The sequence below is a fragment of the Agelaius phoeniceus genome, chromosome 1 (assembly GCF_051311805.1).
Source record: "Agelaius phoeniceus isolate bAgePho1 chromosome 1, bAgePho1.hap1, whole genome shotgun sequence".
Lineage (NCBI taxonomy): Eukaryota > Metazoa > Chordata > Aves > Passeriformes > Icteridae > Agelaius > Agelaius phoeniceus.
The window spans coordinates 131834930-131887173 of record NC_135265.1 but is presented as its reverse complement, the minus strand read 5'-3'; the positions used below and the strand labels follow the sequence as shown (position 1 = coordinate 131887173).

Below are 52244 nucleotides of genomic sequence, written 5' to 3'. Positions count from 1 at the left end.
TTGATTAACATAATGTCTTGAAAAATCACTGTGATTTGGAAAGTAACAAGATTCTGATAGATATAAGATTTTCTTATATCTATCAGAAAATAGATATAAATTTAATTGCTGCAGTAGGAATAATATCTAAAATACTCAAAAATCTTAACAGCTAGTGAGCTCTCAAATAAGTGCAACAAGTTTGGTCATATAGTACTGGCCTGGAGAACTTAAAAATTATCAGGGCCTTAGAGAAATCTTCATGAAGTTTGCTTTTGGAAGTGTATTGCTGATTGTATATAATGGGTCATAGGTATTTGTTACTTTGCCTCTGGATATACAGCTATCCCTAAATGTTCATAGTTTATATTTAATTTTAATTTCCCAATTTGTATTCCTGAATAAAATAACTAGCTTAATATAATTGTTTCATTTATTTGCTCTTAAAGGTTTGGGGTTTTTTTAGCTACTGTTATGTATAAGAAGCTTGACCAGGCCAATATTCAAGCAGCAATCAATTTATTATTTAATATGGTAAAGTATGAGCAATACAGCACTGGGTACAGTGGGGGAAGTTTTCCCTCCAACTGCACACTGATAATTGAGGGTTACAGGTATTTATAGGGGTACTCATCAGCTTTTTCAGCAGTTTCTATTTCCAATTGTTTTCTCATCAGCAATTTTTATTCCAAATTATTACATCACAATTCTATACACTATTGTGATCTTAGTTTCTCAGGATGTATCTGAAAAGGAGTATCCCAGATGGTGGCGGTCCAGTTTCCGAAAGAAGAAAGACGAATCCCATCTGGTGGAGTCCAGCTCCCCAGATGTGGGTCCACCTTTTAATTGCAGACTTACAAATCCAACAACAGTAATGTCCAGCTTCCCTTTGGTTGAAACCATAAATCCTTGAGGTGATGTTCATGTTCCTTTCTCAAGCTGTTTTTCTCTGCTTCAAATAAGGCGTGAGACAAGCATATTTCCTTTATTTATATTCCAAAGCTATAGTTTCAAGGATACAAGTAATATTCTAAAATTATTCTTCAAAAGGTTATTATTGCAGAGCTCTTTATGGATTAAATGCAAGCAAAAAGCAGCATCCTTAACACCTTAATTCCAATGCTTCTAAATCAATCAGGGTTAATTGCAAACAAAAGATAGGTTCAAAGGCCTTTTTCCATGCTTTATTTTCCTCAGTTATTATTAGAATTTCACATTTCACATTCACAAATACACACGTCACCTGTTTGTACCTGACACGAAACACAGCTTTGTATTTCACACTACCTTGGTACTGCCTTCAGTTGGGGCAGTACCTGGGTGGTTTGGATTAGAGGCAGAGAGTCTGTGGAGAGGTGCCCTGCCGAGGGGAAGGGATGGGATGGAAAACCTACCAAGGATTTTCATCTGCCAACATCATGCTGCAGCCACAGTGTCACTTGTATGAATTTCTTTGGGACTCTGTACAAGGTCTGTGCAATCCCGTGCTCCCAGAAGGTGGGAGGGTGGCAGAGAGGCAGTGTGTAGCTATCCTGGGGGATGTGTCTGTGCTGAGTGCTCTGCAGAGGGCACACGTTGGCCAAGCCTGGCCTGGCCGTGGCGATCCGGCCGAAACTCTGAGGTGCAGCCCTGTCCCAGCGTGGCCCTGCCTGTGCCCAGCACTCCAGCACTGGCTCTGTTATGCCCAGTCTTCCTGCCCAAAAGATGCAACTTCTCCTTCACACAGGAAGAGGGAAGACCATGACATTGTTAATTAGTGTTTGTGGGAGTCACCTGCCAAAATGCTGTTGGGCTCTCATTTCTATTTCTGTATCCTCTCCAAGGCCTGTTTAAAGAACATGAAGTACAGAGCACCCCCGGTGAGCCTTGCTGCCAGCACACACTGACCCGTGCTCCTCTCTCTGGCCTTGCAAACCCTGAGTTCCTTTCTCTGCTGCATCAGTCAGCTGGATGGGAGATGCACTCTGCACAGCTCACCCTTTAGTTGGGACAGGAGGGAAGCAGGTATAAAGCACTGCAGGCAAGAGAATGAACTGAATGTAAACTTCCCTTTCTTATTTCCCTCAGTGCCCAGTGTTTGATGAGCCTGTCCTGGCAGCCCATGCTCTATACTTACTTCTCTGAAAGGTCACAGAAGAAAGGTGGGATATCAGGTATGTTTCCTGGCATGTCAGGCTTCCTCAGCTTCGGAGTCCCAGGCACTTCTATTTCCTACCTGTGGCAGCAGAGCAGTGGGATGCCTGGGTGTCTCCATCTGTGCTGTACAGGAAATCCCCACGTGCTGTGTAGGGAACTGAGCTCGCTCCCACCACAGCAGTAAGGATTTCACACCAGCAGCATGAATGTTAAATATTTCTGAAATTAATTTTCAAGTTGCTAAGCCCCTTTTTGCACTTTTGCTTTTGTTGTCACAGAGCAACACATTTTGCTAATTGTAAAGTTACCAGCATTTCAGTGTCTAGCGTCTCATAGTAATCTTATATATAGCTACATAGAAATCTATAGAGCAATGGATATTTTTTCTGTTGTTTTCTAAAAGCATCCTGAAAATTAATTCAAACTGAGGAAGCAGAAACTATTGCAGAAATTATTGGAGTTATTGCTACTGCTGTACCTTGGCTGTGGAACATCACAAACCCTGGAAAAATGTTGAAATACAATATGATTTGTCTGAATAAATTTATGGGTGGATAAAAAACGTTCATTTAGAACATAATCAAATTATGTCTTGGGTGCAATACATACATTATCTGCTCATGCAAGCAAATGTGTGGCAAAGATTCTTCATTCTTACACTCTGGGAAGTTTTTAGGTCACCTCAGCATTCCTGGACATCTGTTGATTTGCCTATAAGCAAATATAAAAATATTATCTTTATTTTACCTTTCAGGCTGATGATAAGGATGTTGCAGGTGGCCGCTGAACCCAGAGGACTCTTTTTGCCTCCGAGTTGCTGAGACCCCAGGGATCTGTCTGTCTGTCCCTTTCAATCCCACGGGTGCATCCCGCAGCTGTTCCTGTGTGCAGAGAGGGCTGGCAGCGGGACTGCGGCTCCTGTGTGTTTACGAGCCCACCCCCGGGATGCCCAAACCACATACAGGTAGTGCAGATAACCCAGCCCTGCTGCTCCTCTCCCCGGGTCCGGTCTGGGGTTCCCTGCAGACACCCCACACCCTCAGTCTCAGGTTCACAAGCTCAGCCACATTCACGGACCGCCGAACATCGGCGTGGCCTCCGAGTCCGTCTAATACAGCTGCCCAGACCTGCACCCTCTCAGCCGGGCTGCGGGTCTCCTTCCTCTACCCGCTGCTATCGTGGCTCGAAGCTTGCTAGCGAGGTTTACGAGCACACCCCCAGGGTTAAACTCCGGGGCACACGGACCTGCAGTCCCTTCCCTGCGGCTGCCACTCACAGCTTGTGGCACCCTGACACGGCGCAGGAATCCGCCCTGGGGCAGCTGGCCAGGCCTGAGCGCCGGGGGAGGCTCCAGCGCCGGGGCCGCCCCCCGGCTCCGCAGCTCGGTGCTGCCCGGGGCCGCGCCAGCCGCGCTCCGAGCCGAGCCGAGCCGAGCCGAGCCGGCCGTCGGGAGCGGCTGCAGAGCCCGCCGGCCCCGCCATGGGCTGCTCCAGCAGCGCCCGCAGCCGCCCCCAGGAGCCGCCGCAGCTGCCGGGTGAGCGGGGCGGGCGAGCCGGGCGGGGGGAGCCCGCAGAGCTCTTCGGGGATGCGGGGCCGCGCTGCGCTCAGGTGCTCCCGTCCCGTCCCGTCCCGTCCCGTCCCGTCCCATTCCATTCCATTCCATTCCGTCCCGTCCCGTCCCATTCCGTCCTGTCCCATTCCGTCCCATTCCATTCAGTCCCGTCGCGGGGAAGGCGCCGCGGGTGCGCGTCCCACAGAAACCCCAGAAGCGGAGCCAGGAGCCCGTCGGGCTTCCCTCGGCTTTTAATTCTGCCCGCGCCGTGGAGGGAGCTGCGCCCCGCGAGTGATGGCTTCGAAACTGGTGTTTCTTGTGAATGAGTGCCCAAGTCACTTCCACTCCGCTCCGCAGGGTTTTGTTTGTTTGTTTGTTTGTTTGTTTAATTTCCAGATACATCCTGCTGTTGGTCTTTTTGTGTAGTACCTTGCCAGTCTAGTGCCCTTTCTTTCCTTCTTTAAAAGAATAATGAACTGGCAATATTTGACCCCGCTATCCTTCCTTTTTTTTTACAAAATCCACCCCGACATAGTGTGCAGCATCGACAATGTTCCTGTGGCTTTAATTGGCTCAAGTCACAGCAGACTAATTTTGTGAGCAAGGTATATTTGCGGGATGTTCCATAAGAATATCCTTGCTATTCAGTAGAACTAAACAGAACTTTGTTTCCATATTCATCATATTTTCAAACCAAGGAAGGTTTGGAAACACTTCTATAAGAACCTGAATGCTGCAGTTACAGGAATTGTCCTCTCCAGAAAGATACATCTCGAAGGCAGACCCAAAAAAGTTGTTTGCATTTCATTTTACTGCATTTCTTTCCTATATTCTTGAGTTATGATCTGTTGCTGTTACTCTGCCTGCAGCATCCGTGGTTTTTGCATGGGTTTATATTCTGTGTGTTGTCCTGTGGTGCTGTGGCTTGTGACTGCAGAGAGGAGAGCAGGTTGTGGGCTGAGCATTGTCTGTGCCCCCACAGAGCCAGCACAGATCTGCTGAAAGTATCAGGAGAAACCTCTTTATGCTGTACCTGCTGTCTCAGTCACCTGGTCAATGTACCAATTGCTCTGCCTTTCCAACCTCCACTAAATGATACCTGCACAAGAGCACTAAAGGGCTCAAAGAAACAGCAGAAGTCATTTATTCTGAGTATTTTAATTATTCTGTATAAAAGCATGTTCCTGGCAGGATAGGTCATGAAATGTTCTAAATACATACACTAATTTCATGGCAAGGATGAAATGCAGTTTGTAATTACAGCTGAAAGATCTGCATTAATTTGGCAATCACTAATCAGATGTGTTAACAATTTGCTATTTACTTTAATAAGAAAAGATAATTTTCTTATTTTTCTCTAAATAAGTTAATAGAGGAAAATGGGAAAAAGTATTTCATTTTCTTCCATTGATGTGTAACTCATAAAATTTTGAGGCTTTTCCAAAAGGAAAGAAGGCAAAGAGAAAATACTGTAGCCATGGTCCACATACATTCACTGTGTTTTTCTTTTTTCTCCAGCTAAAAGAGTCTACAGCAGGAAAAATAAAAATTTTAAATTTAAAAACAAAACAAAACAAAGAATCCTAGGAATGCTGACTGCCACATGATGTTCATTTTTCTTGGGGATAAAGATATTGAACAGATTACTGAGAGGATTTATTTTTTCCATATTAGGGAATTCTTTGCATTTCAGATGAGAGCACAGGAATGCTTCCAGGGTTTCCAGCAGTGCAGATCTTGTTGCATGGCAGTGTTTTATAATCCAATTTATATAAAACATTTTGAGGTAGAGAGAGCTAGCTGGAAGTTATAGGGCTGGTGCTTATAGCTGCTGCAGGAAATTCTTAGTAATAATACATTTGAATTGTTTCTTTTACTGCTAACATGAATTAAAACTCTGTATAACATGCTAATTTTCATGGCTCATTTGTTTCTGTCTGTAGGCTTTAAATGATCTCTCTCCATCTGGCAATGAGCAAGGTGAAGGTGTGAAAAGTATCTAAAGGGATGAAAAATAAAAATGTGAAAACATCAAATTTCTGATCTCTGAGCATACATTACTTTTTTAATCACTGCTTAGAGTAGCTTAAGTTAAACATTTACTCACTATTATTCTGATTTGGTATCTGTTTCACTTTGAACTTCATTTTAGGAAAAGGAGTGCTTGGGAGACAAGGTGTAATAGAGATCTAGAGAAAGCAACCAGGGAAATATATTTGCTGTTTCTCATAATGCAAGAACTGCCACTTGATGAAATGACCAGCAGCAGGCTTAAAACCAGCCAAGATGTGTTTTACAGGGGGTGTGAGTGGGCTGCAGCCCTCATTCCCATTGGGTATAGTGGAGACTGAGTGTAAACAGGTTCCAAAGGGGCTTGAACAGGTTGACAGAGGAATTCCACTGACAGATTCCACAGACAGATTCCAGGAATTCCACAGACAGCCCCGTGGGCTGGGGCCCTCTGCCCTTCCCCCTGCCCCTGGCAGCTGTCAGAGGCAGGGTCTTGCCCTGGGGAGGGTCTGTTGTCAGAGACCCATTGCTGAGTTTGCATCCTGTTGTTGCATTCTAAATTGCCATACCACTGTGGATTTGGAGGGGTTGTTTGGAACTTGGATGATTTGACAGTTCCTGGGACAAATGAGATTTTATCTGTCTCATAGTGAAAATTGCCTTCTGTCTGTCTCGACAGTCCAGATTCTCAGTTCTTGCTCTTCTTCTGGCTTAGCCATCCTTCCCTGGGTCTGTAGGCACATGCTGACAAGGTGACTCTTGTTGGGGAGCTGTTTTGTTTAAATGTCTCAAAAGAACTCTAAACTTACTTTAATGGCAGCAGTATTCAAGCAGATGTTTTAAGAGCAGGGTGTACTACTTTTTTTCCTGTTCATCTATGTCTATTTGAACATGTGTAGATGTGTTCATCGGTGAACAGTATCATATGGTTCTGCTTACTGGCTTTGACACTGCAATCATATTTTTTTCAGAAAATACAGTTTTTCCAGTTTTGTAATTATTATATAAACAGATTTCATGCTTGAATTACCAGGGGTTTCATCCTGACATTCTTTAGGAAAAGGTTAAGTACAAGATCCTGTCAAACTGAATTTCATTAGAATGTTAGTAAGGCAGTCTGATAGGTAGGTATAGCTCATTTTGAGTCTTCAGCTTTTATCCTTAAATACCTGTCAAAGTAATTTTGTCAATTCTTTACTCATAATTTTTTTTTCTGCCAAACCCCATTGCTTTGCTAGCCAATCAGTTGATGAAAGATGAAAGAAGTGGAAGTTTTAATTTCTTTAGGCTTCCTGTTACTGATTTTTTTTTTTGTTAGACAAATCATGGTATGAATAGTAGTTTAGTATTGAAAAAGAGAGACAAAGTGGTTTTTGTTTTAAGAGGTGAGCACTGCTCATCCTCTGGGCTTTCAGGGGTTTTATTCAGTCCACCTGAAGGTACCACCAGAACTTCTCACACACAGCCCAGGACAGCAGCTCCCTCACACTCCCCACATTGATGCAGTGCTTGGTTTGGGGCAGGAAAAGGTGCTTCCTTGCAGTGTCCCATCACCAGCACACCACCTGCACACTGCAGATTCAAAGGGGAAATGTAATAGAACATTGACTTGCAAACAAGTCTGCTCTCTTAATATGAAAATGTATTGCATGCATCAAATGAAAACTTATTTTTACTGTAAGAGCCACACCATCCTCCACTGGATATGTGTGGATATGTGCAGCAGACTTGTGAGGGAGTGTTTTCCCTAGCCAGGAGGGAGCTCTTTGTCAGGTACTGCTTGTGTGGTTCACTGTGGGTTTAGTTGTCATCCAGCTTATGTGCCCATTCACCAATTATCTGTAATTCTCTTTTTCCTTCCTTGCCCTGCTGTAACTAAAAGCATCCTCAGGTGCAAACACCCCGACTGCAGATGACCATGGAACTGCAGCTGCCCAAGCCCAGCTGGAGCCGGCAGAGCGTGTGAGCCTTGCCTCGGAGGAGAGCAGCCCAGGCGAGCAGCTGCCGGGAGAGGAGGCTTCAGCCACGCTCCGGGACGTGGAGGGACAGACAGAGTCGGTCAGTAAAAGGGAGGAGCCAGAGGGCACCGAGCCGCTGCCCGCAGGAGAGGAGGAGAGCTCCGAGCTGCCCTCTGTGTGGCGAGAGGAGAGCAGGGGCCCCTCACCACCGGCACCAGGAGAAGATGCTGGGGCACCATCTCCAGAACCAGCAGAGGACAGTGGGCTGGCAGAGGGCAGTGACAGCTCTCTAGTGGAAGTCGTCGAGAAAGTACATATTACTGAAGAGGAGCACCTCGCTGAGGGTAATATTTGTGCTTTCATAAATTCAGGAGACCAAAATTTACCTCCAGGGACTTCTGTGTGGGTCCTCTTGGCTTTACTAAGAGCCTCAAATGAGCTTCTGGAGTCAGAATTTGGTCCAGGGAGTCTGTACAATGTGAGGCATAGAAGAATGTGGCTGGGGAAGCCTCGGATTTACAAGTCCAAGCTGTAATAAATTTGTTCAGCATTTCCACCTCTTCTATTTAATTTCATGTCCTTTTTATTCTTAGCAGGTAAAATGTCCCACCATACCCCTCATTTAAAACATTGTATCTCTGGGTAGCTCAGAGACATTCCTTAATATTTGCGCAGCCCAAGGCTCAATTATTTAGTCACATGTACTGTATATTAAATTATGAATTACTAATTATTAATTGTGTGTCAACTGTCCCTGCACACATAAAGCTGGATGTAGAAGAAAACGCATCTCTTTGATGCACACTTGGACACTTGGCATCTCCAGTGTGTCCTTGAAGCTTGGCTACAAGACAAGCAGAATAGAAGCAGTAGTGGAGAGATATAGGGCTGTTTTTGCACCAATGCTTGGAGATGACTGGGTGGGGAGAGAGGCTGTGTGAGGAAGCAGTGCTGTCTGAGGTGATGGGGATTTCCATGTGCTGTGGAGGACCTCTAGCAGGAGGTGTGCTCCTTCCTGGAAATTGCAGGCTATGCTCCTCCTTGGGCTAGTGCCCAGAGGACATGCACTAGCCAAAGATGAACATTTCACAGGAGGAATAAAATTTCTCCTAAAAGGTACAAAGTAGCTCAGTAAGGAATCAGATGCATTCCTGGGGTAGCTCTTCTTAGGGAACAAGCAGGTGAAGCACATGAGGAGTATTTCTCTGCAGGGAGACATCCTCACTCCACTTGGGCCTTGCAGAAGTGCGAGGTGCAGAAGGACTGATCCATGTGAATTCCAGAGCCAGTTACACACACTGCCACTACTCCTGTGGCTTTGTGCTGCTTGTCTCTGAACTGGCTCTATGAATCCCAGTCTTTGCTCATCCTTTGTAGCTGAGCATGGTTGTTGGAGTGCTTTGTTCTCTCCTGTGTCTCTTCATGGAAGAATTTTGTCCTCTACATAATCATCTATCCTTTGGAATAAAGCCTTGTTTTATGTAAGCAGTAAATGACGGGTTGCTCACCTGTTAAACACACATCCTGCCCAGCTGCAAACTCCAATTTCATTATTCACCATTTGTAAGCCTGAGGGGCATGCCAGAGGCAGAGCAGCACACCCTGGACCTTGTGCTGTCACATCTCATCAGTAGAAACATGTTTACAGTTGTCTGTCTCTCTGAAGATGAGTTGTGTGGCTTCTAGCACCGAGTGATGTGTGCAGGGAGAGTGAATGAAGCTTTTGGGGAAAAGAGTTTTGCTCCTATTATTTCCATGGTAGAAGGAATGCCTTAACTTGTGTGCACTCTCTTCCTCTCTTCTGAGGAAGAAGGGATTTTCTATTTTGATGCTATGGTACATATGATACTTAGCATTTGTTTTGCTTTCCCTTTATGCTTTCATAGCTATGGGAGGAAATGAGTTAGGCAGCAGCTTCCCTGGGAAAGCAGGATTTCAGCCAGACTTGGATGTTACCATGTTTTCTATTTCTGTTTCTTTTCCAATTGCAAATAAAACTGCACATCTTTGAAATAAAATACAGGAAAAAATAATTTGAGCAGAAATATACTCATTATTTCCTTTGGATACAGCATCAAGGGGATTTTGTGAAAGCATTACGAGAACTTCATGAGCATGAGGCAACCATATTTCAGCTGGATGATGAAAAGTGTTTGTTTTCCTGTTTGTTCTCTCTGGGTTCATTCAGGGGATACCTTGATAATGTGCATTGGAGAGTTTACAAAACAGAATCAGGTTTACAGAAAGAAGCTGGGACACTTGGTGCTTTTTTTAGTGGATCCTAATTTGATCTCCATGGTTACCATTCCCAGGTGAGACGGGAGAACAGGTGGAAACTGAGCTGCTCAGTGAGACAGTAAGTGAAGGGCCTGAAACAAAAGAAGAAGAAACAGGAGAAGCTGTGGATAGTGCAGCAGCGACAGAGATAGGTATGTTGACAGAGGAGGGAAGGACCACATGGGTTATTGTTTGAGACACAGCAAAGACTGTCCTGTCCCTATTGAGCATATCTTGTTATTCTCCTGTAGGCATACAGCTGCTTTCTGCATTTTTACACAAGAGAATCAAAAATACTTTACAGTAAAAGACATTTTTGGAAGCAACCAATTGGAAGTCATGCTTTTTACATAGGTCATCTTTATATAATACATGAGCCTTATCAGTGATAACTTTTCCCACTTTGGGAAGAATGATAGACTGTAACATGCAGTCTTGGAAAATAAAAAACCTTTGTTAAAGTCATGACTCTGCTTATTATTATTTGCAGGCTTGTCTTTGTAAGCTAAGCCTTAATGCTGCTTTGTGATTTCCATTCTGTGCCAGTCATTTTAGATCCCCTTGTTCTCCTTATCAGCTGAAATCAGCAGTGTGGTGCTGTGATGAAAGCACATTACACAGCATATTCAGTCACGTGGTGGGAAGGAAAAGTCACAGGCCAAATAAAATTCCTCTGGAAAACTGTCACATCAGTGAAGAGAAAAATTAAAGGGGATAAGATTATCCCTCTGGCAGACTTTGAGATTATGGTCAAAATTCTGTCACCACTGTCTTGCTACAAAAGTTATTTCTTCTTCTTCCTCCACATTCACTAAGAACCTCACATGTGAGTCTATCATGTAAGGTGCTCACATGCCCCAGAAGGCAGAATTAGAATCACAGAATAATTTAGGTTGGAAAAGACCATTGAGTCCATCTGTTAACTCAGCCCTGCCAGGTCCATCACTAAATTTTGTTCCTAAGTGCTGCATCCACACGTTTTTTGAACACCTCCAGGGATGGTAATTCCAGCAGCACAGGTTACCCCGTGGTATTGCTGGAATGTGGGAAAGGATGAGCAGGCAATGCAGCTGCCCCTTTCCCCCAGCAAATCTTATTGCAATAGCTGGAATCACCTTCTCCCTCTCCCCTTCCCCCTAATCACTGTTGTACTTGGTCATGCTCAAAATCTCTCTGGGCTGGCAGGTATTTCTGTATTTCAGAAGAGAACAGCTTCAGCAGAAAGGGTGGCAGATACCTTACATCAGTGTCTTTCATGACTTCCAAAGGAGCCCCTTGCACCTGGGGTGAGCAGTCTTTGGTTCCTTCCCAATGCTAGGATGTGTGGCAGCCTTAGGGCAAGCCAGCTGTTGCACTGCTGCTAATGCTCCTGCCAGAGGGCTAAGGGAAATGGTGTTCTTTGTTAAAAGCTCCTATGCTTTTGCAAAGAATCATCTCTCTGTGCTATGAATTCAGCAAAGCACTTAGCTTGGTTCTAGGAAACCTCAAAGAACATCTTCCTGCTCCTGAGGAGTAAGAGAATCATAGAAAGGCTTGGGTTGGAATGGACCTTAAAGATCACCTAGTTTCAACCCTCCTGCCATGGGCAGGGATGCCACCCATTAGATCAGGTTGGTCAGAGCTCCTTCCAACTTTGTCTTGAACATTACTAGAAATTTCACCCAGTGATGATTACAGCTTTATTGAAATTCTTCCTCCATTTGCATGCTTTGACAGTATTCTCCCCAACAGTTTTGTAAGGGAGCAGAAAGAGCAGCCCTACTTCTGTGTCTGTAATGCATTTCAGATGATGGGAGTGCACTGACCCAGCTCAGAGAACAGCTGCAGGCAAGAGGAGCAAACAATGCTAAGAAGGGAATACTGATCATTTAAACCTGGGATTCTGTGTAAGGGAGCAATTCTTCCATCTTGAAAGGATATTGGAGAAATAAAGCAAGATTCTGGGCAGGAAAGCAAGACTGCTTAAGGGAATGGAAAAATTCTTACTTTGAGAGACATCAAAAACATTCACAGCTTTGTCTCTAGGAGGGTATGACTAAGAGGATACAAGCTGATCCTAGTTCAAAAAAAGTTTAAAATAGGGCTCTAAAGGTAGCTGATATCCACCTAAGAACAAGGGAATGCTCAGTAACATACTAAGTGTTGAATTTGAAACCATTAAAGGGACTTGGCTTTTTTCATGTTATATTAACAATCTTCTTAGTCACAGAGAATCACTGCAGTTGGATGTTTTTTATTGGTCACTTTCATTCCCATGCAAAATTTCCCACCTTTCCTGTGTTCCTTACCCACCCTCATGGAACACCAGAACTCAGTGTGAGGAAGTCCCACATTCTCATGTTCCCTACCCTTGCTGAGTCTCCTAGCTGGGAAAGGAGTACTTTGAGCTGGGATGGCCAGACCCTGTGATTTCAGCCAGCCACCCCCTTGGGCACTGTCTTTTAGCTATTGAGTGAGCCCCAGAGCTTCTCAGCTGCTGATGGCCAACAGTAGCTTCAGGGGCTGGACACAGTTCCTCAGCCATACTTTGTCATGGAATAGCTGAGGTAGAAAAATACCTCTGGAGCTTGTCTGGTCCTGCTCAAGCAGGAACAGGTTGTTCTGCTGGGTTTTGAATCCGCAGGGGTGGAGACTCCATCAATTGTGTGCAGCCTATTTCCATAACTTAACTGTCCTTACAGTAAAGGAAAAAAAATAATCTTGTCTTTAAAAGGGCACTTCAGTTTGTGCCCTTTTTGTCTCTTGTCCTTACTTAGGATTTACTGTCCATGAAATGCCTGCCTCTGTGTCAAATCTGACTGGAAGGATGTAGTGATTTCAAAAGTTGTTAAGAGAAAAGGCAGCAGGGTGAGGAGGAGAAGAGACTGTAGCAGTGACTCACAGAGGTGATGTTAATGTCTGTGACAGGAACTGTAACTGTGTATGATGGGATGGCGGAAGAGGAAGCAGAACCAGTGGTTGCTTTTAGGTCCATACAGAACATTCTTACAGATTTGGGAGAAGAGCAGATACCCCCTTCATCCTGTGATACTTCCAGGGAACTTTCACTTTGAGTTCCTGTCAGATTTAGTGAATATAAAGTTATACCTTCAATTAATTGCTAAATTAATTTTCTCCATGTGTTTCAGAGACAGCTAATAACAAGGAATAGAAGTTATGTCTCAATGAACGTCCTCTTCTTGGGCCTGCTCTTCTGTTCACATGAATATTTTTAAATTTTATTTGGTTGGGAAAATATAAAGGCTTTTATGGATTGAACCACAAGCTACAGACACATGAATAGGAGGCATCAGAAAAAGTTTTATATAATACAGATTTTTTGAAGTCAAGCTGCCAGGACTTTAAGTTTTTGAAATACTCAAACTTTCATCTCCCTGCCACAGAGTGCCTTCTATACACACCAGCATAACTTTTCAATAGCAGTTTGATCATTCCTTTTTCAATTAGGAGCTTTTCCCAGGTTCAGATTAACTGGCTTCAAATTGTTGAGACCTTCAACCAACATTATATAGCATGAAGAATAGAGTGTAGCTTTTTTCTCTTCAATTACTGTATGTAGGCAGGTCCTCTGAGTGCCTGGACTACCAATGTAGGCAGCTGCTGACATGTACAGCATGTAGAGGACTAGGAGAGGAAATTTACTAAGCTCTAACTAAATGCAGAGGGGAGTTTTCCAGAAAATAGAAGATAACAGAGTGCAGTGTCCAGGACCCAGCTGTGTGCTGCTTACTCCACATTTTTAAATTCAAATTTTTTGAAGGGATTGTAGTACAATACAGGGGGCATTTTTAATTGAGTGGGATGTTTTAGTTGTATAAATCCTAGAAGATAACTTCACAGCTGTTAACATTCATGGCCAATAATAACCTGTCTTAAGCTGTGTAGCTCTCCTCATATGCATTTGTGGCTTCTAAAATGGACTTCTAAGAGAGAAAATACAACCCTGTCTAAGAGACAAATATAAGCCTGTTCCCAAAGAAAAGGTTATCTATTATATTTCTCTATGCTATCAGGGACTGTCTGGGTTGTTTTCCAAAATGCTAAATAATAATTTTGGAGATGAAGCTGAATGGCAATACTTTCAAACAAATTTCCTGTGAAAACAGGCCCTGGATAGGATTTGTGTTTTGGGTCAGATAAAGAGTAGAAATTTGTTCTGGTGCTGAATGTTGCAGGATCACAGCATCAATTAGGTTGGAAAACAACTCTAAGTTACTTGAGTCCAAATGTTGGCTGAAGACCACCTTGTCAACTAGGCCATGGCAGTAAGTGCCACATCCAGTTATTTCTCATCCAGGGACGGTGACTCCACCACCACCCTGGGCAGCCCATTCCAATGTTTAACAACCCTTTTTGTGAAGAAATTCCTCTTGATGTTCAACCTGAACCTCTGCTGGCACAGCTTGAGGCTATGTCCCGTGCAAAGGAACTCCATATAATACATTGCTGGGGACTGTGTTTACAGGATCTCTAGCATAAGGATGTAGGACATGGAGAAATGGTCAGTTACCTAAAAATGGCAAGCACAATGTTGCTCTTTTATTAGCTTTATTGTATAATAGGACTTAACAAAAATCCTAATTGTCACCAGCAAATTATACAAATCCCCTCCTAAAGATAATTTCATACAGCATGCACGTCTGACTCCAGCTGACTCTGATTTGTCTTAAATAATCTAATTGATATCCTTGGCCTATTAACCTTTTGTATAAGCTGATAGTTCTTGGCTGTATCACTAAATCTAAGGTTTTCTCCTTAGCAGCATTCTTATGAACTTGTCAGTTTCATTTCATGTCAACTTCCTGTAGGCAACACTACAAACTTTTAAAACCCAAATGCATACATTTTTTTTAGGGAATTTTTGCTAGGTGGATGTCACTTTTAATTTATTTTTTAGTTTTTCTAGCCTTCTGTAACAGAGAAGCTAAAAGAAGCTGCTAGGTCTATTTAAAAAAATCTATTGACATTAAAGTGAGCATCAAAAATACAAACAGAAGTAGTCAGTGTTTTTATCCACATACTCAAACCATCCCATGAAAAGAAGCCATGAAAAACAACACCATGCACTTTCAAGGGTTGGGGAACAGGTACTGAGCAGAATGAGAACACCCCAAAGTGACGTAGGACTGGGCTGGGTGTACAGCCATGCTCCAGGATGCCCCAGGCACTTCCATCCTCAGCTGATTTCCTCCTGTGAGCTGGGAATTCAGTTCAGCCACCAGCACATGTACTAGCACAGCCCCACTCCAAAACACAGGAGATTAAATCGGCAGAGACAGGCTGCCTACTGGCAAGATCATGAACTGCAGTCTGGCAAGCATTAAACTATTTTTAAGCATAAACCAACAAGAGCTCTGTGACAGAGATCAGTAGTATTCATAGCAACAGAGAAGACTGCACTTGGAAATAAAATTTAAAGATACAAGGGAGTCAAAATGACCTGCTCACCTCAGAGTCACTCTTTCTACCACTGTTGTAACAAGGAAGACAGGTGACTGTGTATGTTCTTCCTCACAGTTCAGCTTCTTCAGGCCATTAAGCAATGCAGATGAAAACAAGAGGAATATAAACCAGGCAGTGACTAAACAGTAGCAGTCTTTCTCAATCATCTTCATCCTTCCAAAGTCTATAATACAACAGGTGAATTCTCTTTTTCCTCTCCTAAAGAGGAAGTATGCTTGATACTATGTTAAACATGAAAAGTTAAATCACCTAAATTATCAAAATGTGCTTGCTAGAAATATGCTGAACACTCCTGTCCTGAGAAATAAGACATCCCTACCATGCAAATTTTATTGTGACCTAGTATTCATGGTCTGGGAGCTACCAAAGCTTGTACTATGGATAAACAGCCACTGCCTGCAGTCAATTGCCCCTGCATACCTGGGACTACTCAGAGGTTGCAAGGAGCAGAAATTCATCTGTCCAAGAGCTTTCTCATGTTAAAGGCTGGGAAAAGGAGGATTTGCTGCAATATTTGTGTTTACAGGATACACCTCCAGATCTCAAGCAACACGTTGGTTTTTTTTTAAATGCAGTGAAGCATTTTTGAGGATTGTTTTGTATTTTATCAAAAGCTAAATGATCTTCAGTCCTCAACTTCATCCAAGGTAGAAGTAACCATTCCTCACATAAGGGAGTGCTGGGCAGTGCACTTGAAACAACAAGCTTAATTTCCAAGCTAACAAGAAAGTTCTGGTAGAAATTTTTTTCTAGTTACCAATAAACACAGCCCTAGAAGAGGTTAAATTTTCACCCTGTCAGCTCTGTGCAGACACATACACACACTGTAGGGTCTCAGAAGATCCCAGCACATCTGGCTGGCTGGGGCTGGCTGTTTCACTCAATGAGGAACTGCTTTTAGGTAAACACTGCAACAAGAGCAAGTGCTGGCAGAAGAAGATTGGGACAGTTTATGTGGTTTAAGAGAACACAGTTTCATTAAAACTAGGTACTGAAATTTATTTTTTGCATTATTTAACCTGTAGAGAATATTATCACTTAAAGAAGAAAGAGTCTTACTAAAAGAAACACTTGGTAGAACATACACATTTCAGTACTTTATACATTGCTTAGCTTTCACAGAAAGAGGTGTTTTGCTGTGTTTTTTTAGTTACATGTGATAGAAACAGATTTTAAATGCCAAAATCAGGATGGCACAAGATGAATTGCAACTTTATATTTTGCATGCAGCTCAGTCTAGCAAAGGAAAAACAAAACCCTGTTTTTAACATATCTCTATTTAAAACTGGATTTGTTAAATGTCTATGTACTTAGTAATTTGCAAATTAACCTCGGAGACAGGCTTTTCATATTGGAGAATCATGGGAGTTGGCCTTTTTGTTTTAAAGAATAGAATCAAATAATATAACTCTGCTTAAATAAAATAAATGTTTTACACTTCTCTGTGGAAGGCTGATTTTTTATTTTGAAAACTACTATGTTAGAGCTGTAAATAAGAGTGTTTATTACAGTTACTCTAAACTTCCTGTATCAGAAGAATACATATCAAGAAAATGTCTTGAAGGGCTTTGATTTAAATATATAGTCTAAAAACTACAACTGTCTTCACCTGAAGAATCATAAAGCTAAAAGGGAATTTCTGTTCCTGAGTTTTTGCAGAATGGCACCTTACTGATACAAACACTTAATGGAAGCAGTACGTTCTGCCTTGTTAGTTGCATCCAGCATGGAACTTTTGCCAGGTGTTTGAGTTACATCTCAGTCTCAGACTGTCCCTCACTGTGGAGAGCAGCGGTGTATTCACTCTCCTGCCACCGAAATCACAAGGAGGGCTATGATGGACTTTACCGGCCAATGCTCAACTCAGCACGCCACAAGAACACCGCAGCTGCCACCTAGCGCTGGGTTCCAGGCGGGCACAGCAGGAAGGCAGGCAGCAGTAAGGAGGGATAAACCACTGGGGTTATAAAAGGCTGAACCAGCTCATGTTCAAAACAATTGAAATCAGCTCATGTACAGTGAACTTGAACTAAATCTCCTACAAATCAGTGAAATAGATCCTAACCAAGTAATTATACCTAAACAAAACTGTAACAGAGAAACCTAGTATAAATTAGGAATTAAACTCCATTTAAAAGTTTAAATGTAACTCCATTAAATTACATTATTTTTAAATATTATTAATTAACAAAATGAAGGAACATCAGCTTTGTGTTTCCTAGAAAGTCATAGCCATATTAGCTAGTATTAGCTCCTTCCTAACACATCTGACCATGTTTTTTCATAGGTGGGATTGCTTATGGAGTCAGAGCTACAGAGCATAAGATGCCTTAGTACAGCCAAGGAGACAGAACAAGAACAGCGACAAAGAGTTTATGCATAGGAAGTTTATTTAGAGAAAAGTCAGGCATTTTTCAAAGGCTGTTTGGAAGTTTGCTGTTTGAAATAACAAAGGCATTATCTTGCTTCTAATAAAAATAATTATCTCCCAGAGAAAGCAAGGTAATACTATAAAAAGTCCTTATATCTGCACAGATTTGCTGTGACAACCTCATTATGAATCTTTTTGCTATAATGGTACAACTTATAAGCTCAGTGAAAAGAAGGAATGGCTGTTTCACATCAAATCTAGGACTGGTAAGTAGGGCTGACTGTTCTCACAGTATCTATTTCTACTTGACAGAAGATCAATACAGAGGGATGGGATAAGTTATTACCATCACCAGTTGGATTTCTCAATATTGCTTATTCACCCCATCAAACCAATGCTTCTGACCTTAATGGCAGAGGAAAAAATTACAAGAACTGTAATGATGGTAGCTGAAAGCTTCCTGTCCTGGAGAATTGAATCCTTAGCTATTAGGATGTAGATAATAAGCCTATTCTCTTGGTTCAAATTTGTTATTGAATAAGCAAGCTGGAGACTGTTTTTGTAATGGAGCATCAAACCACAATCAGGAAAAGAAAAGTTTGTTCCCATAATAGACAAGCACATTTTGCAGTTCCAATTTTTATTCTCATTAAACATTTTTTAAATTTTATTGATTTTTTAAAATCAAAACTGTCAAAGTTGAATTGCTATTAAAATGATCACAAGAAAGGTTACATGTAGATATTAATATCCATCTGATTTATAAAGGTACCACTTGACTTCAGAAAATCGTAATTTTCTTCTTTCTGAAATTATTATTGTCTTTGTTAAGCAGTTGCTTATATATGAAAAAAATCTGAGTCCCGACAGTAATCTATTATGTAATGAAAGAGGTTAAGAAAATTCAGAAGCGAATACAGTAAAATTCCTCTGAAGAGGTACGCTAAGCAATTCATGTGTTCTGTTTTTCTCAATTCTGTCATTTTTTTAATTTAAAATTTTTTACTAAAGACCTACAATTACAAATCAGTATAGTTTTCCATGTCCAGATCACCCATAGTGTAACTCTAATACATTCACCCAGGTATGTACCTTAATACCTGAATATCCAGTCACCTCCACAAAGGGCAGGTCCTGTCCTGCAATCTGGCTCAGCTGATTTTAGCAGGACTCAGGCACTTTTCAGAGTTTGCCAGTAGAGAACTCACTCTAAGTCCTGAAGAAAGCACCTTTCCTCAGTAAGTTTACTGATTTCAGCTGTGTGTAACTGCTGTTAGTCAGCTGTAGGAATAGGATATAAGGAAGAAGTATTAACTCAATCTAAAACTGCCATTGTAAGATATCCAGTCTCTACTTATAGTCATGCTGAAGCATCTTGGAGAGGTCCCTGAATGGCAATAGCTTCAATCTCAACTCTGGCCCCCTGTGACAAAACAATGAAGAAACATATTAGGAATTTAGTCTATCTATTTTATGAAGCAATAGGATGAACAACACAACTTCCCAAAAAACAGAGTGACATTTGAGAGAGATTATATTTCTGACAGTTGTATTACTGATTTAGCAATGTTCAGTATGTTGTAAACTCAATTTATGCTTACTTAAGTATCATAACCCCTTATTTCTAATGTTTTATCTATCTTCCACCATAAAGAAATATGTGTCTCACGTGCAGATCTCTGACAATGTGTGGGAATAACAATGGTAGACTTAGAAAAGAAACTAATTAAGAGTCTTTATTGAAATAATTGCAGTCAAAGCTATTTTGGAATTTGAAAAGCTGTCAGAATGCTTCAGTAGTATTCCAGAAAATGTTGGGGTTTTTTGTAGATAGAAAAGTGACACTTACTCTGGGCAAAGCAGCAACTTGATAAGCTGCTCTGGCTGGGAAGTTTGCCTTGAAAACTGTAATTTAAACAGAAAACATCCAGCAATCACTAACCTTGGCTTGATAAAACACAGTTCAAAGTAATCTGTATAAAACGAAATCATTGGAACAGTTTCAGGTTCAAGGCTACAAGACTTCTATGCCAGCCTTGGTTTTTTTTTGTTTTAGTGACTGGCTGCTCTCAATCTCAGCAAGCCACCACTTGCTGAGATTGCTCTCAATCTCAGCAAGCCACCCAAGCAGTCAGCTGCAGTTGTGACCTGGCAGCCAGTGATAACCTGTATTCAGCTGACACTGCAGGGCCTTCACACCAACTTGGCTGCAAAAGGATGATTAAATCAGAATGGTGATCATCCAGTTTCAAACACCAGGGAGTGGGAGATGGCTCTTTCACAGAAAGAGCAGGAGAGAGAAACAGGCCTCTGCCAAAAGAGTCATGAGCAAAGATCCCAGATTCACATGAAGTCATCAGGAGTTCAACCTTACTCATATCAAAGGAAAACAGAGGAAAAATAGGCCCATTTAGACCTGACAATCACAGATACTAGAACAGGGGTAAGGCATGGGGAAGGGTACTGGTAAAGATATAAGAGATGAATTTGTAGAATATTAGAATAGTCCAGACTGAAAGGAACCTTCAGAGATTACATAGTCCAGTTCACCACCATGCCACAGCCAAGAATATCTTTCACTGTATCAAATTGCTCAAAGTCCCATCCAACCTGACTGAACACTTCCAAGAAATTTGCACAATGAAGTCAAAGTTTTACTAGTGACAGTAATCACAAAACTGTTAATAATGGAAGTGTTGGGGTCGTGCATTAAGATTAAAAAACTCAACGAGAGAACAGCAGCAACTGTTTGCTCAAACTCCAGCTGGAGGTAACAAGTAACTAAGCATGCAGCTGGTCTGGTTTTACCCTGCTCAAGCACTCACACCCCCAGTACATTTTGACAAGTAGGAGACTTGCTTACTTGCTTCTCAATGAGACTTCATTCAAGACCAGATGCTGCTATCTAATTAAGAGCCAAAGCTATATAAATAAGGAGCTCATGCAAATTGTACCAAATTATTCTGTACAACATGGCTCGTTGGAATCACCTATTTCAGTCTACATTCACTTTTGTTGACCAAGCATTGTTCTTTTTGCTTCAATGGGAGCAGCATGGCTCCTCCTTGTATAAAGAACAAGCCCTGTCCCATAACAATGGCCCTCAAATTGTTCAAAGATACAGACTTTAAAGAAATGGAGATATAAAATCTGAAATTCAGCATTGGAGGCTGCCTACAGTAGAATTACATCCAGGACAGCAGAACATCAAGCAAGGTAAGAGGCAAAGAATATCAACCTGTAGGGATAGCAGGAGCTCATCTTCACAGGACGGTGAGGGGATGGTAGAACACAAATGCACATGAAATTAGGCACTGCTTGATCTGATACTTGAAATTTTTAAAAAATTTCTATGGGAATTTCAAAGAATATGGAACTACATCGTCGGAGTCATTAAAACACTTTGACTACCATGAACATAATTTGTTCCACAAGCCATAATGGTAAAACACAAGTAAAATATCTACTTACATTGTTTGTAAACATCATTGATATCATTGTAGTCCTTCATGTCTGCCATCAAAACTGTAGTCTTCACAACTAGAAATTATGTAAGTGCAGTTATTTTAGACCTCTGACTTGCATAAAAAATTGAAAAACTTTAGTGCATTTCTTGCTTTTATTTTATACATTTCTCTCAAGTATTCTAAACATTTTGAAAAGTTTTGCAGATATTGACCATTAGAGCTACAACCTAAGGAACCACCTAAAAAAATCTGAGCACCTAGTATGTAATAAAACTTTAGGGAATTAAACCATTCCTGACTAGCTCTGAAAAAGCCAAATTCTCCCAAGAGGCACTGAACTGATAAGCAGATAAATGAAAACAGCTGTTGTAAGCCAGCTGCTGGCAATAAGTTATATATAATATCTGCTGGCAGAAAAAAAAGTTCATGGAAGGTCTGAAAATATACTCTGTGCTAGAATTTTTTTCCCAGGACTGCCTAACCCAGCATTAATCCTGGTGTGGCTTCACCAGTAGAATCCTCCACCCAAAAATAGTGTCTAGAATACTAACAGCACAGATACAAACCTGCTGTCACCTGGAGCAAAGCCTAGGATGCTTAAAATATCTGTAGTCACTGCAACATTGTCTGTACCCAAGCTTCCCCAGTTGGAATTAAAACATTAGTAGCATTGCCAGAAGTTTTTGGTGAAAGACAGTGTACCATTGATACCCATTGCAAACACTTCCATGTAGATTCATTTCTTTTATTTTTTAACCTAAATTCACAATTTCTTTTGTTTCTTCCAGCTATTTGTTCAGCAAATAGCTTTTTTCTGTTTTTTTTAAAGGTCACTTGATTTTTTAATATTTTAATTCAGGTAAAAACAACCACCTGTTTGCCAGAGTCACAGCAGCACTTACCATTGCCATAGTCACAGCCTGCAGCTTTCAGGATTTCTCCCATGTTTTTTAGAGCCTAAAGAAAACGTGAAACAAAAATCTTTTAGCTATCAGCTGGGTTATATTTATGTAAGTATGTAAATATAACTTGTGACTTGGCTGAAGTTTTACTGTTCAACCAGCAAAACCTCAACTGTCAAAAAAAGACTGACTTAAATAAAAATTAATAGGAGGGAGCATCTAATAATATTAAACCATCCATTCATTAGATGTAAATGCATGATGCACCTCCATCTCATCCTATTATCTCACTCCACCTCTTTGCTGCTGGGGGAGTAAAACTTTCCCTGACTCAAGCCAGGTTTTTTATTGGGGTGTGAACCTTTGCTTCAAACACTGGTTCTTTCATACCTTCCTACATTAAACAGATTTCTACCCTGCCCTTCATGTTTTCCAAGTTGTTGGAAAAAAGACAGCATTAGTTAAGATGGAATGACTTCCTCCTGCTTTTCCCCCATCTGGACGATGTGATGTGCTCTCGATCTGCCTCAATTTTTCACAATTCCATCTTTAATTAGACACATGGCAACTCCATTACAAGTTCATTGCTGGAAGGCTTCTTACCTGCTTGGCTTCCTCCTTTGCCCCTCCAGAGACAAGCTGCCCAGTGGAAGGCTCCAGCCCGATCTGCCCTGCAATGTACATTGTCCGGTCCACCAGCACGGCTTGGCTGAAAGCACAAGTGCCATTTTAGGTCTAATGTTCCCCCACAAAAACACTTCAAATTTCAAATCCAAAAGCACATTTCAAATTTTCTACAGTACTTTATAATGCATCAGGAAGAAGACTGAAGTTTTGCACATGCAAGTCTGTACATGCAGTCACACATCAATCTGCTTATGCTTTTGAAGAGCTGGGATTACACCATCTAAGCTCTGCCCTCGAGGAGATAAACCCTGTTTCTTGCATAGGCACAAGGTGTAAATGCAGTAACACAACACTAAACTGAGCTACAGGTTCCCCACAGCAAATAGCACAGAGGGAAGGCAGAATAAATAAAAACATTTTTTGCACCTGCCCAGATAAATATTGCATCCCTGTTTGAGAAGCAGACAATACCTTTCAAACACAATTCAGCTGCAGAGCAAGGAAGGAAAAAAAAAAAGGGAAAAGTCAAAAGATATTTAACATTTTTCTTCTTAAACAGGCACTATGATAATGAGTTACAGCTGTGAGGTGACCCTGCACCCTGATTCTCTGGCAGTAATCCTCCAGAGTAATGAATTTGGCCAGTCAGCAAAACACCTTGATCACTCAATTCCCAGAACAATCACTCTCCTCTCACCAAATAACCTGAGTGACTTCTTTGCTGTGTTAATTCAGAAGAATGCAAAATTCAAGCTATTTGCAAAACATTTATATAAAAATGTCAAGTGTGCTGTTGCTGAAGTCGAGTCAGCAATTATTAACGTCTCTGCTACAAAGAGGTTAAAAGTTGAAAGCAAAGATTTAAACTACCTAGCAAACATTATACAAGTGACACAACTTAATTCTCTTCAACCAATAATTAAAAATATTTTGCAAAGAAATTATAGAAAGATTTTTTTGCGAGTGCTTGTGGCGTGTCAACACCATTTTTCATATCTCTTCTCATTCCACAAGAAAATGCATTGTTTTGACCATTCAGCAACTCTCTCAAGCTACACAAACTAGAGTTAGGCACCTCCCTGAAGTATCTGAAATAGGAGGTTTGCTTCCCTTTAATGTTGATGGAGAAAGAGGGACATATTCAGAGAATATTTTCAGTACATCTCTCAGCTGAGATTCACTCAGTTGGATTGTCTTAATCCATTCACCTCACAAGGTACTAACCTCATCTAGGTTTGACTCAGTCAAATGATCAGGGTTAGGCAGTTTGAACTTCTCATCTCTTCTGTTACACCTGTCCTACATTCTCCTGTAATTTCATGAGGGGAAAAAACAGCCCGTGACTTTGTCAGTTATGGTAAACTGTCTTACATGGGAATTATTTTTTCTGTCATCAACTAACAAAACTGGAGTAAATCACAAAACTACACCATACAAAGAAGAGAAACCAGTGAATGGTTTTCTAGCTGACACAGTCTTGTTGATAGACATGTGTGCATGTACACATAGGTTTCTTTAGTTTTCTTTCCTACTACTCCTGCTGTGGAGGGAGGCCAGCAGAGCACAACCTTCTGTTTCTGTTTGAAGCAACACAGGGAACTGTGCAACAAGAAGGTATGTGCTCTCCACTAAAAGAGATAGTCTTGTACTGTTTAGCACAAAGCAAATGACAGTGAAATGTTTATCTCAGAGACCTTCTGAGAGTCCTAAATCATTGATAACTTGGGAAAGAACAAGCTGAAGCCTTCTGATACCACTGCCAGATCAAAATCTGCAGCAGCCTTATTGTGTCTGCTCAGCTTTCTCCTCTTGGTGTGCTCACCAGGGGAATCCTCCATTCACTGAGGCTAGGAACAATTTACCAGCCAGGGAGTACACTTGAACTGCACTCAAATGCACGAGTGCAGCTAAGGGAAAATTTCAACTCCACAAACCCCCATCAATTTTTAACTGCAGATGCACCTTGTAACTAGGGCCAGTCATAGCTACTCATTAATCAGCAGGGATGTGATGGGTGTCTAAAGTCAGTCACATTTCAGTGTGCCTAAATGCATAACTGGGCAGACACTGTGACCTTGGAACAACACTGTCTGTCAGAGAGATGGTGTTAGGAACCATGCTCTGTTAATCAGATCTTCTTCACATAAATGATTGTGGATTAATACAAGAACAGTATCCTTTAAAAAGTTAATAACATTAATGAGATCTATAGACCCACACACAGATAGGTGTGTTTTTATATATCTGTCTACCTACCTACCCATCTCAAGGTACTGGCAAATAGATTCAGTAAAGGAAAGAGAAAAATACAGTAAAAATAGGTCACCAAAAAGCATATTGAAGGGCTGTAGCAGAACCAGAAATGCAGCTCATTCGTCCCAATCCTTCACTGCCATGTAACCAAGCTCAGACCTCACAGCAGAGATGTGGCAGTTATTTCTTGTGCAACTTCTGCTCTCTGGACTTTGACAAGTTTACTAAAATCTGATAAACTAAGTTAGTGATAAACTTATTGATGTTAGACCTGTCATACATTTAACAGGCTGCACAATAAGCAGTATTTCATCAAAAACTACCAATAAGCACAACATTTTGGAGTGGAAAGCAATGTTGAAGGCTGGGACAGTGGTGTGGGCATGTGGACAAAGAATTGTTGCCTTCCCATGTCTTAGATGTTCTCCTGATGCCAAGCAATGCCAGGCCCCTGGCTGCAATCTCCCAACAGTCTATTGTTTACAGAAGCTAACCTTCATGTCATGTCTCTCTGCTTCTATGCTTTTTATTTTTCCATCTTTATAATGCCTATAAGAAGTTTGAAGCTTAGAAAGCTCAGGACACAAAGTAATAGAGACAAAAATGCACCTGGAAGGCACAAAGATGCTATTTGTGAACACAAAGCCTGAATATAGAATTAAAAAATCTTAAAAAACATCCTGGTAAAAGCCCTTTAGTACTTTAGCTATGACAATCTACTATACTGACTGAACATTTTTTCATACCCAAATTGTAAAGAGAAACCTTTCTCCAGTCAAAGCTGGGATTTTTATTTTAATTATATGCAAAACTGCTACAGCAACATACTTGCGAAAATGTTGAACATCTTACATATTTTTACAGCAGTTAAGTTTTTAGACTGAAAAACATTTATAACTATTCAAAAAAAGAAAGAAATTTTCAAGTCCAAGGCATTGATTTCTCCATCTAACCAAGCTCACCCTGGATTGGGCTCAGCCTTCACTCTGTATCACCTGCATAGTCAGCATCTCTAGCTTCCCTGCACAACATGCTTGTCTCTAGCCAAGCACCTCTTTCTGGAGAACAATCATTCTTCTTTTTTTTTAATTCACTCCTTACCACTAATTTCAGAATTATTTTCCCAAACTAACTTTTTGAACTATCCCCCCTCCCCCTATGGGGCTGCAGTTTGCAGTGGCCCCACAGTCCCACTCGTGCTTTGGGACTCCAGGTGCCCCTGGGGGTTCCTGGGGAGGGGGGACCAGGACTGGCCCCTGCTCAGGGTCCTGCCCTCACCTCAGCCCAGGCCTGCTTGACAGACCCCCAGGGACCTGCCAAAACCCCGCCAGCAAAACCTGCTCCTGCACCTCCTGAGAGACTTCCCGCTCCCAAAATCACAGAATTGTTAGGGTTGGAAGGGTCCTCTGCAGATCATTCAGTCCAACCCCCCTGCCAAGGCAGGGGCACCTGGAGCAGGTTACACAGGAACGCATCCAGCTGGGTTTGGAATGTCTCCAGAGAGGGACAAGCTACAGCCTCCCTGAGCAGCCTGCTCCACTGCTCTGCCACTCTCAATATAAAGAAATTCTTCCTCATGTTGAGCTGAAACTTCTTGTGTTCTAGTTTACGGCCATTGCCCCTTGTCCTGTCAATGGGCACCATCCTCCTGGCACCTGTCTATGAGGTATTAATGATGATCCCCTCTCAGTCTTCTCCAGACTAAACAGCTCCCCCAGTCTCTCCTCAGGTGCTCCAGACCCCTCACCATCTTTGTGTCCCTCTACTGACCCTCTCCAGTAGCTCCTTGTCTTTCTTGCACTGAGGAGCCCAGAATTAGACACAGTTCTCCAGATGTGGCCTCACTCGGGCTGAGCAGACCTCCCTCGACCTGCTGGCCACTCTTCCCAATGCATCCAGGAAAGCATTGGCTACAAGGGCTCTGCCGGCTCATAATCAACTTGTTATCCACCAAGACTCTCAGATCTTTCTGAGCTAAGGCATTACCTGTAGGGACCCAGTGCAGGGGCTTTAGTAGTGCTGATTATTTTCTTCACGAGCGAGGCCATGGCAGGAGCTGATCCCGAAGCTGCAGTGACTGCTGGGGCCTCCCCTCCTGCACTCCCTCCTCTTAGCGTTCGCCGGAGCACGCCCCGCCCACCACCGCCTGCGGGGGCCTCTGGGAAATGTAGTCCTTCAGGGTCTAGCAGGGGAGTGCTCATGCGCGGTGCTGGGGCGTGGGTGTCCACGTGTGGCGGTGGAGGCCGCGCCGCGAGTGAGCGCCGCGTCGGGGTTGGTGCCGGGGGCTGTGGCTGCACCGCCCGCCCAGTTCTCCCCTCCTCTGCCCGCGGCGGAGAGGCTCCGCACCCCCGCTGGAGATGTCTGGGGCGCGGGAGAAGAAGCGAGCCAAGAAGATGAGGAACCAGCCGGCCAGCGTCACGCTGCCCGCAGAGCCGGGGCCCTTCGGCGGCGGCGGGAGCAGAGCCTGCCCCACCCCAGGTACGGCTGTGGGAGCCCCCAGAGCGAGGTCATTCCAAACCCACCCGGACCCGTTCTGTGTAACCTGCTCTATGTGACTCTGCCTTGGCGGGGGGTTGGACTGGGTGGTCTCCAGAGGCTCTTTCCAACCCAAACTATTCTGTACCCTGTGAATATGCCCTTCTCTCTATCATCCCTTCGGTTACATAACGAATCCTTAGAGCTCCTAGTCGTAAAGTGAATTTGGATGTTATACCCTATCCAGTTTCTCCCTTGCTTTTCCGCCAGACCTGGGAGCTGCAGGAGGGGCTGGTGTAGTGGACTGGTGCTGTTTTCCCTCATGCACCAGTTTTCCCTCAGATCTGCATGCCCAGCCAGTTTGCCTCCTGGGGCTTGTGGCTCCTGTATCTGAAGGGTGTTGGCAGGAGGCAGCAAGGCATGTCCCTAAAATGTCAGTGTCCTGGGTTATTGCAGGAGCATTTTGCACGCAGGTAACCTTTGCAGCTAAAGACGGAAGGATCCTGTCATTTGTATGCTAGATGCTCATTTTGTCTTTGAGGTTTGACTTGCATCCTCTATGCTTCAGTCGGACCTCAATTTCCACCAGCACCTTCACATTTAGATATTTTGTTACCTACGTTATTTCTGGGAACAACACCACTTAAAAAAAGACTTGTTACTCTGAGGCCTTCAGAAGTTGACAAATTGCATCTTTGTGATTGAATGAAAAAGCCTTAAGTGTCACTGTGTATTTAGGTAACTGAAGAGTTCCTTAGCAGACAGAATGACATGGCAAATTATGTTCAGCCATGTCTGGGGATTTTTGAATGTCATAACAGGAGTACTGCTAAATTAAATACATTTTTCTAACTTCATTTGTAGCAGGGAACTTCCAAGATTACATGGTTATGTTTTTCCATTCAGTTAAAAGGCATGGATTTTTATCCATGTAGCATCCTTCTCTAGTGTCAGTATCACAGTTTTAAGGAGCTGTTTTGTAGAAACAGAAAAGCAAAATCCTAAATAGGAGTTACAAAATTATGAATCTGTACAGCAGCTAAAATAATTTAAGGTTTTTTTAGTTATTAAGTCAGTGATAGTTTTGCCAAACAGTCTTCTGATTATGATTCTTATGTCCTTCATTAAGAGGTTGTGTTTGTGATATGAGTTAATTTTGGGCTGTATAGGCCTACACAGATTTGCTGACTGAGACAGCTTCCATCCCTCTTTCCCAGCTATTTCCTTCTCACCTTCACCTCAGTGTCTGGAAAATGCTCCTCTCAGGCAAGTGTAAAACCAGGTCAGGACATAAAAGCTAATTTCTGTTTCTACACCAAATTATTTTTTCTGCAGTATTACTCCAGTGTTCTGCATGATGTGTGGTTGCAGCAGGCTACAACAGTACTGCTGTTAAACATAAAACTTCAGTTTCTTGCTTATTTGAAATGGAAAAAAGAGGTTCTTTGCCTTTTAAAGTCTCATAAATTGAGATGCTGCTGAATGTGAATCTGCTCCTGGCTGGTCTTCACACCAATGGTAGCATTTTTGGGACAAAGGGACAGGCTTGTTTAAGAAGCTGATCAACCTGAAAACTGTTTTTTTTAATCTCTCACTCCATTTCTGTGGACACACAGAAATGATTTTCATTTTAACTAGAGAAGCTCCCTGAATGCTAATGTCCCTTGTTCTCTCTAGCACATGTCTTGATGTAGTGGATGGGGTGATAGGAATGGCTGTCTGGAGCTTTTTTAGTTGGATTGTCCAGCATGAACTGCCTGAGAACCATATCTCCAGTTGTACTAGAAATCCTAATTAAGGCTTAACTGAACATAAAGTTATATAACCTAATATATAGTATTTGTTAGGCTGAATGTACACTGCTGTTTGAACAAGGACTTCAAGGCCCTTTGAAACTTTAGGTACTTGCTAGGTTAGCTTAGCACTCCTGAAAGGTATGTCTGTACTTTAGAAAGCTTTACTGTAGGCTTTAGTTATTTAATTTCAGTATTGGTTTAAGTGCTTGTACCAGACAAGTAACTTACTGCACCAACATACATGTATCATGCTTACCTTAATTATTGCTCTAAAAGAAATATATATCAGGCAAGAAAACATTTGCTTATAGAAAAAAAAAAATCAAGGAGCAAGTGGAAAAAATAACTGCTGTTTTGTTACTAAAACTCTGACAAGACAGTATTAAAAATCACTATGATGTTGCATGTACTGATTTTGCTCTGACTCTTGGAGGTAAAGTCTGGATTGTGTACCATTTTCAGAGCATGAAAAGTTACTTATTCTACCACAAGTTTGCTTCAGGGCAGTGTAAAATTCTTATTTATTCCTGTAAGAGAGAACGTAATTCTTCTGATTTCTGGTGGCTTTTTCAGTTATATGGAGTAAATACAATAGGAGTCTGCAATGCAGTTTTATGAGGAAAGACTAATAGAGGTATTGGTTACTCAGACTAATTTGTGTTTCTCTAACCTCTTTTCATCTCTAAACCTTCCAGATGTTCGTTCTGAGCAGCAGCAGCAGCAGAAATTTTCAAATCAGTCATCTGGGCCTTCTTACAGGAAAGACCAATATTTTTCAAAGGGGCAAAGTAGAGGAGAGAGAGGCAGAGGAAGAGGAGGATGGCAAGGAGGACACCAGAGTGTATCTGAGGGGATGCCAAAATACATAACAGGTTTGTATATGTGAAAAGGTCATAATTAATCTGTCCAGGGCAATTTGCTGGTGATTAAGTTTGCTGTCTTTGTTTTTGTGCAAGAGCAAAAATTAGAACTGATGCTATGTTCTCTGTTTTTCGTGATTTTCTCCAAAACACAGAAGTAGTTGTGAACTGGAATGAATGACTAGCTGTTGTTCAATGGGTCCTTTCAGACTTTGGAGTGGAAAAGTTACACCTGCTTGTAGTGAGGGAATATGCATTTTGGCTTCTGTTTGCCAGCAAAATGAGTACTGACAGTCATCTGCTTTTAATGTAGCCAGTGAAACTGATTTTGCTCATGGTGTAAGTTAAATATAGCTTTTTGTCTAACAGAAGGTTTATTTAGGAGAGCAAATCAGCTATGCAAAATATGGCAGTGCTGTGATAGTATATACACTTCCATAAACATGAAATGACATCAAGCTCTGGATTTTTATTCCATTGTTTCAAAACAGTCTGTAATATGTGACTGCTTCTGTTTTTTTTCCATGCTAAAGATTTTTTTCATCTCCCTGAATACCACCTGAAAAGATTGCTATTCTAATTTAACAAAGAAGTATTTAATGCAAATGCAAATTGTTGGTTAAACATCTTTGAGATTCATTCATGTATAAATATTTGCTTGACCATATCTGTAAACTTCAGGATATATAAAGAACTGAAATTTCTTCAGTGACAGTGTACAGTACTTACTTTTATGTCAAGAAGATATTGGACTGCTGTAGTAGGATTAATTCCATAATTTACGTGTAGTATCGTCCTCTGTTTTTTTTGCTGTTTGTCATGCTCTGATGCAGTTCTTTCATTCCAGTGTCTGCCTTTGCTCAAGCTCGTGCTGCTGAGATCAGTGCCATGTTGAAAGCAGTTTCACAGAAGTCTTCCAACTCTCTGGTGTTCCAGACCCTCCCTAGGCACATGCGAAGGCGAGCAATGAGTCACAATGTTAAACGCTTACCCAGGCGGCTCCAAGAGATGGCCAAGAAAGAGGTATAAGTGTGTTTCACAGCATTTCATGTAGTGGGCACAGCCAAAGCACAGTGTTCAGCTCTGCAGTTGTTAATGTTCAGACTTGAACTTCTGCCAGACTTCCCTGAGTACCCTAAACTTTGATTGAGGTTTGGGTTGAATGCAGGAACACCTCAATTTCAGGTGGTAACTCAAGTAGGTCTCACTAACCACCTGGCTTTGTGATTACTGGACATCTTGAAAAGTTCTTAGAGTAGTGATAAAAGAGTCCTCTGCAGGAGAGGTTGTTCAGGTGGTGCACTGGTCCCAAGTGGTCCAAGAGTCCTCAGTAAGACCTGTCTGCCTTGCACCCCAGCACAGCTTTAGGATGTGACTGTGCCAGCCTCAAGCTAGCACAGCTGACGCCATGGTTCAAATGTTACAGCTCAAAATGTGGGGGATACACTGGGGTTGTTGGCAGACTGCATGAAGTTTAAGACTTAAGTTAGACTGACAGTCCTAACAGTCAGCTGTTAGGACTGACTAGTCCTAACAGCTCATGGAACTCATTTTGTGGCAGTATCTCAGCATTTAGTCAGAATATGCCTATGGGGATTACTTGCTCCTTACTCACTGTGGCCTTCCTGTGTGTTTAAAAAGGAAAACTAAAAATTATTTCAGCAGGATGTTACTGGTAAATGATCTTTCCAGCGTTTGGCATTGATCACTTTATAATGTCTCAGAATTCTTAAAGTAATCAATTGAGTTTACTTGGTAAATTTTGTCTGTATTAGGGTTGACTGACAAATTTATTCTTTGCATTCTTTTTTTCTTTTGCATTGTCTTTAAGTTGAGACCTTGCCCCCTCCACATTGAGTTCCTGAAGATGATTGTTCATGGTTCAGAAATCATTTTGGATACTTCTCTGCCACACACCAATTACATGTTTCTTAGGGTGTTTTATTGGATCTTCACAACCTGTATCCCATTTTACTGTTTTGGTTCACATTCTTTTTGCTTTGTCAGACCTGACAAGAGATGCAGTTTGGGCCTGTTTTCTGGAAACTGAAGGAAGAAGGCATGGACTGTTTTGCATAGTTATGTGTTATCCTTGTTAAATCTAGATTTCTCTAATGTTTATGTTTCGTTCTTTTGTGTCCTGCTTTAACTCCTTTCATATGACAGCCTTTCTGACTTCTGTGTACATGCTCACATTTCCTCTCCCATTGGATTTTTGAGATTATTTAATTGGCCCTGGTGCAGCTGTATTTCTTCTGCTACATTTTCTGTCTTCAGGTCTTTTGGTGTGGCTTATGTGTTTGCACCGGCTCACGTTTTCTTGCAGCTCGTCGTATCTCTGTTACTTGTTTTTGTACAGGTTCTGCCTATTACTTTTCAGTGTTTAATCTACATCTTCAAAATTAACTGTTACAATTCTGCTGCATTTTCTTCATTTGTCTTAGATCCTTTATCTTGACCATATTCATTGAAACGTTTATCTGGACCATCTCTTATCTCTTCAATAAGCTTAAAGATGTATATTTTTTACCTACAATGCCACATTCTTTTTTCTCTAATTGCCTTTCTGAACCAGTCACCTATCACTGATCCAGTGGCTTGTATTTCCTTCTCTATGATGAATGATGGGTCTGTTGCTATTCTTATAACCAGTGGTCTGTTGTCAAGTATTTCTTGGTGAAGTCCTATTTCTTTGTACCACTTTTCTTCACAAAAAGAAAAATCAAACACTGATTGAGTCATGCCTTCCTCTCTAGTTGTGCATCTATATGTAATAGTTCAGACCTTGATTAGGTCTGGTTATCAAGAATTTGTCAGGATATTGCCACACTCCTCAGTTGTCAGCTTCTATAAGTTGTAGAACTGACAGGGTCCTTTCTGTCAGTCTAATAGTCTGTACTGCTTCTGAATGAGCTCCAACCTCCAGGCATTTTCCATGTTACATTGATTTATTCATGTAAATATATTGATGGGTGGCAAAAACTTCACACAGGAAGTAGCAGCACTTACTGTTCACTGTTAAGTTTCTGAATGTGTGGGAATTTTGTTTTATATATGGGTTTCAGTCAAACCTTGATGCACTTCTGTGGGTGTGATTTGCACAGAAAATCTCAAAGTTAGTTACCCTCAAGAGTGATCCAACATAGTATAACTTAATGTTAGTGCTTCCTGTATTCTAATATTTCAGCCTTTTTCTTTTCAGATTTTTTTTGAGATTTATTTCAATGTCCTCTCTTCTAAAAACAGGCAGAGAAAGCTGTACATCAGAAAAAAGAACAGTCAAAGACTAAATGCCGCAAAGCTAGAAGACGCCACATAAATTTGGTAGCAGAGTTTAATCACAGGCAAAGAAAGAATATTTGGCTGGAAACCCATATTTGGCATGCAAAGAGATTTCATATGGTAAAGAAATGGGGATACTGTTTAGGAAACAGCCCTACAGAGAAGAGCTACAGGGCTTGTTACCGAGCCATGACAAAGCAATGCCTTCTTCAGGTACCACCTCTACATGTTTTGTTTGATATTTTGCCAGGGTGAAGTAATCAACTGCTTAGTTATAATGAATATTTCTGTCTCTGTGAAGTACTGTTGGGTCAGCTTTTAATAAGACTGCCAGGTATGAAATGAATCATTTTATAAGTGTAATTCTGGGTGGCAAGTTTCAGAGAGAATAAGATGAGGCTTTAAAGGATTCTTATAGTAACTATGAAATACTGAAATACTGCATTTTCAATTTTCTCAAGAGTGAAGACATTAACTGAATCCTTTTATCATCTACCTGAGCAGCTATTGAAGAGAGAAAATTTATTCTATGTCCTTTTTGATCTGTTGGTTTGAGAGGCAGATTGGCCCTCAAATGAGAAATGCCTCACCACTTTCCTGCAGCTATTAATTTTAAGTTAAAAAGAAACTCATCTCACTTTGGCAAACTTTGGAAAATAAAAAATTTCTACTTAAGTGTAAATTGTGAAGCCCTGTCTGATCCTTTCTTAACAAGCTCACTTTAAAGAGTTATCCTCACTTTGACCCTATCATATTGTTTCAGGACTTATCATATTATTGTTGCCTGGAGTTGAAGGGTAAAGAGAATGAGCTTCTGAAGCAACTTGCTCGAATATGTAGCATTGACACAGGTAAAATTTACATAGTTCAAAATAAAGATTCTGAATAGACTAAAGGATGACACATCCTTTTCGTTTTTTTAGTAATGTATCAGTAGTAGTTACTCAATAGTAGTAACAGAGTTGATACTGATTTTGAGTGAAAAATGTGATTAAGATGTCGTAGAGGACTAGACATTTTTATTTCAATGGCTTATTAATAAACTAATTATGTTACAACATCAGCTGCTCAGCAGCCAGACTGAATTTCAATTTTACTTTGTTTATTAAACAGCATGTTATTCTGTTCTTCAATAAGTATCTTCTTTTTTAGGATTGACATTTCAAGAGGCTTCTTGTCTGTCTGGGAGATTTGAGGGGTCCCTGAATCTTTACCGAGCAGATCGCTATCCTGAGGATATGCTTGGTCCTGTTACATTTATTTGGAAGCCCAGGGATGGGTCTGAAAACAGACAGTTGTGGATCTGGGTGCATCCAGCTCTGAAGCAGGTATATTTCCTATATAGTTGAACTCTTATTTCTTTATGTATTGTGCATTATTAATGCTAAAGAAGTCATCTGAAAAGTATGGAAGAACTGGGTACAATACATGGCTTCAGGAACTAAAAGTTGGAAGACTATCTCCCCTCTAACAATATTCATGTTCTGCACCTTGTTCTTATAAAGCTTGTACAGAAGGTGTGTGCTGCTGAGGTCTTTAGTGTTTGAGCTTCTGAAAATATTTTTAGTGTAACTTGCTTCAGGATTTATGTGCAATATGGTGTTGGTTGATTTACATCCTTTCCACTGGCACCCCCAGCAGGCTAAGTTCAGTACCATCATGGATAATTAAATTCTGATACTTAGCTTTAAAAAAAAAAAAAAGAAAAAAAGAAAAAAGTAAAATCTTGTGCACAGGCAATTTTTCTTACGTTAATTTTCAAGAGAACAAATTCTTAGCAACTTTCAATATTACTTTCAGCTTTTCTTAGCAAGCCCTTGACTTCAGCAGAACTAAATTTTATTACTTGAAATCCACATAGGAAAATTAAATAATGGAGTATAATTTTCAAAAGTATACTTAAGGTTTGCAGTGTACTGCATATCATCCTAATCCAAACTCCATTTTTCTTAAGGACATACTGAAGGAGTTGAAAGCAATTTTTCAGTGTTCAGAGCCTGAAGAAATCTGTATTTCTGAGCCTGTTACAGCATCAGTTCAAGAGGAAAAACAAGTGGAAGTTGTTACAAGCCTTGGCAATAAAAGAAAGAAGGAGGATAAAGAAGGAGAAAAGGCTGTGCCAGTGAAAAAAATAATTGGTGACGGCACTAGAGATCCATTCCAATCCTACTCTTGGATCTCACGGACTACTGGCGTTGCAATCAGGTTTGTTCACAGTAGAGTCAGAAGCTGTGGCCCATAACCACATAACACTGGCTGCATTTCTGGCTTAACAGTACTGGGGAAAATAATGTGTGTTGTACAATTGCACATTCACCTGTAACTTTGCCATTTCAGTGACAGAAGCATGGAGATTCTGAGATACCGGCTGATCGGCCCATTATCACACTCCATCCTTACAGAGACCCTGAAGGCAGCTTCTGTCCAAACAGTAAGGAAATTGACTTTGCATGTTAGTGTAATTTTGGTAATGTTCTTAGAACGTGCAAGCTTGTTTTTTGCTAGAAAGACCCATAAATTATCTAGCTTTCCTTTTCATAAAGGCCAACCTATGTATGACCCTGGTGGCTTCTCTGTTTTGAGCCTCTTGACTAATGCTGATCTTCTTCTCAGGAAGAGCTCCCACCTGGATTTTAAATGGGAGTAGGAAGAAAATACAAACAGTGGTGCTGAGCAGGCTGTGTAGCTTCTGCTGAGAGGTCCAGAATAATTCATCCTCCTTTTGACAAACCACACATCCTGTTTCTCAAGCTATGAGCTAGAGCACCTAAAACCAGGGGGCAAGACATGTAAAGTACAAAAAACTTACTTGTTTTCAATCAAATATGGAGTTTCTCCAGGATTTAGGTGTTTCATCCACTTCCTGGTATACAGCATCACTGTGGTTTTAATGTTGTTTTTTTTTTTTTTCGTCTCTTGAAGCAAACATGTTGAGGTCATGACATCTCTGGCTTTCTGTAAGAAATAATTAGTGACAGAATTAGGAAGCATTGTGGATTGTTTTATTTATTTTTGGAATACAGGTTACAGCTTATTAGAGATTATTGTAAAGTATAGGACTATACTTCATCAAGAAAAAATTACTTTGGTTTAAAACTTGAAGAGGAGGAAGGTGACTATAGTGTTTAAGGCAAACTGAGACTGAATTCATACTGATAGAAAATAATGAATAACCATTTGAGTTTAATTAAATATGTTGTTTTCCAGGAGATGGCAGATTCAGAAACAGAACTGAATAACTGGTGGGTAGAAAACTGCAAGGACTCTGAAAAAGTATCTCTTCATCAATGTCAAAGTGCTATCTTTGAGCTATTGGAAGGTATTTGGGCATGTGGGTGCTATTGGTGGAAGGGGGGGAAACTTAAAATCTAGTGGTCAAAATTGACATGCCAGTAAAGTTGACTTTATTTTGTACATGCTTATTTATTGGATGATCAAGATAGTGATGCCTTTGAGAATGTGCTTAGGTACTTGTCAGGGCATGGCAAAGAATTGAAAATGTTACATTGCGGGTATTTAAGGGAATTTAGAATCCTCTGTGTAGTTCAAACTCTTAATAGAGAAACTGAATCCTGTTTGTTATCTTCATGAACTTAGATTTGGGATTGCTGATGGGATATACAGTCTGATGTATACTCTCACTCTCTCTCACCATACACTTCAAATTAAGACAATAAGTTGTACAATACATCGACAGATAAAATGGTAGCCTCCAATCCAAAGCATTATACTTTGTTTGTATATGTTCATTTCTAAATTAACAGTTGTGTATTTGACTGAATTGTAAAGTATCATAAAGTTAACAATATCTTCTCAATTTCTAGCACTGAAGCAGGTAAGGCATTTTAGTAGATCTCAAGCTCTCTGTCCAATGTGAGGCAGTTAAGCAAAGATGAGATAAAACTTTCACAAAGCACTTCTAAATTTCCTTCCTCTTGATGACAGATGTAAAACAAAGGTTGGTTGTTCTTTGAAATTTGTCAAATGCAAGGAATGAATTGAGTCTGTGACAGTGACTTCACTTTATGCTAAATGTAAATGTAATTGCAAACCAAGTCTTGCACTGCTCTTGTTGACTTTTTTGTTACTGGAGATTTAACAAGCATTGGTGAGTTTTCAAAACATGTAAAATAGAGTATTCTGGATTGCTTCACTGGCTTACAGGGGTGTCACATCACTACAGGCAAAAATGTACAAAATACTAGTGCAGAAAAAGATCACAGCTTAATTGGTGGTTTCATGGCAATGTTCATCTGTGTGTTTTTAAAGGGATGAGCTCACCATCAGATATGCCACCAGGTACAATACTTGGCCTCACTGTTGGAGATCCTCGAGTCAATTTGCCAAAAAAGAAGACAAAAGCCATGCCAGACTTTGAAAAATACCAAGGTGAAATCCCTTGTTTATATTATATGAAGAGATTTAGTTTCTCTCTATTCTGTTGTTTTCATTTACTGTCATCTTCTATGGATTGTCTCTTGCTGTTTTCCTCTAGGCTTTGGTTCAAAATATTTCCCATTTCCAGAGCCCCTGGCAGAACAGAAACAGCTTGAAAGTTGCACAGGTTCTAGAACAGCAGTTGTGAGGGAGGGATATGCACCAAAGCTGGTCTTGTGCTCAGTGGAAGCCTCTGTCTGACCATACAGATGATCCAGGTTCGAATCCTGGCAAGGCCAACCAGGTGCTAAAAGCTCCATAGTAAGTTTCTGTTTGGTGTTTAGTCTTCCTGTTTCTCTCTCCAAGAAGATATCTGCTGTTTCTGGTTTATAGGCCCACGATGCTGAAAGTTGCAATTCCACTGCAAAAATTGCAGGATTAGTATTTCAGATGGCCAAGATGCTGGTTATGATAGAAACTGAAAGATGCAAGCATAACTTCTGAAATTTTCATTTCAGTGCTGACTTACACGATGTTTCAGTGCAAAATTCAAATTCATATGGATGTGAATGCCCTCTAAAGATGTGCAAAAGTATTCGCAGGATATAGGGGGGTTTGTGTACGGTGTGGGCATTCCCAATTAGGTTGACTGGACACAGGCTGCCTCATCTAATAGGAGAAACATGATAGCCAGCTAGCAAGCAATAGCAAATAGGACAAATTGAAAGTTCCAGAGACTTCAAAATACTGAATTTCTTTGGTGGTCTGTTTGCAAGACACTAGAATAATCTAGTCTCACATATCACTTAAGTCAGGTTGAACATCTACTTCAGTTACTTTTAGCTCTTTGCAAAATTCTTCTATTTTCATGTTCCTACATCCTCCTATTCTACCCTCTGTATCTAGAGCAGCCTTTCTGTAATTAGTTCTGCTCAGCTAACTTTCTCATCATTAGTTTTCCTCTTGGAAATGCTGCAGCATACATGACCTCTACTTTGGTTCCTTCCTGCTGAGAAGTAAGGTGAGATATGTAGCACTTGCTTACAGATACTGGTTTGAGCTGCTAGAAGACTTAGCTGCTACAGAAAGTAATTTGATGTCTTTCATTCTGCTTGTCATGTCTGTGAGGATGTGTTCAGGAAGGCAAGATCAACAGAAGGCATTTAGGTATTTTAAATGTCTCCTAGTAGTTTCTCTCCCACTGCTGGAGCAGGTTTTCCCTCAGGAAGGATGGCCATGGTAAAGAGGTAATGGTGTAAGATAGGCAACCAAGAGCACCTCTGTGTTTCTTCCTTTGGCTGGGTAGAAATGTCCATCTTCAAAATCTTTCTGCCTTCACTTGCAAAATATCTTCCATACCACAAATACTCAGAAAAGCTGGTGTTGCTTTTTTTTTCCTTCTGAGTCTTTTTTTTTTTTCATAATAAACTTAAAACTGCTTCTGTGCTCTCTGACTTTTATTTAGGAGAAAGAGGAGGTCCTTGTTCAGCTAGCAAGGAAAGGTAAATGGCATAATACTTTGTAATTTAGGTTCTGCTAAATAACTTACTGTTACACACAGCTGAAAAATTTGAGTAAGCAAAAGGATGAAAGAAGACAGACAATACCACTGTCTTCCAGTAGAACTTGCCCCAAAGAAAGACTTCTCTAAGATCTGCAGTTCAATTTCAGTGCTTTTTGTTTCCTCCTTCTGAAAAAAAAATAAATTTATGATCCTTAGAATTACATAAACTTTCTGAGCCTTGATTTTGTTGTGACCTTACTCAGATATAGTAATATTGTGAGCTGACCTCTATTAAAAATGTTAATAGTAATTTATTTGTCTTATCACATCGTGTTTATTGAGCAATAAAAGGGAACGATTGGTGTATTTCACACTTTTTCCCCCTTTTTTGCTTCTTGGACATTTAAGTACTATCAGGATTAATACTAGTAAGATTGAAATAGCACTGTATACATTAGCATACAGGTTCCATATGTATTTTAGCCTCTCTTGTTCTTCAGTACTGTATAAAAGCCAACTGATGTTCTTAGATAAACTTTACTAATTTAAAGATGCATTGTTTGTCAAACGAGTGAATAGTTTAGGTAAGTTATAGCCATCATCTCTGTGTAGGGATTGTCATACATGTAGTCTGTGGAATGATACACATCTGTTGATACTACTTTTTTTCCAAAATGCTGTTCTGAGATACGCCTGTGTAGTTTTTCCCTGTCAGTAATACACTAACAAATCAAATGTAATTTCAGTCTTTCCAAGTTACTTTATCTCTTCAGTGCATATGCATGTGTGCAAGCTGTGTGAACACAGGCTGATTTGGTTTAATTCAAATCAACTGTCATTACTTCTTCAGGCAGGAGTCAAGACTCCTACATGACTGCACATTAGTTCTGTTCCTTTCTCCAGTTTGAAGTACACATCTGACATTTTGATATGTTGTTACTGTCTCATATGGAGAAAACAAATTCTACTGCCTTAAAAAACACTCAACATGGAGTATGGTGAAATGTCTACATAATCAATGAGTGAGATGCATAGAAGAAGAATACACCATGAAACATATGTGAACTAAAGTTCCTTCTGCAGACACAGAGCCTGGGTCCATGCCTGTAAATGCACCTCCTGCAGAGATGTAGGTATCTGTCCCCAGCTGTCCTGATACCCAACCTCCCTGCTGACAGACACAGGGCTCTCAGACTGCTCCCAGGCTGTGTTTCTCTTTTTTTTGTGAAAGGGAGAAAGGAAAGTTTTCAAATAGAACTCTTAGGCCTGTCTTCTAAGGCAGATAATCAGCTGTGCAAATCAGATCAATAGCTTGAAATGGAGCAAAGCCTTCTTCTATCTGCCTGTATTGTCTAAGCACCAACTATTGACACCGGCAGAAGTAGCTTGTTGATGAGCTTCATGTGCTTAGTAGTGCAACTTCCTATTTGCTGTACTAGCCCTAACATCTAAGTAAAGCCCTTTACTTTCACTATTACCAGCAACTTATTCATCAGTAAGGTTATTTCCCCAGAAATCTTAAAATATGGACTGAAGAAAACCGGAGAGAGGTAAGAAGAACTGGTGTGAGGGTTTGGGATTATGATTTGAATTATAGTATGCTTAGTAGAAAGAATAAATTCTCCAGGTTCAGCAAGGGTCAAAGAGAAGGAATGTACCAAGTTAGAGAAGGATATTTTGGGGTAATAAGGATGGTAATAAGGAAGGTAATAAGGTATTGGATGAGTGGTGGTGATGAAAAGAGACTGACTTAAAAGGTCTTTCTCTTGTGGGGCAACAAATATTCATGCCATTATAGAATATAGGAATTGCAAAGAGCTCTGAGAAGATGACAAGGATAGGCTGCCTGAACAGTAGTAATAGAAAGAAATGCTAAAAAAGCAAATAACTTTGCAGTGAATAATTTGCAGTTGAAGGAACTAGAACATGTTCAAGTAATTTAACATAAAGAGATTATGGTGTTCACAAATGCTTTCTGTACAGAAGATGGAAAAGTACTTTCCTTACCTTATGCTTGTAATTATGTGCCCTTCCCCCTTGGTTATCTGTAAGAGTCAGGAAGTCATTCCCTAGCACCACACACAGTTTTGTTGCTCTTTTTCTCCTTTTGAGGCATTCATACTTGCTTTCTCTCCAGACAGAATGTGCTTTGCCTGTAGGAGTGTTGAGCTCTCTTAGGTTCCTGCTCAGTTTACTGTTCTTAATTCTTGGTCAGAGAAGGAATTCTTCTGCTTAATTGGCAAGGATTCCTTTTTTAGTTTTATTGTTCTTAATTTGAAGGAATGCCACTGTAATCTGATAATTTATTTTGCATTTCTTTTCCTCAGATAAATCTAGCTTATTAAATAAGCAAGAATGCATGGCAAGTATCAGTAACATCACCAAACTGTCACAAGTGCTGCAGTAGTTAGTATTTCTTGTGAAGGATTTTGCAACTTTTTGTAATGAGTGCATCTTAAAGACTATGGATTTTAAAGAAATAATTATTGCAGTTATGTTTGGCAGTACCTATTGGTAGGTACTTTTAGTACCACTGAATAATCCAAGTCTTCTGTCTTTGAGTCTTTGTCTACATTACATAGAAAAATTAGCAGACCCTTTTTTAAAGAGACTTAAATAATTTTCAAAAACAAAACAAACCCTGACATCCTACATATTAAAGGAACATGTTATGTTCCTTTAATATGTAATACCTTGTGGATGATGAAATGAGGAGCAATCCTTCTTAAGATTTTAATCACAAAACTATTAATAGGTTCATTGTATTGTTTCTTGGTAAGAATTACTTTACTTAAATGGATGAGCATTCACTGTGTACTGTACATTGGAGGCTGTTAATCCTTAGATCACTAAAGGTAGGTACAGATTTTCTTTGCTTTCCTTAGATTGTAAAACTGAAGAAGAGATAGGTTATTTAATACTTCAGCCATCCACTCTGAAGCTGCAGTTGTTTTCTTCAGTAATGTACACAGCTGTTGGTTTGTGCAGGCATAAGCAATAGTCCTTTTGTTGAAGCACACAGCCTGAAAGGATCCCGAGCAGGAAACTAGTACTAAATAATTGTTGTAGGCTAAGCATAGCCATACAAATGTTTCCTGTATGTACATTTCTTAAAGGTAACTCTTGCTTCTCTTACAAGTTTACTTAGGCAGACTTATTTCAGGCTTTATAATGTTGCTCTTTCTGATTTTTACTGAATCTGTTGAGCTTCACACTCTGCCAGAAAGGCCAGATTCCAGAATATCAAAGGTGGTCTGTAAAGATCTAGTTTACATTGCCAACAGTCATGTCTTTTGTTAAGAAGAAACGCTGGTGAGAAGATACCAGGTTAGTCTTTCTAACACTAACACTTGATTTCATATTTTGTGTTTAGAAAAACATGTAATAGTAAGATGTGCCAGAAGCAGGGATGCTTGTCGAGCTTTTAATAGGCTTTTCTTGGTTGTCTGCTCATTATGATATGGAGGTGGCTTTGGTAATTTGGTACTTAAACCACAAAAATTGTTTGAATTTTTTTTAAAGGTTCTTTTCTTTTGTAGATAATGATAAAGTTAGGCAGCTGTACCTGAAGGGTGTACCTGCAGACTGTGCTCACAGCTTTATCTGGGACCATGACATCTGTAAGAACGTCACTGAAAATAAAATCTCAGAGCAGGTAACTCAGTAGGTGGATTGCCATCGAGGAAAGGGTTCATGGAGTCCATAGAAGGAGACTCTTGAAGTTTGTATAAATCTAAGATTAATCAATAGCTTCCTTAATGTCATATTGTCCAGCTGCTGACATGATGTGATTTTTTGTAGCCTTTGCATGATGTTCTTGCACAGCCATTGACCATGGGTTCAATTAAAAGAAAGCTTTATTAGATTGCCTGTGGGACTGTAGTTGTAGGTTTACATAACAGAAAAGTTTGGAATTGGATTTTCATACGTCACCTTGACTTGTGTAGCAGAAAAGAGTGACACAGGAAGGCTCTGGCCTTCAGCTGTAGGCAGGATGATTCTTTTGAGTGAAAGAACTGTGGAAGCTGAAAGGAAAGAAATCCTGTTTTTCTGAACTGCAGCACACTGTGCTGTGGGTGTGCTGGGCAATAACTTGTGATTTGTAGAGAACTTCCAGTTTGCGGGTTTGAAATCTCCCATCTTGCCATTTTCATTGACAATGGAGGGCAGCCCATAAAGTGCATGGATAAAAACGTGATTTAGTCCCAAGAGCTGATAAACTTTTGCCACCATTGTAATCAGAAAGAGAAAACATGTGGCAAATGGCAAAAACATATTTTCAAATATTCTTTCTGAAATTTAGTTTGTGCTCTTTCAAACTGTCTGACATAGTGTAAAAAAGTAGAGTACTTAAAAATAGTACACTGCACATGACAGTTACCAGAGCAATCTTTTTGTATGTGACAATCTTTATATATATAAGTGTTTTTTTATGCTGTCATGAAATCTAATGTTTACCTGATAAAACACAGGGAGCTGGATGGTTTGTTTCTTCATAAATATATTTTTAATGTGGTACAATGGGATATAACAACTGGTGATTGACAAAACCTCGGTGCCAGCATGCTTTGTGTGAAACTGTTTGATGACCAAACTTCTTCCCCTCTCCTTGGATATAGTTCAGATTTACTCTGTGTATTGACAGACTGAAAGCACCTGTTCAATCTGGTGTTGTGTACAAGTGTATAAACACAAAGTTGCAAAACTTGATTTTCCTCCATCATCTATGTTGTACCTTGTACCTACTCTTTATGAAGGACTATGGAAGTAAGAAGGGGAGAAAAAGGGTGTTTAATATTCTTTTCTAAAATAACTTCTCATGCCTTGATGAAATTCTGTTAAAATATATAGTGTATTACTACTATATTTTTCCTAGCTGTAAGCTCACCTTTTCTCTGTGTCTTGGAAGGGTATCTGGAAGAGGGAAGAAGAATGGTTATTAACTTATGGGAAATGTCTCCTTCTTCTCAGGATTTAAACTGTATGAGAGCTCAGTTACTGGTACCTGGATCACACCTTGATTTGGGTCCTTGTGAGTCTAAGATTCCCATACTGTTGGTGCAGCAGCCAGGGAAAATGGCTGGAGAAGATCGACCAGGATGGGGGAGTGGCTGGGATGTCTATCTCCCAAAGGGCTGGGGCATGGCTTTCTGGATTCCTTTTGTAAGTAACTTTGATGGCAAATTTGATAATTTATATAATTTAGTTTAAATTAATTGATTTTAGAGAGTGTACTTCACATTGTATAACCAATTCCCAATTACAGGATCAAAATTTCACTTCAAAAAATTGTGTATGACCTGGTTCATGACAGAAGCTTGGCCTTGAAACTTAAACTATAGCTTTCCATGTCTTCTCTTGGAAGACAGCTGTGCCCACGTACAACTATGCCCACATGGCAGTCTAGAAGCAGCAAATCAGCGGGGAGTCAGGAGAGGCAGCTGAAGCTATACCTCTCTGTGTTTCTACAAGCATATGCCTCTAAAGAGAAATCATTTGGTGCCTGCTGCTAATCGATTTCCAGCTTGGCTATCTACACCTCTGTCACCAAATTAGCTTCTGATTTGGGAGAGAGCTTAAAACAAAGTTTGAGTTCAGCTTGAATACTCCTTTGATGCTGTTTGAAGCATCCTGCTTTGAGTGTTTAGGTGGCAGTTTTTATACCTTTCTGCAGTTAAAATTATGCTTTTGAATGTTCAGGGGATTTAGTTACAGTGATACCTATTGTATGGTTAAAATACATTGGGCAGTGGTTGTTGAAGTAATTCAACATTCCAGGGCAATGTCCAACATCAGAACCTGTGAAATTCTCTTCAATTTTGTTGATAGTTTTGCAGAATTAAATTTAAAGCATGAATAACTATTTTGTTGAAATTAGCATTTAGAACTGTAGAAACCATGCTTAAGTTTATTTTTTAAAGCTTAAGTGTTACTTTCAGTTTTCTAAGGAAGTACCCTCTGAGCATTAATGTTTTGTTTCAGCTAGGAACCTGGAATCAGTTCAAACGTTGCTTTTTTGATGTTTGTTTTTAATTTTTGTGTTTGGTTTTTGTGTTTGATTTTTATAACAGATATATCGAGGTGTACGAGTCGGTGGCTTGCAAGAGGCATTGAAGCATTCTGAATACCAAAGAACACCTCACACTCCAAATGATTTCCCAGACTGCCAGGCAGGAATGCAGTTTGCCAAAGAACTGGAAACAAGTCTTCTTGAAAAATTCAAACGGTAACATTAATTTAAAAATTGGTGGTAAGAATGACAAAAATGACTACTGCTTAAAATATTCCCTTAATTATCTGTTGTTGTATTCATTTAGACTTGGACTTTTTGAGATCTTTCACCAGAGTTTTAGGAATCCTAGATATATTTAACTCTGCTAAACAGAGCGTATAAATTAAACCCTTCTATTCCCAGAGACATGCTCAGTTATAGAGCTGTAACAAGGCTGCATAGCAATAAAATAAACAAAACTATTTTCAGATACCTAAGCAGCAAATGGGGGAGGAGGTAAGAGAATGCAAAGGAGTATGTCCAAGTATGTACCAAGTGTTAAAGAATAAAGTAAATTAAGAGGTACATTTTGGTATCTAATTTTAAATATCAGGCATTCTGAAGATTGCATTCATTTTTACTGCAACAAAGAGAACTCTTAACCATGAGTTTGGAGTAGCTGGAAGTGTCCTCTGCACCAGCTGGTGTTGGTTTCCCTTCCAGATAGGAGGGGAAAATAGGAGAAATTCAGAGGAAAAGGTGGTGGTGTCAGTCACAGCAGATAGATGTTTCTAGCATGGCTGAAAAGACACAGTAGACATAAATACAGCAGCATTTTCTAGACTGTAATTTTAAAAATGTTGTTCAATGAGGTTAGAAAGTTAAGTGCATTCCCTTTCTGATTTAAATACTTGATTTTGAAAATATTCTTACCTACTTATTTGATTTATCATTTAGACGTCCACCTGCAAAAAGGGCAAATTATGTCAAGCTGGGCACTCTGTCTCCTTTCATCTGTCCTTGGGGGCAGCTGACCAAGAACTGGGAAGGAAGAATGAAAGCTTCAGGAGGATTTTTATGTCCTTCTTCCCCACACCCTGACTGCTGCACAACTGAAGGGCAGACCCTTTGTGACCCCAAGGCAGAAGGGGTCAGAGAAGCTTCTCCTGAGAATGGTGAGGCAGAGGAGACCATGGAAATAACAAGTTCTGAAGGTGCCCTAAAGACAGAGGATCTTACAAGCACCCAAGATTTTGGTGAGAGATACGAAACTAAGACAAGTGACTTTATTGTTCTCAGGTATGACAAAATTATACACACGTTTATTTCTTTATTGGTATTGAATTGGGGAAAGGAAGAGCTCAGCCTTGATTATTAACATGAGAGAAATATTTCATCCAAATACAGTGAGATTTAATAGTTTTGTCACAAATCAGAATCTGCTGTTGAGTGGAAATCCTGCTTTTCTCCAGCAAACTTGATGGCTACATAAAGAAAACTCCTTAAAGTATCTTAAGTTTAACACTTTGGAGTTTACTGTGTTTTTAGAGTTTAGATATTCTGTCTGCTTCCAGGTCGGTGGAGCTTTTAGAGGCTCATGTTTGTGATTTTAGGACTGTTGGCTGTGAAAATCATCTTGCATTCTCTTCCCTAATACATCACCACAGGTGATTCTTGCACTCTTTAACAAGGTCTCCAGAAAATAGAGAATCCCCCGCATTCCAGTGCAACACATGAGGGCAGCAACAGTATTGGAAAGTGCCTGAGCACAGGTCTTTCATTTTTGTGTGGTTACCAGGGGAAGAAAACACTGAAAGTTCTGGACTGCATTAGTGTCACTGGAGATTTTAGAGTGTTTGTGGTTTTAACAAGCTTTGGGGGTTTTAACAAGTAATGTCTCCTTCCTTCTGAAGACAACTCATGAGTTCCACTCACCAAAGTTCTTTTTAGGCTAAGAGTGATACAATTACCAGCTTGGAAAGTTACAGAAAGCTCCAGGGCTTTTTTTAAGTGTGCTCTTGAAGATATGTGGGGTCCTGGATTTCTGTTAAACTGCTCATTAGTAACTATCTGTGATGTTTGTTTTCAAAAATTTTTAATAGGAGTGAGAAGCTATTAATGCAGCTATCAGCCTGGTGTTACCCCACTGCTGGGAAGGATCGGCGGATCCGCCTTATTTCTCGGCTGGGACAGAAGGAAATGACTGAAGATGTGTTTTTGCCAATTTTGATGAGTTACCCAAGAGCTCTTGTCTGGGTCAGTTTGTCACTCTTGAGAAAGGGGAACCCTGAATTGCATGCCATGATTTGCATCCCAACAGAAGATGACTTGTTGCACCTCAGCAAAGACAAACTCTTTTGTGGTCCACAAGAACCCAAGCATCGTGACATATTCAAAGACAAGGTACAGAAGCAAAAAGAGGAGAAGAAGAAGAATAAGAAAAAGGATGTGAAGTCCCTAGAGAGTGACCCTGCAGGCATTCCAGATGAAGAAGCAACTGAGGACCATGAAGACCTCGTTCTCGGTCTTTGGTCAGATGCTCTCCCAGATGTTACTTCCCACTGCTCCAGGACTGTCTTGGGGTATGTCACTCGAGGGGATTTTTCATTGGCTGTAGGCTGTGGAGAAGCACTGGGTTTTGTTAGCTTGACTGGGTTAATTTATATGTTACACAAACAGCCAGCAGATAAGAAAGGGCTTGTTTTGTTAAGGACTCCAGCATCTTTACAGTACAGGTTTGCAAGACTTACTATTGAGGTTTAAGCATCATTGCAGTGCTGTAGAATGCCAAAAATACCAAAGAATTTTGTTTTGTATTCTGTGGCCTTTCTGATTTGTCTCAAATTTGAGGTTATTCTGAGCCCAAACAGCTCTATGAAATAATTAAAAAGCTTTTCAGCCTTATTCAAGAAAATAACTAATGCCTAAAGAGAGTAGCTTTTGATGTCTGCATTGCTATGGATTTCTAACAGATCATTATCGTGATCTTCTTTATCTCTAAAGAAGCATATTCTTCCATTTTTTCTCCTCAAAGCAGTGGATGCTATAACAATATACAGGAAATCATCATGTTAATTTTAGAAATCTTTGCTCAGATAGACTTTAAATTTACAGTGCACTTTCACATGTTACTGCATGCAGTCTGATCCAGTGTATATAGCAAGTGGCTTTCCTGATTCCTCATATCTGAATAGGGGTGGCTGCAGTGCAGCAGAGCTATGTAGAAAAAGCTGAATGCTTAAATGAAATACAAATAAAATATAGACCAGCTATGTCATTTTGAATTATAGCAACTGGAGCTTTTAAACTGGAAAGCATATCTGTCTGTCTGTCTTGTCTGTAAGGTAATAAGCCTTACAGATGCAAATTGCTACTGAATGCCACAGTGGGTCAGCACATATTTTCTGTTAATAATAGGGGATATTTTTGTTCCTCAAAACATGAATTTAGTTTTGTATGGAATGTGCTAGAATTGAAGGTTTCTTCATGTTACAGTACGGTTCATGAATGTTGTTCAAATAATCATAAAACTTGTAAAATATGCTATGGGGTAAAGGGAGAAAGGTGTTTGATTTGCCTGGGGTAGTGTGGGTAGGTTGTTTGTGTTTGGTATTTTGTTGTTCGTTTGGTTTTTTTTAATGATAGCCTTAAGCATCTAGCTATTCCTGAGTTAAGGAACTTGAAAAGGAATTTACAGTAATATGCTGTAGTTTAGTAGCAGCATGATACAAATATATGTCAGTTGGTAAAATTATCCTGAAATGATCATGTACGAATAAAAATGTAATGTATTCTGGAGTTAATAGTATATTGACTAAGTTTGATTCTTAGAGAAATTAAGTATGGATTAGTTAATGACTTTTTCTTTCTAAATGTCAGTGTTCAACTTAATTTCCTCTTTCACAGTTTTGTTTGAAAGTCTTAGGCAAATTTATTAATGTTGGCTAGAGTTGTTGGAGGTAAGATTTAGTGTGCCTTACCCCCAAAATTATTAAAATATAGGACCATTTAAATGTGGCACACACATGGGGAAGGAGGAGGAACATCTGATTGCAAGGGAAATATTGGAAGTGGGGCTGGATTTTGTTTTTGAAGTCTTCAGAAGATGGATTGTAGAATGTGCACCAGCAATGGGAGTTGTGGTGGCTTGTGGGAAAGAAAGATGCAGTTTCCAGCACAGCTTGGATTGCAGCTCCCTGAGAAATCATGCTGAATGGCTCTTCACTGCTCACCTTTGATGCACCTGATAAAGCAATCATGGTCCCAGAAAGGTCCTGGGAAGCATCTGCAGGAAAGCCAGCAGATGGCCCCAGAGGAAAGAGTTTGGTTCTGGCAGGGCTGGGATTCACACGCTCCTGGCGTGCGACTGTGAGTGCTGCAGCCTGTAGGTATGTGTGAATAAGGAGCCCCTTAAACTTTACAGCCTGGCTGCTCTGATCAAGTTCTCTCATGGTAATAATCCTGGATTTAATGAACCTTTTGAATTGTAAGCCCAACTGAAATATTTCTAGGATCACAGTTTCCAGTGCTGTGCTTCATGGGAAGAAAGGAGGGCAGGTGATGTTTGTATGATTTTCTTCCCTCATCACCTCCCTCATCTTCTTAATAGATAGATATTTACTTGCCTCAGTAGACCTGGCTTGTATGTGAGAAATAAAGAGAAGCCCCTACCCAAGCTATCATTTTTTCTTTTCTGCTGGTAGATCTTTTGTTCACTGAGTCTTTCCCAGGTTTTTATTTAAAATAAAAAAAACAACATCTGGAGTCTTTCCTTTTTTTTTCTTTCTATTGGTAATTTCTGCCAGGTTTTCATTTTGACACTTCCTGTTACTTTTCTTTGATTTCCGTTCTCTATTTTTGATTTATGATCCTTGTCTCTGGTGAGCCAGTGAACAGAAACTGGAACCCAAGTGCATCCTGTTCTGTAGATCTTGTAATATTGTTACACAGTTGTTTTCCTGTAAGTCAGTGATTTATGCCTTAAGACTTCACTCCTTGTAAAATACACTGCAAACCAGATAAGTTAAAAATGCTCAAAACTCTCAGCCAAAATTTGTCAGAAAAGTACTGTGACTTTATGTAGCTGCAAGGAAATTTTTATCTGTGGTTGCAATTTCCAGATTCCGTGTGTCTCAAGGGTGATTTAGTCATAAAAACCATGTCAACACCGGATAATCAGACTGTGGGTAATTAAACCTGTGTTATCTGTGCATCAGCTGCATAGTATGCCTGTGCTCATCATGTTGAATCAGGTGTAGGTTACAGCACACATCTGCTCTTCCTGCAGTTGCTGCACATTGGTTAACTACCCCAGAGCATCTGGATCAGCTCCTGTGGGCTGTAATGCATGAGCATTTTTGGGAACCTAGGAAGCTCTGGCCTGGTGAAAGCAGCTCTCAAAGCTCTCAGGTTCCCATGCTATCCTCCAGATAACTTTCTCAAAATGGATGCCAGGACAGACCCTTAGCTCTTGTTCTGTGCTTGGCAAGAGCTTTTGGAAGCTGAAACGAAGCACAGAAGGCAATTTTGGCATTCTTTGTAGCACAGTGAGGAGGTTGAATGGTAACACACGGCTCCTGTAGCTCTTTTTGTGGCTCCCTCAGAGCAGCTGTGGAAATGCTGCATTTGACTCACCTGGTGAGGGGTCTTTTCCCAGGCTGAACCACAACTTCCATGGCAGTTGCCTGCTCTGCTGACAGGTGCAGTGACTAATGGACCTACCAAGCTGAGGGCCTCCAAGACACACATTCTTTACCATCTCAAATCCAGAAAATGAGGTTGCAGAGGAGGATGGTGATTACTCTGTGGGATGAAGTGAGGTGGGACTGGGGCCACATTGTTGTGTGTTTATTAAAGATGTTCAGGGCAATCTGTTTAGCAGCCTGTAGGTAATGGGAGAAGTTATCTGGCAGAAAGGCAGCTGGGGTTGCTGAAACAAATCTGGGAAAATAATTGACAGGGTGTTAGACTGCTTGATGGAGATAGAAGCCTTGGGGGATCATGGCATACGCAGACAAAGAGCTGTCAAATTCAGCATGACATTTTTCTTTCAGTGCTCTAAATCTGGAAGAGATATGTCAAACCTGATGGATTCTCATGTCCATGTGAGGTAGGTAGTAGGAACAGAGCCCGGGGGAGTAAACCACCAAAGGCCAATTTCTGAAGCATTAAGACTGAGAAAAGCAGAAAAGCAATTGCATTGTTAAGTTTTCCAAGAAATCAACATACAGAAAATCCCAACCCAAAATCCCATGCTTCTAAATGATATTCTCAGAGGTCAGCAATGTAAACAGCACCCACAAATTACCTTGTGCAAATTCAACTCAGCTCTACTACAGTTCTTTGCACCACTGGTCTCATCAAATTCCTTCAAGAGCGAGTAAAATTTTCTGGAGTAATGAGAACTTAGAAAGGATAGGGGATATGGCCTGAAACCATTTTGTGCTAGCTTTGAAAGTCAGAGCCAGTTTGACATTGGTCAAAATAATGAGTTCAAGGTAGTTTGCAAAGTAGGTGGAATGACAAAAGACAAAGCACAGTTTTTATTTATTGCATTGGATCTCTTCTTAAAGAAATTCAGTTTTTTCTACAGTAGCAATATGCCTGCACAGGATGATTTTTTAAAAGCATTTTTAGACACTCTGAGTGTAACGTCTACCAGCATCAGCTTGCTTGATCCATTCTAGTTGTCTTTTCATCATGGGCTTACAGCAGTGCTGCTATTCTGACTAGCTAAGTCCAGTTCTTAAGAAATAAAATCAAAAAGACATTCAGGACACAACAAGAGTAAAGCAGAGAATGAAAAAGCAGTCTGAAAGAAGAGAGTAACTCAAATTTCATTATCCAAATATGTGAGGATTTTCTGCAACTTTCCAGAAAGGATGGTGCAATTCAGTATTTCATTTCATCTCAAGATCAAATAAGTAGCCAGGATGAGAAAGCTGTTTCAGCTCAGTCCTT

The 52244-nt window shown here is 40.5% G+C and overlaps 3 protein-coding genes across 3 annotated transcripts; 2 read left to right on the top strand and 1 right to left on the bottom strand.

Moving 5' to 3' along the window:
• The first annotated feature begins 3461 nt into the window (after nt 1–3461).
• Nucleotides 3462–16909, top strand: ERICH5 (glutamate rich 5). The gene is made up of 4 exons (XM_077187639.1): nt 3462–3652; nt 7563–7982; nt 9951–10067; nt 13044–16909. Exons 1-4 carry the CDS (start codon nt 3598–3600, stop codon nt 13064–13066), a joined length of 615 nt encoding a protein of 204 aa, XP_077043754.1. The 5' UTR covers nt 3462–3597; the 3' UTR covers nt 13067–16909.
• Nucleotides 16910–17750: 841 nt separating this feature from the next.
• On the bottom strand, nt 17751–27145 carry RIDA (reactive intermediate imine deaminase A). The gene is made up of 6 exons (XM_054633119.2): nt 26985–27145; nt 22722–22827; nt 22119–22173; nt 21221–21289; nt 19599–19654; nt 17751–19172 (listed from the first exon to the last, which is right to left on the bottom strand). Exons 1-6 carry the CDS (start codon nt 27044–27046, stop codon nt 19110–19112), a joined length of 411 nt encoding a protein of 136 aa, XP_054489094.1. The 5' UTR covers nt 27047–27145; the 3' UTR covers nt 17751–19109.
• A 78-nt stretch (nt 27146–27223) lies between these two features.
• POP1 (POP1 ribonuclease P/MRP subunit) lies at nt 27224–49092 on the top strand. Its single transcript, XM_054639897.2, has 15 exons — nt 27224–27476; nt 29965–30141; nt 30977–31152; nt 33376–33624; nt 34175–34262; nt 34564–34739; nt 35366–35616; nt 35749–35842; nt 36619–36730; nt 37681–37800; nt 42832–42947; nt 44264–44455; nt 45364–45518; nt 46242–46583; nt 47387–49092. Exons 1-15 carry the CDS (start codon nt 27356–27358, stop codon nt 48045–48047), a joined length of 3030 nt encoding a protein of 1009 aa, XP_054495872.2. The 5' UTR covers nt 27224–27355; the 3' UTR covers nt 48048–49092.
• The last annotated feature ends 3152 nt before the right edge of the window (nt 49093–52244 follow it).

Excerpts from the sequence above, each read along its gene's own strand:
- ERICH5 (XM_077187639.1), top strand. The coding sequence starts at position 3,598 with ATGGGCTGCTCCAGCAGCGCCCGCAGCCGCCCCCAGGAGCCGCCGCAG. Across the intron at positions 3,653-7,562 it reads GGAGCCGCCGCAGCTGCCGG|CATCCTCAGGTGCAAACACC; the intron begins GTGAGCGGGGCG and ends TGTAACTAAAAG. Across the intron at positions 10,068-13,043 it reads TGCAGCAGCGACAGAGATAG|AGACAGCTAATAACAAGGAA; the intron begins GTATGTTGACAG and ends CATGTGTTTCAG.
- RIDA (XM_054633119.2), bottom strand. The coding sequence starts at position 27,046 with ATGGCCTCGCTCGTGAAGAAAATAATCAGCACTACTAAAGCCCCTGCA. Across the intron at positions 22,174-22,721 it reads CAAAGGAGGAAGCCAAGCAG|GCTCTAAAAAACATGGGAGA; the intron begins GTAAGAAGCCTT and ends CGTTTTCTTTAG. Across the intron at positions 21,290-22,118 it reads AGGCTGTGACTATGGCAATG|TTGTGAAGACTACAGTTTTG; the intron begins GTAAGTGCTGCT and ends CATAATTTCTAG.
- POP1 (XM_054639897.2), top strand. The coding sequence starts at position 27,356 with ATGTCTGGGGCGCGGGAGAAGAAGCGAGCCAAGAAGATGAGGAACCAG. Across the intron at positions 30,142-30,976 it reads GATGCCAAAATACATAACAG|TGTCTGCCTTTGCTCAAGCT; the intron begins GTTTGTATATGT and ends CTTTCATTCCAG. Across the intron at positions 34,740-35,365 it reads TGCATCCAGCTCTGAAGCAG|GACATACTGAAGGAGTTGAA; the intron begins GTATATTTCCTA and ends ATTTTTCTTAAG.